This window comes from Phasianus colchicus, chromosome 3, assembly GCF_987193195.1.
Source record: "Phasianus colchicus chromosome 3, bPhaCol1.hap1.1, whole genome shotgun sequence".
In the NCBI taxonomy this organism is placed as follows: domain Eukaryota; kingdom Metazoa; phylum Chordata; class Aves; order Galliformes; family Phasianidae; genus Phasianus; species Phasianus colchicus.
The window spans coordinates 94456395-94512855 of NC_143438.1; the positions used below are offsets into that span (position 1 = coordinate 94456395).

The following is a 56461-nucleotide window of genomic DNA, read 5'->3' on the forward strand; positions in this document are numbered from 1 at the left end:
GTTGTCCTTTTGTCACCATTCCTTCTTGAATCCTTTTGTCACCACTCATCTTGGGTGTCCCTTTGTCCTGGTTGTTCCTTTGTCACCATTCCTCCTTGTGTCCCTTTGTCACCGCTCCTCCAGCTGTCCCTTTGTCCCCACCTCTCCTGGTGTCCCTTTGTCCCTGTGTGTCCCTTTGTCACCACTCCTCCTCGTTGTTCCTTTATCACTACTCCTGGTGTCCCTTTGTCACCACGCCTCTTGTCCCTTTGTCCTGGTTGTTCCTTTGTCACCATTCCTCCTTGTGTCTCTTTGTCACCACTCCTCTTGTTGTCCCTTTGTCACCATAAGTCTTGGTTGTCTCTTTCTCACCACTCCTCCTTGCATCCCTTTGTCACCACACCTCCAGCTGTCCCTTTCTCCCGCTGTGTCCCTTTGTCACCACTCCCCTTGGTTGTTCCTTTATCACCACTCCTGCTGTCCCTTTGTCACCTTTCCTGCCATCTCTTTCTCCCGGTCGTCCCTTTGTCACCACACCTCCAGCTGTCCCTTTCTCCCGCTGTGTCCCTCTGTCACCACTCCTTGGTTGTTCCTTTATCACTACTCCTGGTGTCCCTTTGTCCTGGTTGTTCCTTTGTCACCACTCCTCTTGTTGTCCCTTTGGTTGTCTCTTTGTCACCACACCTCCAGCTGTCCCTTTCTCCCACTGTGTCCTTTTGTCACCACTCCTCTCGGTTGTTCCTTTATCACCACTCCTGCTGTCCCTTTGTCACCGCATCTCCTGCTGTCCCTTTGTCACCTTTCCTGCCATCTCTTTCTCCTGGTTGTCCCTTTGTCACCACACCTCCAGCTGTCCCTTTCTCCCGCTGTGTCCCTCTGTCACCACTCCTCTCGGTTGTTCCTTTATCACCACTCCTGCTGTCCCTTTGTCATCGCACCTCCCGGTGTCCCTTTGTCACCGTTCCTGCCGTCCCTTTGTCCCGGTCATCCCCTTTGTCACCACACCTCCCAGCTGTCCCCTCTCACAGCGCAAAGAAGTCGGATCCACCGTGATGCTGCAGGCTGCTGGTCCACACCTCCTCCTCCCTCCCAGCACCGCGCAGCATTCCCTGCAGCTCCTCCTGCAGCGCAGCCACGCAGCCCTCGGGGACGTCACCGTCACCGCTGTCACAGCAATCCGTGGGGTAGGGGTGGACGACGAGGCGAAGGGAGGACAGGGGGTGGGTCCCCTCCAGCAGAACCTTCAGCCCCGTGGAGGACAGGTGGTTGCCGAAGAGGCCGAGGTAGGAGAGGAGGACGCAGAGCCTCAGAGGTGGCAGCAGGACGGGGAGGTGGGCGTCCCCAAGGTGGCACTCGGCCACGTCCAGATGGCAGAGAGAGGAGGAGACGGCTGGGAGGAGATGGAGGAAGGGAGGGAGGAGGGAGGAGGAGAGGTCGTTGCCGCTCAGGTCGAGCTTCTTCAGGGCCGAGGCGTGAGGGCTGTGGGCCAGGAAGGTGAGGTCGCAGGGCTGGAGGTGGCAGAAGGGAAGCTCCAGGCTCTCCAGCGGGCGCTGCAGGGACCTGAGGGGGGTGGGGAGAAGCTGGGGGTCAAGGGATGTGTCTTCTATGGAGCCCCAAGAGCCAAAAGCACAAATCTACCCGAATAAAACCCATAACCCACGGCTCCACGGCCAGCTGGTTGAGTTGGGATCACCAAAACCCGTAACTCCATAACCAGTCAACTGGTTGAGTAGGGACCATCCTCACCTTCATCAAAACCCCGCAGGAGGGCAAACTCATGGCAACTATGAAGCCCCGAGCACCAAAACCAACAAATCTCCCCAAATAAAACACATAACCCATGGTTCCATGGTCTACAGGTTGAGTTGGGACCATCCTCACCTTCCCCAAAACGTGTAACTCCATAACCAACCAACTGGTTGAGCTAGGAGCATCCTCAACCTCACCAAAACACCACAGGAGGGCAACTCTGTGGCACCTATGGAGCCCCAAACACCAAAGTCCCAAATCTCCCCAAATAAAACACATCACCTATGGTTCCGAGGCCAACGGGTTGAGTTGGGATCATCCCCACCTTCACCAAAACCCATAACTCATAACCAGTCAACTGGTTGAGTAGGGACCTTCCTCAACTTCACCAAAACCCCACAGGAGGGCAAACTCATGGCAACTACGAAGCCCCAAGCACCAAAACCCACAAATCTCCCCAAATAAAACACACAACCCATGGTTCCATGGCCTACAGGTTGAGTTGGGACCATCCTCACCTTCCCCAAAACGCGTAACTCCATAACCAACCAACTGGTTGAGCTAGGAGCATCCTCAACCTCACCAAAACACCACAGGAGGGCAAACTCATGGCAACTATGGAGCCCCAAACACCAAAACCCACAAATCTCCCCAAATAAAATACATAACCCATGGTTCCATGGCCTACAGGTTGAGTTGGGATCATCCTCACCTTCACCAAAACCCAACAGAAGGGCAAACTCGTGGCAGCTATGGAGCCCCAAGCACCAAAACCCCAAATCTCCTCAAATAAAACCCACAACCCACATCTCCGTGGGCAACTGGTTGAGTTGGGATCATCCTCTCCTTCATCAAAACCTTGCAGTATGGCAGACTCATGGCATGTATGAAGCCCCAAGCCCCAAAACCCCAAATCTCCCCAAATAAAACACAGAACCAACAGCTCCATGAGCAACTGGTTGAGTTGGGACCATTTCCCCCTTCACCAAAACCCATAACTCCATAACCAACCAACCAGGATCATCCTCACCTTCACCAAAACCACACAGTAAGGCCGACTCACAGCACCTACAGACCCCCAAGCACCAAAACCCCAAATCATCCCCTGAAATAAGGAGAACAAAGCAGTGCTCACCCCAGCAGCAACCGCAGCCTCCCCGCCAGCCGGCACGAGCCCAGGTTGAGCTCCTTCAGCCCACGCAACCAACCCAACGCTTCCGCCAGCTCTCTCAGCCCATCTTCCATCCCAGGCCTCCTCACGTCCACGTTGCTGTAGGGCAACCTCACGCTGGCCAGGTCTGGGAAACGAGCGAGCCGCGGCACCACCTGGCACAGCCCCACCAACCCCAAGTTGTTGAAACGCAGCTCGACGCGTCGCAAGCCGACCGGCTCCAAGGCCTCCAACAGATCCAAGGTGCCTCCCAGGGAGAGCTCCTCGGCATGGAAGTCACGGCAGCGCAGGCGTAGGGCCCCTCCACCACGTAGGGCTGCCTTCAGGATGGCCCCGGAAGTGCTGTTGACGAAGAGGTCGACGCGGATTTCCACCGGAGGAAGCGGGGAACCTTTCTGCTTTTTGGTGCCATGAGGTGCAGTTCGGCGTTGCGAGGCTTCCAGGCAGGCTTTGGCCAGCAGTACTGTCCTTGACCACAGGGTGACGCTGTCCGGACCGTGTTCGGCACCGTCCTGGATGCCAGTCATGTCCAGCACACGCAGGCACGGCCGTGGGCTGAAGGAGGAGAAAGGTGCCAGCATTTCTTCCATCCGTCTGACCCAACCCCCCTTCCTTCTGATTGACCCAAGCCTCCTCCTTCCGTCTGTCCCACCGTATCTGTCCAACCCAACCCTCCTTCCTTCTACCCATCCAACCCAACCTCCTCTTCCATCCATCCAATCCAAACCCATCCAACCCAACCCTCCTTCCTTCTGATTGACTCAAACCTTCTCCTTCCATCCATCCACCTCTGTCCAACCCAACCATCCTTTCATCCATCCAACTCAACCCCCTTCCATCCATCCGATCCAAACCCATCCAACCCAGCCCTCCTTCCTTCCTTCTGATTGACCCAAACCTTCTCCTTCCATCTGCCCCACTCATATGCATCCAACCCAACCATCCTTCCTTCTGTCCATCCAACTCAACCCTCCTTTCATCCATCTGATCCAAACCCATCCAACCCAACCCTCTTCCTTCTGATTGACCCAAACTTTCTTCTTCTGTCTGTCCCACCCGTATCTGTCCAACCCAACCATCCTTCCTTCTGTCCATCCAACTCAACCCCCTTCCATCCATCCAATCCAAATCCATCCAATCCAAACCCATCCGACCCATCCCTTCCTTCTCATTGACCCATGCCTCCTCCTTCCATCCATCCACCTCACATCTGTCCATCACAACCATCCTTCCATCCATCCATCCAACCCAACCTCCTCTTCCATCCATCCATCCAACCCACATCTGTCCATCATAACCATCCTTTCATCCATCCAACTCAACCCCCTTCCATCCATCCGATCCAAACCCATCCAACCCAGCCCTCCTTCCTTCCTTCTGATTGACCCAAACCTTCTCCTTCCATCTGCCCCACTCATATGCATCCAACCCAACCATCCTTCCTTCTGTCCATCCAACTCAACCCTCCTTTCATCCATCTGATCCAAACCCATCCAACCCAACCCTCTTCCTTCTGATTGACCCAAACTTTCTTCTTCTGTCTGTCCCACCCGTATCTGTCCAACCCAACCATCCTTCCTTCTGTCCATCCAACTCAACCCCACTTCCATCCATCCAATCCAAATCCATCCAATCCAAATCCATCCGACCCATCCCTTCCTTCTCATTGACCCAAGCCTCCTCTTTCCCGTCCATCCACCTCATATCTGTCCATCACAACCATCCTTCCTTCCATCCATCCAACCCAACCCCGCTTACATCCATCCAACCCATATCTGTCCATCACAACCATCCTTCTGTCCATCCAACTCAACCCCCCCGTCCCATCCATCCAATCCAAATCCATCCGACCCATCCCTTCCTTCTCACTGACCCAAGCCTCCTCCTTCCATCCATCCGCTTCATATCTGTCCATCACAGCCATCCTTCCTTCCATCCATCCAACCCAACCCCCCTTACATCCATCCAACTCATATCTGTCCATCACAACCATCCTTCCGTCCATCCGACTCAACCCCCTTCCATCCATCTGATCCAAATCCATCCAACCCAACCCTCCTTCTTTCTGACTGACCCAACCCTCCTCCTTCCATCCATCCAACCCGTATCTCTCCATCACAACCCTCCTTCCTTTTGTCTTTCTGACCCAACTCCCCTACCACAAACATAACTGGTGACGACCGCAGCTGACAACAACCACAACCAACCCTACAACAACCTCAACTTATGTGGTGATGACCACAACTGAACCTACAACCACAGACGACCTGATGAAAACAACCACAACCGACCCTACAGCAACCACAACTGATCCGGTGACAACCACGACCAATCCTACACCACAGCTGACCCAAAATGATCACAACCAACCCAATGACAACCACAACCAATCCTACAACCACAGCTCACCCGATGGCAACAACCACAACTGATCCTACAACCACCACAGCTGATCTGGTGACAGTCACGACCAACCCCGCAACCATCCCACAACTGATCTGGTGACAACCAGAACCAATCCTACAACCACGGCTGACCCAATGATGCTCACAACCGATCCTATGACAACCACAACTGATTTGGTGATGACTACAACTGATCCTACAACCACAGCCACCCCAATGACAACAACCATCACCAATCCTACGACACCCACAGCTGATCTGGTAACGACCATGACCTACAACCACAGCCGATCCAATGATGACCACATCCAAACCAATGACAACCACAACCAATCCTACAACCACAGCTGACCCAATGACAACAACCACAACTGATCCTACAACAACCACAACTGATCTGGTGACGACCACAATCAATCCTATGACAGCCACCACCGATTTGGTGATGACCATAACCAATCTTACGACAACCAAACCTGATCTGGTGGCAACCACAACCGTTCCTACAACCACAGCCAACCCAATAACAACAACCACAACCATCCCACAACAACCACACCCGATCTGGTGACGACCACAACCAATCCTACAACCACAGCTGAACCACTGACAACACCACAGCTGATCCTACAACAACCACAACTGATCTGGTGACGGCCACAACCAATCCTACAACCACAGCTGATCCAATGACAACAACCACAACTGATCTGGTGACCACCACAACCAGTCTCACAACCATCCCACAACTGATCTGGTGACAACCACGACCAATCCTGCAACAACCAGAACTGATCTGGTGACAACCACAACCAATCCTACAACCACAGCTGACCCACTGACAACAACCACAACTGATCCTACAACAACCACAACTGATCTGGTGATGACCACGATCAATCCTACAACCACAGCTGAACCACTGACAACAACCACAACTGATCCTACAACAACCACAACTGATTCTACAACCACCACAACTGATCTGGTGATGACCACAATCAATCTTACGACAACCAAACCTGACCTGGTGGCAACCACAACCGTTCCTACAACCACAGCCAACCCAATAACAACAACCACAACCATCCCACAACAACCACACCCCATCTGGTGACGACCACCACCAATCCTATGACAACCACGACCAACCCAACGTCGACCACAACCGATTTGGCGACAACCGCAGCCGATCCAACAACACCCCTCCCCTGACACCTCCAAACCCAGCAGAGCACCCCGAACCGGGCACAACCAGCACCCAACACAAAAACCCACCCCTCAGAAAAAAAAAACCAAACACCCACCCTCCCAATGATCCCAATTCGGTCACCTACCCAGTGCCGGACCGCAGCCCCGCGGTGACGGCAAGGAGAACCGCCTGTACGCAGAGCTGGTCGGGGTGGTGGTGGGGGTCGCAGCGTAGGGAGAGAATTGGGAAGGGCCAGGACCTCACCAGGTCCTGCAGGAGGGGAACACGGCAGTCCAGGAGGGCAGCCTGGAGCAGCGCGGGGTACAGCTCGGCGGGGAGCAGCGGCAGGGAGCGGCGGGCGGCGGGGAGGTGGGCGACCAGGCGGCGGGCGCAGAGCGAGACGAGGGAGGAGGGGGTGGTGGTCATGGTGGTCATGGTGGTCGTGGGAGGGTGGGGGGCAGCTGTGGGGATGGGGAAGGGGATAAAAGTGTGGTCATAGGGACAGACGATGGGAGAGCCGGTGCTCTGAGTGCACAGCGGGTGAGCCACCAATCCTAAGATCCCCACGGACCCCCACATCTGACCACCCCTCAAAACAGGTTCCCTGTGGCACCCCCAATCCTGAGACCCCCACACCAAACCCCCCAACCCTGACCCCCCCCATTACAGGTTCTCCACAGCACCCCCAACCCTGAGACCACCACGCTGACCCCCAGAATGAAATCTCCAACCCTGACACCCCCCCAACCCTGAGACCCCCAAAATTGACCCCCATAAGGGTCCTTCATGGCACCCCCAACCCTGAGACCCCCACGCTGACCCCCAAATCTGATTCCCCCCCCAAAATGGCTTCCTCACGGCACCCCCAACCCTGAGACCCCCACCCTGACCCCCACCCTGACTCCCCCATTATGGGTTCTCCATGGCAGCCCCCAATCCTAAGATCTCCACAGACCCCCACATCTGACCACCCCCCCCAAAATGGCTTCCCCATGGCACCCCCAATCCTGAGACCCCCACACCGAACCCCCAACCCTGCCCCCCCCCCCATTGTGGGTTCTCCATGGTACCCCCAACCCTGACCCCCTCCCCCCCCCATTATGGGTTCTCCATGGCACCCCCAACCCTGAGACCCCATGCTGACCCCCAGAATGAGATCCCCAACCCTGACACCCCCCCAACCCTGAGACCCCCACATTGACCCCCCCCATAAGGGTTCTCCATGGCAGCCCCAACCCTGAGACCCCCACCCTGACCCCCCCACCCTGACCACAACCCTGACTCCCCCATTATGGGTTCTCCATGGCAGCCCCCAATCCTAAGATCCCCACAGACCCCACATCTGACCACCCCCCCCATTATAGGTTCCCCATGGCATCCCCAACTCTGAGACCCCCACACTGACCCCCAACCCTGACCCCCCCCCATTGTGGGTTCTCCATGGTACCCCCAACCCTGAGATCCCACGCTGACCCCCAGAATGAGACCCCCCCCTGCTGACCCCAACCCTAACCCCCCCCCCCCCATTATGGGTTCTCCATGGCAGCCCCCAACCCTGAGACCCCCACAGACCCCCAAATTTGACCACCCCCCAAAACAGGTTCCCCATGGCCCCATAATTCCCACAGGACCCCTCATAACACCCCACAGAGTCCTATAACCCCCACAGAACCCCCAAAGAGCCCCATAACACCCACAGGACCCCCCCCCCAGACCCCACAGAGCCCCATAACCACAGAAACCCCCCTAGAGTCCCAGAACCCCCTTAGGATCCCTCATAGAGCCCCACAGAGCCCCATAGTTCCCATAGGACCCCTCATAGAGCCCCACACAACCCCATAATCCCCACAGGACCCCATAGAGTCCCTTACTCCCCATAGAATCCCATAGAGCCCCAGAAGCCCCATAGGACCCCTCATAGAACCCCATAGAGCCTCATAATCCCCACAGGACCCCTATAGATACCCATGGACCCCCACAGAACCCCCATAGAGCCCCATAACCCTAACAAAATCCCCCACAGAAACTCATAAGCCCCACAGAATCCCCTCATAGACCCCCATAACCCTCACAGAACCCCCCATAGAGCCCCAAAGACCCCCATAAGCCCCACAGAACCCCTCACAGAGCCCCATAGACCCCCATAGACACCCATAACCCCCCCAAAGAACCCCCATAGAGTCCCAGAACCCCCCCAGAACCCCTCACAGAGCCCCACACAGCCCCATAAACCCCACAGGACCCCCATAGAGCCCCATAACCCTAACAAAACCCCCCACAGAACCCCATAAGCCCCACAGGATCCCTTCATAGATCCCCATAACCCCCACAGAACCCCCCATAGAGCCCCACACAACTCCATAAACCCCCCATAGAGCCCCATAGACCCCCACAGAACCCCCATAGAGCCCCATAACCCTAACAAAATCCCCCACAGAACCCCATAACCCCCACAGTACCCCCAATAAACCCCCATAGAGCCCCAAAGAACCCCCCATAGAGCCCCACAGACCCCCATAACTCCCACAGTACCCCCAATAAACCCCCATAGAGCCCCAAAGAACCCCCCATAGAGCCCCACAGACCCCCATGACTCCCACAGTACCCCCAATAAACCCCCATAGACCCCCCAGAATCCCTCATAGAGCCCCACACTGCCCCATAATCCCCACAGGATCCCCACAGGACCCCCATAGACCCCCACAGGACCCCCCATAGAGCCCCATAACCCCCACAGAACCCCCCATAGAGCTCCATAAACCCCCATAGAGCCCTATAGACCCCCCAGAACCCCTCATAGAGCCCCACACAGCCCCATAACCCCCACAGGACCCCCCATAGGCCCCAACAAGACCCCCATAGAGCCCCAGAACCCTAACAAAACCCCCCACAGAACCCCATAATCCCCACAGGATCCCCTCATAGACCCCCATAACCCTCACAGAACCCCCCATAGAGCCCCACACAGACCCATAAACCCCACATAGACCCACATAGACCCCCACAGGACCCCCATAGACCCCCACAGGACCCCCAGAACCCATCATAGAGCCCCACACAGCCCCATAATCCCCACAGGATCCCCACAGGACCCCCATAGACCCCCATAGGACCCCCCATAGAGCCCCATAACCCCCACAGAACCCCCCATAGAGCTCCATAAACCCCCATAGAGCCCTATAGACCCCCCAGAACCCCTCATAGAGCCCCACACAGCCCCATAACCCCCACAGGACCCCCATAGGCCCCAACAAGACCCCCATAGAGCCCCATAACCCTAACAAAACCCCCCACAGAACCCCATAATCCCCACAGGATCCCCTCATAGACCCCCATAACCCTCACAGAACCCCCCATAGAGCCCCACACAGCCCCATAAACCCCACAGGACCCACATAGACCCCCCACAGGACCCCAGAACCCCTCATAGAGCCTCTCATAGAGCCCCACACAGCCCCATAATCCCCACAGGATCCCCATAGACCCCCATAGACCCCCCCAGGACCCCCATAGAGCCCCATAACCCCCACAGAACCCCCCATAGAGCTCCATAAACCCCCATAGAGCCCCCATAACCCCTCACAGATCCCCACACACCCCATAAACCCCACAGGACCCCCATAAACCCCACAGGACCCCACAGAACCCCTCCCCCCCCCAGCTCTTCTTACCGCTCCTCAGCGCCACCTCCCCGCTCGCCCCTCACTTCCGCCTCTGCGCACTGACTCCCGCCTCTCCTCCAATCACAGCAGCCGAGAGGCGGGATTGCTCTTTTACTACGCTTCTCATTGGTTTCTCCGACCGCCCGTCTCCTTTCCGACGTTTCTATTGGTGGAGCGAAAAGAGAGCGGGAAGTTCGCGGCGGGATGTAGCGCTGAGGGAAAGGAACGGGAACGGAGGGAGCGGAGCGGTTCTGAGGGTCCGAACCGAACCGGAACGGAACCGAATCGAACCCATGGAGCGGCTGTGCGAACTGCGGGCGATGCTGAAGGGCTGGGAGGCGGTTTTCGAACGGGAGAACGGCCGGAAACCGGGAAAAGTGAGGGGGGAACCTGGGGGGTGGGGGGGTCTGAGGGGCCTCACCGGGCCTCTGTGGGGATTTCTGCCCCAAAATGGCTTTTTTTGGTGATTTTGGGGTATTTCTGCCCCCAAAAGGGCCTTTTTTGTTGGTTTGGGGCTATTTCTGCCCCCCAAAAGGGCCTTTTTTGTGTGCTTTTGGGATCTTTTTGCCACCAAATGGCCTTTTTTGGGTCTTTTGGGGTGATTCTGCCCCAAAATGGGCCTTTATTGGTGCTTTTGGGGCTATTTCTGCCCAAAAATGGCCTTTTTTGGTGCTTTTTGGGGTATTTCTGCCCCAAAAATGGCCTCTTCCAGGGCAGGGATACCCCAAAAGTGCCTCTTTTGGGTTGATCTCTGCCCCAAAATGGCTTTTTTTGGTACTTTTGGGGGTCTTTTTGTCCCAAATGGGCCTTTATTGGTGCTTTTGGGGGTATTTCTGTCCCAAAATGGCCTTTTTTGGTGCTTTTTGGGGGTATTTGTGTCCCAAAAAGGGCTATTCAGGGGCATGGATACCCCAAAAGTGCCTCTTTTTGGTTGATTTCTGCCCCCAAAGTGGCCTTTTTTGGTTCTTTTTGTGGTCTTTTTGTCCCAAAATGGCCTTTTTTGGTGATTTTTGGGGTCCTTTTGCCCTAAAATGGCCTTTTTTGGTGCTTTTTGGGGGTATTTCTGTCCCAAAAAGGCCTATTCAGGGGCAGGGATACCCCAAAAGTGCCTCTTTTTGGGTTATTTCTGCACCAAAATTGCCTTTTTTGGTGCTTTTTGGGGGTATTTCTACCCCAAATGGGCCTTTATTGGTGCTTTTGGGTGTATTTCTGCCCCCAGAATGGGATTTTTTGGTGATTTGGGGGTGTTTCTATCTCAAATGGGCCTTTTTTTGGTGATTTTGGGCTATTTCTGTCCCAAAATTGCCATTTTGGGGGGCTTTGGGAGTATTTCTGCACTAAAACTGCCTTTTTTTGTGTGCTTTTTGGTGTATTTCTGCCTCAAAAAGGCCTTTTTTGGTGCTTTTGGGTGGGTTTCTCTCCCTAAATTCCCTGCTTTACCTCCTAAAAGTGCCTCGTTTGGTGCTTTTGAAGGCATTTCTACCCCAAAAATCTCCTTTTGGGTTCTTTTGGTGGGTATTTCTGCCCCATAAGTGCCTCTTCTGGAACATTCCTACCCCTAATTGACCTTTTTTGTTGTTTCTCTGTGGCTGTTGTGCCATTTTTTGGACAGTTCAACCCCAAAATCGCTTCTTTTTCTGCCTTTCAACCCAAATTAACCCTGTGCTCTGTTTCCCTCGCAGGCCGACGTGGCGGCAGCTTCAGAGGACACCAAACGTGAGTGTGGGGCTGTGGGACCTCCTTATCCCTAATTTCTCGAATTAATTACCTCCTAATTGCCCTAATTAATTACCACGGCTCTGCTTTGTTCCCTTTGGCAGGGCTGTACCGGGAGTACCGGGAGCTGAAGCAGCAGACAGAGCCCACAGAGCAGAGCCCAATGGCAGAGCAGGTACCAATGCTGCGGGCTGACAAGGGGAGGGCCCCTCCATCGTGGCTATCGGTGGCCAGCTCTTGGTGGCCCCTCCATCGTGGCTATCGGTGGCCAGCTCTTGGTGGCCCCTCCATCGTGGCTATCGGTGGCCAGCTCTTGGTGGCCCACGTGGTGGCTTACGGCCAACTCTTGGCGGCCCTCTCTCGTGGTGACCTGTGGCCCAACTCATGGTGGCCCCTCCATCATGGCTACTTGTGGCCAATTCATGGTGGCTTCTTCATCATGGCTATCTCTGGCCAGCTCTTCGTGGTCCATGGCCCTTGTGGTGGCCTATGGCCAACTCTTGGTGGCCCTCTCTCGTGGTGACCTGTGGCCCAACTCATGGTAGCCCCTCCATCATGGCTATTCGTGGCCAGCTCTTGGTGGCCCCGTTGCCCTCGTGGTGGCCTATGGCCAACTCTTGGTGGTCCTCCCTCATGGTGACCTATGGCCCAACTCTTGCTGGCCCCTCCATCATGGCTACTTGTGGCCAATTCATGGTGGCCCCTCCATCATGGCTATGTGACCAGCTCTTGGTGGTCCTCCCTCATGGTGACCTGTGGCCCAACTCATGGTGGCCCCTCCATCATGGCTATTCGTGGCCAGCTCTTGGTGGCCCCATGGCCCTCATGGTGGCCTATGGCCAACTCTTGGTAGCCCTCTCTCGTGGTGACCTGTGGCCCAACTCATGGTGGCCCCTCCATCATGGCTACTTTTGGCCAATTCATGGTGGCCCCTCCATCATGGCTATGTGACCAGCTCTTGGTGGCCCATGGCCCTCGTGGTGGCCTATGGCCAACTCTTGGTGGTCCTCCCTCATGGTAACCTGTGGCCCAACTCATGGTGGCCCCTCCATCATGGCTACTTGTGGCCAACTCATTGCAGCCCTCTCTCATGGCTACCTTTGGCCAGCTTTTGGTGGCACCTCCATTGTGGCTATCCGTGGCCAGCTCGTGGTGACCTATGGCCAACTCTTGGTGGCCCTCCCTCATGGTGACCTATGGCCCAACTCTTGCTGGCCCCTCCATCATGGCTACTTGTGGCCAATTCATGGTGGCCCCTCCATCATGGCTATTCGTGGCCAGCTCTTGGTGGCCCCATGGCCCTCATGGTGGCCTGTGGCCAACTCTTGGTGGTCCTCTCTCGTGGTGACCTGTGGCCCAACTCATGGTGGCCCCTCCATCATGGCTATCCATGGACAGCTCTTGGTGGCCCTCCTTCATAGTGACCTGTGGCCCCACCATCTTGGCTACTTGTGGCCAACTCATTGCAGCCCTCTCTCATGGCTACCTGTGGCCAGCTTTTGGTGGCACCTCCATCGTGGCTATCCGTAGCCAGCTTGTGGTGGCCTATGGCCAACTCTTGGTGGCCCTCCCTCATGGTGACCTATGGCCCAACTCATGGTGGCCCCTCCATCATGGCTATCCGTAGCCAGCTCTTGATGGCCCCGTGGCCCTCGTGGTGACATTTGGCCAACTCTTGGTGGCCCTCTCTCATGGCTACCTGTGGCCAGCTCATGGTGGCCCCTCCATCGTGGCTATCCATGGCCAGCTCTTGGTGGCCCCATGGTGCTCGTGGTGGCCTATGGCCAACTCTTGGTGGTCCTCCCTCATGGTGACCTGTGGCCCAGCTCATGGTGGCCCCTCCATCATGGCTATCCGTAGCCAGCTCTTGATGGCCCCGTGGCCCTCGTGGTGACATTTGGCCAACTCTTGGTGGCCCTCTCTCATGGTGACCTGTGGCCCAACTCATGGTGGCCCCCCCCATCATGGCTATCCGTGGCCAGCTCTTCGTGGCCTTCCTTCATGGTGACCTATGGCCCAACTCTTGGTGGCCCCTCCATCATGGCTACCTGTGGCCAGCTCTTGGTGGCCCCTCCATCGTGGCTATCGGTGGCCAGCTCTTGGTGGCCCTCGTGGTGGCTTACGGCCAACTCTTGGTGGTCCTCTCTCGTGGTGACCTGTGGCCCAACTCATGGTGGCCCCTCCATCATGGCTACTTGTGGCCAATTCATGGTGGCCCCTCCATCGTGGCTATTCGTGGCCAGCTCTTGGTGGCCCATGGCCCTCGTGGTGGCCTATGGCCAACTCTTGGTGGCCCTCCCTCATGATGACCTGTGGCCCAACTCATGGTCTATCATGGCTACTTGTGGCCAACTCATGGTGGCCTCTCCATCATGGCTATGTGACCAGCTCTTGGTGGCCCATGGCCCTCGTGGTGGCCTATGGCCAACTCTTGGTGGTCTTCCCTCATGGTGACCTGTGGCCCAACTCATGGTGGCCCCTCCATCATGGCTACTTGTGGCCAACTCATTGCAGCCCTCTCTCATGGCTACCTTTGGCCGGCTTTTGGTGGCCCTTTCATCGTGGCTATCTGTGGCCAGCTCTTGGTGGCCCCGTGGCCCTCCTGGTGACATTTGGCCAACTCTTGATGGCCCTCCTTCATGGTGACCTGTGGCCAATTCATGGTGGCCCCTCCATCATGGCTATGTGGCCAGCTCTTGGTGGCCCATGGCCAGCTCATGGTGGCCCTCCCTCATGGTGACCTGTGGCCCCTCCCTCATGGCAGTCTGTGGCCAACTCATGGTGGCCCATGACCCAACTCGGTGGCCACTTCTTGGCAGCCCACCTCCACGGTGGTCACCACTTGGCAGCCCACACCCAAATTGTGGCCACTAACTCATGGTTGCCCATCTTGGTTGGTTGCCCACCCCCAAACTCATGGTGGCCACTTCCTGATTGCCCACCCCCAACTTGGCAGCCCACACGCAAATCATGGCCACCAACTCATGGTTGCCCACCCCCAACTCATGGTCACAAACCCTTGTTGTCCAACTCATGGTGGCCACCTCATGGTTGCCCACCCCCAACTCATGGTCACAAACTCTTGTTGTCCAACTCATGGTGGCCACCTCATGGTTGCCCACCCCCAGCTCATGGTGGCCACCACTTGGCAGCCCGCACCCTAATCGTGGCCACCAGCTCCTGGCCACCACTTGATTGCCCACCCCCAATTAATGGTTGCCCCCTCTTGGTTGCCCACCCCCAACTCCATGATGGCCACTTCTTGGTTGCCCATTCCCAACGTTGCAGCCCACACCCAAATCATGGCCACCAACTCATGGCTGCCCCCTATTCTTAGTCGCCCACCCCCAACTCTATGATGGCCACTTCTTGGTTGCCCATTCCCAACATTGCAGCCAACACCCAAATCATAGCCACCAACTCTTGGTTGCCCACCCCCTATTCTTGGTTGCCCACACCGAACTCCATGATGGCCACTTCTTGGTTGCCCATTCCCAACGTTGCAGCCCACACCCAAATCGTGGCCACCAACTCATGGCTGCCCCCTACTCTTAGTTGCCCACCCCCTACTCCATGATGGCCACTTCTTGGTTGCCCATTCCCAACGTTGCAGCCCACACCCAAATCATGGCCACCAACTCTTGGTCGCCCGCCCCCTATTCTTAGTCGCCCACCCCCTATTCTTAGTCGCCCACCCCCAACTCTATGATGGCCACTTCTTGGTTGCCCATTCCCAACATTGCAGCCAACACCCAAATCATGGCCACCAACTCTTGGTTGCCCACCCCCTATTCTTGGTTGCCCACACCCAACTCCATGATGGCCACTTCTTGGTTGCCCATTCCCAACGTTGCAGCCCAGACCAAAATCATGCCCACCAACTCATGGTTGCCCGCCCCCTATTCTTGGTTGCCCACCCCCAACTCCTGCTACCCTCCCCGCTTCCCGCCCCCCTGCAGGACTGGGGCTGCTGGGGGTCTCACCTGAACCGGCAGCCGAAGCTCCGCGGGATGCGGCACCAACCACCGCCAGCAGCGTCGGCGCAGCTCTACGGGATGAGGCTGAAGGCCAACCTGGGCGCGGCCCTACAGGTGTGGGGCTGTGGGGTGGGTGCGGCCCTCTAGATGTGGGGCTGTGGGGTGAATGTAGCCCTGTGGATTTGTGGCTGTGGGGTGAGTGCAGCCCTATAGATTTGTGGCTCTTGGGTGGACGAGGCCCTACAGGTGTGGGGCTGTGGGGTGGGCGGGGCCCTATAGGTGTGGGGCTGTGGGGTGGGCGCGGCCCTATAGGTGTGGGGCTCTTGGGTGGACGAGGCCCTACAGGTGTGTGGCTGTGGGGTGGGTGCGGCCCTCTAGATGTGGGGCTGTGGGGTGGGTGCAGCCCTATAGATGTGGGGCTGTGGGGTGAATGTAGCCCTGTGGATTTGTGGCTCTTGGGTGGGCGCGGCCCTACAGGTGTGGGGCTGTGGGGTGGGCGCGGCCCTACAGGTGTGGGGCTGTGGGGTGGGCACGGCCCTACAGGTGTGGGGCTGTGGGGTGGGCGCGGCCCTATAGATGTGGGGCTGTGGGGTGGGCGCGGCCCTATAGATATGGGGCTGTGGGATGGGTGTGGCCCTATAGATTTGTGTTGTGGGGTGAATGCAGCCCTATAGAAATGGGGTTGTGGGGTGAGTGCAGCCCTGCAGGTGTGGGTCTGTGGGGTGAATGCAGCCCTACAGGTGTGGGGCTGTGGGGTGGGTGCGGCCCTATAGATGTGGGGTTTTGGGGTGAATGCAGCCCTATAGTTGTTGGGTTGTGGGGTGGGCGCAGCCCTACAGGTTTGTGGCTGTGGGGTGGGCGCAGCCCTACAGGTTTGTGGCTGTGGGGTGGGCGCAGCCCTACAGGTTTGTGGCTGTGGGGTGGGGGTAGGGGGTGAGATTCACCCCGCAGGAAACCGCACAGAGCTCGGGAGCTGTGGGTGAAAACGGGCGATTTTGGGGCTGTGCAGAAGCCGGCGTTTCGGGATCACCCCAAACTCTCTCTCCCCATCCTCAGGCGACGCCATCGGCGGTGAAGAGGAGCCTGGCCTGCAGCAGGAAACCCGCGGCACAGCGCGGTGCCGGCACCGCGTCCCCGAGCGACGACGGCGACGACGAATCGACCCAAGTCCTCCCCGCCGCCGTGCGCCGCCTGGCGCCCCTCGTCCTGACTGTAGGGTCGAAGCCTCGACCCCAAACGGATCGATTGCAGAGATTGAGGGAGATGGTGGCGCAGAGATTGGGGGCGCTGGATCCCGGGTGGCTGCGGCGGTGCCAGGGGACGACGGGGGGTGGGGTGGAGGGGGAGGAGGGGGGGGAGGGATGGTGGGAGGGGGCGGGGGGGGCGGTGGGACAGGGGGAGGGGACGCTGGGACCTGGAATTGGGACGTCGAGACAAGAGAAGGGGATGAGATGTGGAGAGAGGACAGCAGGACACGAAGAGGGGACGTTGGGACCTGAAACTGGGACACTGGGACATGAAGAATGGGCAAGACATGGAGTGAGGACAGCGGGACATGAAGAGGGGACACCAGGATCCAGAGTGAGGACAGCAGGACAGGAAGAGGGGACAAGACCTGGAGAGAGGACAGCAGGACACGAAGAGGGGACACCAGGACCTGGAACTGGGACAGCAGGACAGGAAGAAGGGACGTTGGGACCTGAAACTGGGACACTGGGACATGAAGAATGGGCAAGACATGGAGTGAGGACAGCGGGACATGAAGAGGGGACACTGAGACCTGAAACTGGGACAGCAGGACAGGAAGAGGGGACAAGACCTGGAGTGAGGACAGCAGGACACAAAGAGGGGACACCAGGACCTGAAACTGGGACATTGAGACAAGAAAAGGGGACAAGACGTGGAGAGAGGACAGCGGGACCCAAAGAGGAGACACCAGGACCTGGAATGGGGACACCAGGACAGGAAGAAGGGACAAGACCCGGAGTGAGGACAGCAGGACACAAAGAGGGGACACTAGGATCCAGAATGGGGACACTGGGACACGTAGAGGGGACACTGGGATGTGAAGAGGGGACAAAACCTGCAGTAAGGACACAAAGACTTGAAGGAGGGGCACTGGGACCCAAATTGGGGACACTGGGACCTGTAATGGGGACACTGGGACTTGAAGAGGGGACGTCAGGGCAGGAAGAGGGGACGAGAGCTGGGGTGAGGGCACAAAGACTTAAATGGGGGACACTGGAATCTAAACTGGGGATACCAGAGCGTGAGGAGGGGACACTGGGACCCAAAATGGGGACGCTGGAATGTGAAGAAGGGATGCTAAGTTGTGGAGAGGGGACACTGGGACCCAAAATGGGGACACTGGGACCCAAAATGGGGACACTGGGACCCAGAAGGGGGACGGTGAGACGTGAAGAGTTGACACTGGGATGTGAAGAGGGGATGTTGGAACCTGCAGTGGGGACACTGGGACGCAAAAGGAGACGGAAGAGAGGGACATCGGGGCACGAAGAGGGGACACCAGGACCCGAAATGGGGACAGCGGGATGCGAAAAAGGGTCACCAGGACGTGAAGAGGGGACAGCAGGATGTGAAGAAGGGACAGCAGGACCTGAAATGGAGACAGCAGGACCCAAAGTGGCGTCTCGGGGTCGGAAAAGGGGAACGCCGCGATGCAAAAGGGCGATGCCAGGACACAAAGAGGGGGCGGTGGGATCGGAAGAAGAGATGCCAAGAGATGACAAAGGGACACCGGGACCCAAAGGTGACACGGGACGGCGGCGTGGCCGCGTGCCGAAGGGTGGCACCGCTCAGGACGGAGCTGTTAACGTGGCAAAGCCCAGAGCTGCCCGCAGGAAGAGGCTGTGCCCAGAGGACGGCCAAGAGGAACCCGCAGCTGCCCCAAAGCAGAGGAGAACGGTGCCGTCCCCATCCGAAAACCTTCTGGGTGACTTTGAGGAGGAGAAAAAGCCCGGGGCGGTCAGCAAAACGCTGCCTGCCAGGTGGGTGCCCCCAAAAATGGGTCGGTTTGCTGGTTTTGTCCCCCACATGAGAGTGGCTGGAATGGCTGGAGCTGCGCCTGTTAATGAGGGCAAAGGAGCGCGGGGCTGAGCAGTGCCTCGTTCCTGAGAAGGAGCCATGGCTGTTCCTGCCGAGCTCTGCACACAGCGAGCCGCTCTTCCTTTGGCCATTCCCCACTTTTGGAATTTTCCTTCCTTTTGGAAGCTCTCCGTGGGTTTTTCCACTCCATTTCCTCACGCGTTTCCAGCCTTTCCGCGTTCCCCAGAGCGCTGCTGGCTTCGGTCACCCTTCAGGAACAAAAGACGTGGGGGATTATCCCCATCTGCTGCTCCAAAGTAATTCTCCCATCTGTAGTGTTCACACAGTGGGGACAAGAGCAAATTTTGGGGCATCAGGGGGTTGCTTCTCCCCATTAAAAGTGCCCCACCTGTTCTTTTTAGCGTTTCCCCCCCTTGCTGCCCCATTGCAGGGGTTCCCGCTGCCACGGAGTCCTCAGGACAGCCTGGGATTTGCGATGTTCCCCACCCCATCCTGATGGCATCTTGCTTTCCCACAGAGCTCCTCGGCGGCCCCAGGGCAACTTCGTGAGGCTCAACCTGAAGAGCAGATCCCACGTGCGGGGCGCTGCGCTGCGGGGAAGGCAGCTCCGCAAGCAGGTACGGCAGCGGGGCGGCCAGCTGCACCTGAGGGAGGAGGGAGGAAACGGGCTGAAATGGCGTGAAATTGGTCACAGGTGTGGAAGGAGAAGTGGCAGAAGAAGGCAGCGTGGTTCGGAGGCGGCAGGGCCGCGGATCGGAGCTCGGATGTTTGCTTCAAGTGCGGCGCAGCTGGGCACTGGGCAGCGGCGTGCAGGGGGCGAGGTGAGTGGGGTGGGGATCTCGGCAGCACCCGTCTCCTTGTGCTCCTGCTGGGTCCATCTGGGCACCACCATTTCCTTGTGCTCCTTCTGGGTCCATCTGGGCCCCACCACCATCTCCTTGTGGCCCTTCTGTGTCCATCTGGGCACCACCATTTCCTTGTGCTCCTTCTGGGTCCATCTGGGCCCCACCATCTCCTTGTGGCCTTTCTGTGTCCATCTGGGCCCCACCATCTCCTTCTGGGTTCATCTAGGCCCCATCACCATCTCCTTGTGTTTCTTCTGGGTCCATATGGGCCCCACCACCATCTCCTTCTGCTCCTGCTGGGTCCATCTGGGCACCACCGCCATCTCTTTGTGGCCCTTTTGTGTCCATATGGGCACCACCACCATCTCCTTGTGCTCCTGCTGGGTCCATATGGGCCCCACCATCTCCTTCTGGGTTCATCTGGGCCCCACCATCTCCTGCTCCTGCTGGGTTCATCTGGGCACCACCACCATCTCCTTGTGGCCCTTTCGTGTCCATCTGGGCCCCACCATCTCCTTCTGGGTTCATCTAGGCACCACCACCATCTCCTGCTCCTTCTGGATCCGTATGGGCACCACCATCTCCTTCTGCTCCTGCTGGGTCCGTGTGTACATCACCACCATCATCTCCAGCTCCTTCTGTGTCCATATGGGCCCCACCATCTCCTTCTGTGTCCATCTGGGCATCACCACCATCTCTCTGTGGCCCTTCTGTGTTCATATGGGCACCACCATCTCTTTCTGCTCCTGCTGGGTCCATCTGGGCATCACCACCATCTCCTGGTGCTCCTTCTGGGTCCATCTGGGCCCCACCATCTCCTGGTGCTCCTTCTGGGTCCATCTGGGCCCCACCATCTCCTGGTGCTCCTTCTGGGTCCATCTGGGCCCCACCATCTCCTGGTGCTCCTTCTGGGTCCATCTGGGCCCCACCATCTCCTTCTGCTCCTTCTGGGTCCATCTGGGCCCCACCACCATCTCTTGATTCTGCTGGGTTCATCTGGGCACCACCACCATCTCCTTGTGGCCCTTCTGTGTCCATATGGGCCCCACCATCTCCTGTGTCCATCTGGGCACCACCACCATCTCCTTGTGTTTCTTCTGTGTCCATCTGGGCCCCACCATTTCCTTGTGCTTCTGCTGGGTTCATCTGGGCACCACCACCATCTCTTTGTGGCCCTTTTGTGTCCATATGGGCACCACCACCATCTCCTTGTGCTCCTGCTGGGTCCATATGGGCCCCACCATCTCCTTGTGGCCCTTTCGTGTCCATATGGACCCCACCATCTCCTTCTGGGTTCATCTGGGCACCACCACCATCTCCTGCTCCTTCTGGGTCCGTATGGACACCACCACCTCCTTCTGCTCCTTCTGAGTCCATGTGGACACCACCACCATCATCTCCAGCTCCTGGGTCCACGTGGGCACCACCACCTCCCTGTGGCCCTTCTGGGTCCGTGGGAACACCACCATCATCTCCTGCACGTTCTGGATCCACATGGGCTCCACCGTCTCCTTCTGTTCCTTCTGGGTCCATATGGACCTCACCATCTCCTTTTGGGTTCATCTGGGCATCACCATCTCCTCGTGGCCCTTATGTGTCCACATGGGCACTACCATCTGCTCCTTCTGGGTCCATGTGGGCTCCACCACCATCTCCTTGTGGTCCTTCTGGGTCCGTATGGGCCCCACCATCTCCTTGTGGCTTTTCTGGTCCGTATGGACATCGCCATCTTCTCCTGTTCTTTCTGGATCCACGTGGGCACCACCATCTCCTTGTGACCATTCTGGGTCCATTTGGGCACCCCCATCTCCTGCTCCTTCTGGGTCCATTTGGACACACCCATTCTCCTCATCTCCTCCTGCTCCTTCTGGGTCCATATGGTCACCCCCATCTCCTGCTCCTTCTGTATCCACCACCACCTCCTTCTCTTTGAGGACCATCTCCTGCTCCTCCTCCCTCCAGGCACCGCTGCCCACGCACCTCCTCCAGCAGAACCCATCCATCCCAACGATGAAGAAGAAGAAGAGGAGGAGGATCCCCTGCCCACCCTGGAAGAGGTGGCCCGCCGGACCAACACCATTTATCAGGAGCTCCCCGGTGAGACCCCTCAGCCCCGGGAGCCCTCCCTGCTCCCCCACATCCCTCACGCAGTGCTGATGGCCGCCTCCATCCCTCAGCACCCAGCAGCGACCAGGACGGAGCCGAGTTCAAGGGGCCAACTCCATACCTGGACGTGCAGCGCCCGCCCTACGAACCCCCCACACCTCCCGCACCCGTGGAGCCCCTCTACAGCTTGGGGCCTGATGGGAAGCCACGAGGTGAGGCTGCAGCCACGTTTCCACCTCCAATCCCACATCTCCCCACTCCTAACCCCTCCGTATTCTTCACAGAGACCCCCAGGGAGGTGCTGGACGCGCTCTCTGAGTTGGGCTACAGCTCCTTCCGCCCCGGCCAGGAGGTGGCCATCATGAGGATCCTCTCAGGTGCGTTTTCTTCCCACTCTGTCCCTTTTGCCACATCCCCTCCGTTCCTCCAACCCTCATCCCTTCCCTCAGGGCTCTCCACGTTGGTCGTGCTCCCCACGGGGATGGGGAAGTCTCTGTGCTATCAGCTGCCTGCCTTCCTGTACCACAAACGCTCGCGGAGCATCGCGCTGGTGGTCTCCCCGTTGGTGTCGCTGATGGATGACCAGGTACCTCCACATTTCCATCCCACTGCTCCATCACAACGGGAGGCAGCTCCATTTTTTGAAGTGGGAGGAGTTCAACCCCAAACCCACCGCCACCCTAAATAGAAGCGTAGAATCACTGGGGTTGGAGAAGACCTTCAAGATCCCCAATTAACCCCACAATGTACCTTTGTAGAACCATACAATCGTTAGGGTTGGAGAAGACCTCCAAGATCCCCACCCCAACACCAACATGGCCCTAAATACAATCCTTATGTTTGGAGAAGACCTCCAAGATCCCCAACCCAACACCAACATGGACCTAAATACAATCCTTAAAGTTGGGGAAGACCTCCAAGATTCCCAACCCCATCATGTTCCTAAATAGAACCATAGAATCCTTATGGTTGGAGAAGATCTTTGAGATCCCCAACCCACCATGACCCTAAATAGAATCCTTAAGGTTGGGGAAGACCTCCAAGATCCCCACCCCAACACCAACATGGCCCTAAATACAATCCTTATGTTTGGAGAAGACCTCCAAGATCCCCAACCCAACACCAACATGGACCTAAATACAATCCTTAAAGTTGGGGAAGACCTCCAAGATTCCCAACCCCATCATGTTCCTAAATAGAACCATAGAATCCTTATGGTTGGAGAAGATCTTTGAGATTCCCAACCCACCATGGCCCTAAATACAATCCTTAAGGTTGGAGAAGACCTCCAAGATCCCCACCCCAACACCAACGTGGCCCTAAATAGAATCCTTATGGTTGGAGAAGACCTCCAAGATCCCCAACCCAACACCAACATGGCCCTAAATAGAATCCTTAAAGTTGGGGAAGACCTCCAAGATTCCCAACCCCATAGAATCCTTATGGTTGGAGAAGATCTCTGAGATCCCCAACCCACCATGACCCTAAATAGAATCCTTATGGTTGGAGAAGACCTCCAAGATACCCAATCCCCCCCCACTGTGACCCTATGTAGAACCATACGGTCATTAGGGTTGGAGAAGACCTCCAAGATTCCCAAACCAACCCCACCGTCACCCTGAATAGAATTATTAGGGTTGGAGAAAACCACCAAGATCCCAAATCCAACAATTCAATGACCCTAAATAGAATCCATAGGGTTGGAGAAGGTCTCCAAGATCTCCACCCCACCATGACGTAAATAGAATCATTATGATAGGAGAAGACCTCCAAGGTCCACAACTCAACCCCACCACAACCATAAGTAGAATCAGTAGGACAGGAGAAGACCTTCAAGGTGCCAACCCCACCATGACCCTAAATACAATCCTTAGGGTTGGAGAAGACCTCCAAGATCACCATCCCCATCATGTTCCTAAATAGAACCACAGAACTCTTATGGTTGGAGAAGGTCTCCGAGATCCCCAACCCACCGTGACCCTAAATAGAATCCTTAGAGTAGGAGAAGACCTCCAAGATCCCCAACGCCACCATGACCCTAAATAGAAACATAGAGTCCTTATGATTGGAGAAGACCTCCCAGATCCCCAACCCATCCCCACCCTGTTCTTAAATAGAACCCTAAATAGTATTATTAGAGTTGGGAAAGATCTCCAAGATCCCCAACTCGACCCCACCATGACCCTAAATAGAAACACAGAGTCCTTATGGTTGGAGAAGACCTCCAAGATACCCAAACCACACCCACGATGTCCCTATATAGAACCGTACAATCATTAGGGTTGGAGAAGACCTCCAAGGTTCCCAATCCCACCTCACCATGACCCTAAATAGAATCATTAGGGTTGGAGGAGGCCCTCAAGGTCCCCAACACATCCTCACTGTGTCCCTAAATAAGACCATAAAATCCTTATGGTTGGAGAAGATCTCTGAGATTCCCAACCCACCGTGACCCTAAATAGGATCCTTAGAGTAGGAGAAGACCTCCAAGATCCCCAACCCAACCCCACCATGACCCTAAATAGAACCATACAATCATTAGGGTTGGAGAAGACCTCCAGGATCCCCTCCCCATCCCTTCCATGACCCTAAATGGAATCAGTAGGGTTGGAGAAGACCACTAAGATCCGCAATCCAGCACCATCACAACCCTAAATAGAATCCTTAGGGTTGGAGTAGACCTCTGAGATCCCCACCTCAACCCTTTCACGACCCTAAATGGAATCAGTAGGGTTGGAGAAGACCTCCAAGATCCCTGACTCAACCCCACCGTGACCTTAAATGGATTCATTGGGGTTGGAGAAGACCACCAAGATCCCCAATCCAACCACATCACCCCCCTAAACAGAATCCTTCTGCTTGGAGAAGTCCTCCCAGATCCCCACCGCCCCCCACCCCACCCCTGGTCCCACATCTCCCCGTTTCCCAAACCCCTCCCAGGAACAGTCCCCCCCTTTTCCCTCAGCCCACCCCTCTGCACGTAGAAAACTCCCCCCCACCCCATTGTTCCCCTTGCAGGTCTCTGGCCTCCCCCCGTGCCTCCGCGCCGTCTGCGTTCACTCCCACCTGAGCCGTGCGCAGCGGGACGCGGCCCTGCGGCGCGTGCAGGAAGGCTCAGCTCAGGTGCTGCTGCTTTCCCCCGAAGCTCTGGTGGGCGCGGGCTCCTCGGGCTCCTGCTGCCTGCCCCCAGCCCACCAGCTGCCACCCGTGGCCTTTGCCTGCATCGACGAGGCGCACTGCGTCTCCGAGTGGTCCCACAACTTCCGTCCCTGCTACCTGCGGCTCTGCAAGGTGTGTGAGGTCCCGCCGTGGGGGGAGCAGCGTGGGGATGGTCCTCGTCTCCTCCTCCTCTCGCTGTCTTCATCGGCTTCCTCCTCACCATCTTCCTCCTCCTCTTCTCGCCCTCCTCCTCCTCCTCTTCTCGCCCTCCTCCTCCTCCTCTTCTCGCCCTCCTTCTCCTCCTCTTCTCGCCCTCCTCCTCCTCCTCCTCTCGCCCTCCTCCTCCTCTTCTCGCCCTCCTCCTCCTCTTCTCGCCCTCCTCCTCCTCTTCTCGCCCTCCTCCTCCTCTTCTTCTTACTGCCATTTTCATCTTCCTCCTCCTCTTCTTGCTCTCCTCCTCCTCCTTTTCTCGCTCTCCTCTTCCTCTTCTCCTTATTGCCATTTTCATCTTCCTCCTCCTCTTCTCGTTGTCCTCCTCCTCCTCTTCTCGTTGTCCTCCTCCTCCTCTTCTCGTTGTCCTCCTCCTCCTCTTCTCGTTGTCCTCCTCCTTCTCTTACCGCCATCTTCATCTTCCTCCTCCTCTTCTCACTGCCATCCTCTTCATCTTCCTTCTATTCTCACTTTCCTCCTCCTCTTCTCACCGTCATCCTCTTCATCCCCCTCATCCTCCTTTTCTCATTGTCATCCTCCTCTTCTCACCATCTTCCTCATCCTCCTTTTCTCGCTGTTATTGTCCTCCTCACTGTTATCCTCTTCATCCTCCTCTTTTCACCATCATCCTCACCTTCCTCTCGCCGTCTTCCTCATCATCCTGCTCTTCCTGCCATCCTCCTCCTCCTCTTCTGTTATCCTCCTCCTCCTCCTCTCACCTTCTTCCTCATCCTCCTTGTCCTTCTCTCTCCATCTTCCTCTTGTTGCTGTTCTCCTCGTCTTCCTCCTCTTGTCTCCATCTTCCTCTTCATCATCCTCCTCTTCCTTTCCTCCTCCTCCTCCTCTTCCTTTCCTCCTCCTCCTCCTCTTCCTTTCCTCCTCCTCCTCCTCTTTCTTTCCTCCTCCTCCTCCTCTTCCTTTCCTCCTCCTCCTCCTCTTCCTTTCCTCCTCCTCCTCCTCTTCCTTTCCTCCTCCTCCTCTTCTTCCTTTCCTCCTCCTCCTCCTCTTCCTTTTCTCCTCCTCCTCCTCTTCCTTTCCTCCTCCTCCTCCTCTTCCTTTCCTCCTCCTCCTCCTCTTCCTTTCCTCCTCCTCCTCCTCTTCCTTTCCTCCTCCTCCTCCTCTTCCTTTCCTCCTCCTCCTCCTCTTCCTTTCCTCCTCCTCCTCCTCTTCCTTTCCTCCTCCTCCTCCTCTTCCTTTCCTCCTCCTCCTCCTCTTCCTTTCCTCCTCCTCCTCCTCTTCCTTTCCTCCTCCTCCTCCTCTTCCTTTCCTCCTCCTCCTCCTCTTCCTTTCCTCCTCCTCCTCCTCTTCCTTTCCTCCTCCTCCTCCTCTTCCTTTCCTCCTCCTCCTCATCCTCATCTTACTCTCCTCCTCCTCTTGCAATCGCCCTCCTCCTCTCACCACCTTCCTCCTCTTCTTGTCCTCCTCCTCATCCTCCTCTTGCTGCCATCCCCCCCATCCCCGATGTCCCCATCCTCCCTCAGGTTCTCCGGGACCGTCTGGGCGTCCGTTGTTTCCTGGCTCTGACGGCCACAGCCACGGTGGCGACGGCACGGGACGTGGCGGCGCAGCTCGGCATCCCGCAGCAGGACGGCATCGCCGTGCGCAGCGCCGCCGTGCCGCACAACCTGCGGCTCTCCGTGTCTGTGGAGCGGGACCGGGACCGGGTGGGGAACGGGAATGGGGAACGGGGATGGGGAATGGGAATGGGGATTGGAGATGGGGAATGGGGATGGGGGACAGGGGACGGGGGATGGGGGACGGGGGATGGGGAACGGGGAAGGGGGTAGGGATGGAGATGGGGAAGGTGGTGGGGAACGGGGATGCGGAATGGGGTGGGGATGGGGAACAGGGATTGGGATGGGGTGGGGATGGAGATGGGGAAGGGGGTGGGGGTGGGGAACGGGGATGCGGAATGGGGTGGGGATGGGAATGGGGAACGGGGAATGGGGTGGGGATGGAGATGGGGAAGGGGGTGGGGAACGGGGATGCGGAATGGGGTGGGGATGGGGAACGGGGATTGGGATGGGGTGGGGATGGGGAACGGGGAATGGGGTGGGGATGGAGATGGGGAATGGGGTGGGGATGGAGATGGGGAATGGGGTGGGGATGGGGATGGGGAATGGGGTGGGGTGGAGACTAGGTAGGAATGGGGATGGGGTGGGAAAAGAATGGGGAATGGGGGTGGGGAACAGGGTAGGGATGGGGAACAGCTAGGGATGGTGAATGGGTGGGGGTGGAGTGGGGAACAGGTGAGGATGGGATAGGGGATGGGGGTTGAAAATGGGTAGGGATGGAGTGGGGGTGGGGATAAGGTGGGGATGGGGTGGGGATAAGGTGGGGATGGGGTGGGGATGGGGCATTTGTGAGGATGGGGTAGGGGATGGGGGTGGAAAATGGATCCGGATGGGATGGGAATGGGGAACAGGTGGAGATGGAGTGGGGATGGGGAATGCATAGGGATGGGGTAGGAATGAGGACCGGGTGGGGACAGGGACTGGGTAGGGACAGAACGGATGGAGATGGGGACTGGGTAGGGACAGAACAAGAATGGGGTGAGGATGGGAAGAGGGATGGGGACCAGATAGGGATGGGATGGGGATGGGGGGGTAAATGTAGACCAGGTGGGGATGGGGACAGGTTTAGGGATGTGGATCTGTGGGGACAGGGACAGGGTGTGGACTGGCAGCGAGTAGGGACTGGGATGGGGTAGGGATGGGAATGGGATGTCAGCAGGGATCAATTAGGAACTGGGTCAGGGACAGGAATGGGGTGGGGACACAGTAGGGATGGGGATGGAGTGCAGGCAGGTATGGGGTGTGGGTGGGGACTAGGCGGGGATGGGGATGGACAGGGGGATGGGGAGTGGGAACAAGAATTGAGGAAGGATGGGATGGGGACAGGGTGAGGACTGGGACAGGGTGCAGATGAGAATGGGATAGGGACTGGGATGGGATGAGAACTGGGATAGGAGTGGGGTAGGGACTGGGATGGGGATGGGGTAGGGACTGTGACTGGGATGGGGTGAGAGCTGGGACAGGAATAGAGTAGGGACTGGGATGGAGCGCAGGCAGGGACTGTGCAGGAACTGGGATGGGGTGGGGACCAGGGAGAGACAGGGATGGGGTGCGGATAGAAATGGGGACCGACGTGGGGATGGGGATTTGTGGGGATGGAGATTAGGGTCAGGGTAGGATGGGGGGTGGGCAGCGGGACCAGGAAGGGACGAGGATGGATCTGAGCACCGGAATGGGATTGGGAAGGGATGGAGTTGCATCTGGGATTGGCACAGGGACTGGAGAGGGATGGGGACCAGGTGCGGACGGTGACATCTCTGGGTACCAGCGTGGGGATCGGGTAGAGAGGGGACAGCAGTGATTAGGGGTGGGGATTGGGGCCGTGTGCTGATAGAACAGCAGACCCTACAAACCTCCCCTCCAAAATCCCACTCTGTTGTGGTGGGAAGGCGCAGCCCCATCTTCACACGATTGCATCCCACGCGAAAAGCCCCGGAGTGCACAGATCAACGCTGCGGCTCCGTGCTCAGAACCCGGGGGCTACTTTGATTGTGTTTTTTTTTTAATTAGCTCCTAACCTCGGTGCCCTCGTTACCCTCAGGCTCTCGTTAACCTGCTGCGCAGCGAGCGCTACGCCGCGCTCCGCTCCATCATCGTGTACTGCACGCGTCGGGAGGACACGGCCCGCGTCGCCGCGCTGCTCCGCACCTGCCTGCAGGATGAGCTGCTCACCAACACCACGCCAGGTATGGGGCAGGCCTGGAGCAACAGCGGAGCGCCCTGGTAGCCAGGAAGGCCAACGGTGGCCTAACGGTGTGCCCTGGTGGCCAAGAGATTTACGATAAATCAGTAGCGTGTGTTTTGGTGGCCGAAAAGGCCAATGGTTGCCAAGAGGTTGGCTGTCAGTCAGTAGTGTCCCTTCCCACTCCTCAAGAAGACCAACGGTGGCCAAGAGGTTCACTGTGAGTCTCTATTGTATCTTTGGGTGGCCAAGAAGGCCAGCGGTGGCCTAGAGGTTCCCTGTGAGTCTCTATTGTGTGTTTTGGTGGCCAAGAAGGCCAATGGTTGCCAAGAGGTTGGCTGTCAGTCAGTAGTGTACCTTCCCACTCCTCAAGAAGGCCAACGGTGGCCAACAGTGAACCCTCGTGGCCAAGAGGTTCCCTGTGAGTCTCTGTTGTGTGTTTTGGTGGCCAAAAAGGCCAACGGTAGCCAAGAGGTTCACTGTGAGTCTCTGTTGTGTGTTTTGGTGGCCAAAAAGGCCAACGGTGGCCAAGAGGTTCACTGTGAGTCTCTGTTGTGTGTTTTGGTGGCCAAAAAGGCCAACGGTAGCCAAGAGGTTCACTGTGAGTCTCTATTGTGCGTTTTGGTGGCCAAGAAGGCCAATGGTTGCCAAGAGGTTGGCTGTCAGTCAGTAGTGTCCCTTCCCACTCCTCAAGAAGGCCAGTGGTGGCTCACAGTGAACCCCGGTGGCCAAGAGGTTCCCTGTGAGTCGCTACTGTGTTTTGTTGCCAAGAAGGCCAACGGTCGCCAAGAGGTTGGCTGTCAGTCAGTAATGTCCCTTCCCAGTCCCCAAGAAGGCCAACAGTGGCCAACAGTGAACCCCGGTGGCCAACAGGTTGGCTGTGAGTCTCTATTGTGCGTTTTGGTGGCCAAGAAGGCCAACAGTGGCCAAGAGTTTGGCTCTCAGTCCCTATTCTGTGTTTTGGTGGCCAGCAGTGACCGAAAGGTTCCCTATGTCTCTCACTTCTGCGTTTTGGTGGCCAAGAAGGAGGCCAACGGTGGCCAACAGGTTGACTATGTGTCTCTATTGTATGTTTTGGTGGCCAAGAAGCCCAACAGTGGCCATAGGTTTGGCTGTCAATCCCTATTCTGTGTTTTGTTGGCCAGCAGTGACTGAGAGGTTCCCTGTGAGTCTCGCTTCTGTGTTTTGGTGGCCAAGAAGGAGGCCAACGGTGGCCAACAGGTTGGCTGTGTGTCTCTCCTGTGCGTTTTCGTGGCCAAGAAGGCCAACAGTGGCCAAAAGTTTGGCTGTCAATCCCTATTCTGTGTTTTGGTGGCCAGCAGTGACCGAGAGGTTCCCTATGAGTCTCGCTTCTGTGTTTTGGTGGCCAAGATGGAGGCCAATGGTGGCCAACAGGTTCCCTGTGAGTCTCGCTTCTGTGTTTTGGTGGCCAAGAAGGCCAACAGTGGCCAAAAGTTTGGCTGTCAGTCCCTATTCTGTGTTTTTGTGGCCAGCAGTGACCGACAGGTTCCCTGTGAGTCTCGCTTCTGTGTTTTGGTGGCCAAGAAGGCCAACAGTGGCCAAAAGTTTGGCTGTCAGTCCCTATTCTGTGTTTTGGTGGCCAGCAGTGACCAAGAGGTTCCCTGTGAGTCTCGCTTCTGTGTTTTGGTGGCCAAGAAGGAGGCCAACGGTGGCCAACAGGTTGGCTGTGTGTTTCTCTTGTGCGTTTTGGTGGCCAAGAAGGAGGCCAACGGTGGCCAAAAGTTTGGCTGTCAATCCCTATTCTGTGTTTTGGTGGCCAGCAGTGACCAAGAGGTTCCCTCTGAGTCTCGCTTCTCTGTTTTGGTGGCCAAGAAGGAGGCCAACGGTGGCCAATATGTTGGCTGTGAATCTCTATTGTGTGTTTTGGTGGCCAAGAAGGCCAACAGTGGCCAAAAGTTTGGCTGTCAGTCCCTATTCTGTGTTTTCGTGGGCAGCAGTGACCGAGAGGTTCCCTGTGAGTCTCGCTTCTGTGTTTTGGTGGCCAAGAAGGAGGCCAACAGTGGCCAAAAGTTTGGCTCTCAGTCCCTATTCTGTGCTTTGGTGGCCAGCAGTGACCAAGAGGTTCCCTATGAGTCTCGATTCTGTGTTTTGGTAGCCAAGAAGGAGGCCAACAGTGGCCAGCAGGTTGGCTGTGAGTCTCTATTCTGCGTTTTGGTGGCCAAGAAGGAGGCCAACGGTGGCCAACAGGTTGGCTGTGAGTCTCTATTCTGTGTTTTGGTGGCCAAGAAGGCCAACGGTGGCCAAAAGTTTGGCTCTCAGTCCCTGTTCTGTGCTTTGGTGGCCAGCAGTGACCAAGAGGTTCCCTATGAGTCTCGATTCTGTGTTTTGGTAGCCAAGAAGGGGGCCAACAGTGGCCAGCAGGTTGGCTGTGAGTCTCTATTCTGCGTTTTGGTGGCCAAGAAGCCCAACGGTGGCCAAAAGTTTGGCTGTCAGTCCCTATTCTGTGTTTTGGTGGCCAGCAGTGACCGAGAGGTTCCCTATGAGTCTCTATTCTGCGTTTTGGTGGCCAAGAAGGAGGCCAACGGTGGCCAACAGGTTGGCTATGTGTCTCTATTGTATGTTTTGGTGGCCAAGAAGGCCAACAGTGGCCAAAAGTTTGGCTGTCAGTCCCTATTCTGTGTTTTGTTGGCCAGCAGTGACTGAGAGGTTCCCTGTGAGTCTCGCTTCTGCGTTTTGGTGGCCAAGAAGGAGGCCAACGGTGGCCAACAGGTTGGCTGTGTGTCTCTCTTGTGCGTTTTGGTGGCCAGGAAGCCCAACGGTGCCCACCAGCCTTTCCTCTTTCCCTCGTAGGACCCAAGAGCGGCCGCCGCCTCCACCCCGACGCGATTGCAGCTGCGTACCACGCCGGGTTGTCGTCGGCCGAGCGGCGCCGCGTTCAATCGGCCTTCATGCGTGGCCACCTCCGCGTGGTTGTGGCCACCGTGGCTTTTGGGATGGGGTTGGATAAGGCGGACGTTCGTGCCGTGCTGCACTACAACATGCCCAGAAACTTTGAGAGTTACGTGCAGGAGATCGGCAGAGCCGGGAGGGATGGGGAGCCGGCCTGGTGTCACCTCTTCCTGGACCCTGAGGTGGGGGTTTGTGGGGGGTTTTGGGGTGGGGGGGTGCCCTAAAATGGTTGGTTTTTTTTTATTCTGTCTGGTGGTTGGAGTTGGGGGGTGATTTGGGGTGACGCAGGGAGTCCTAAAAGGTGTCAAGGATGATTTGGTGTGATACTGAGAACCCTAAAAGGTGTCAAGGATGATTTGGTGTGATACTGAGAACCCTAAAAGGTGTTGGGGATGATTTGGTGTGATACTGAGAACCCTAAAAGGTGTTGGGGATGATTTGGGGTGACACTGAGAACCCTAAAAGGGTTTGGGGATGATTTGGTGGGACACTGAGAACCCTAAAAGGTATTGGAGATGATTTGGGGTGACACTGAGAACCCTAAAAGGGTTTGGGGATGATTTGGGGTGGCACTGAGAACCCTAAAAGGTGTTGGGGATGATTTGGGGTGGCACTGAGAACCCTAAAAGGTGTTGGGGATGATTTGGTGGGATACTGAGAACCCTAAAAGGTGTTGGGGATGATTTGGTGTGATACTGAGAACCCTAAAAGGTGTTGGGGATGATTTGGTGGGACACTGAGAACCCTAAAAGGGTTTGGGGATGATTTGGGGTGACACTGTGAACCCTCAAAGGTACTGGGGATGATTTGGTGTGATACTGAGAACCCTAAAAGGTGTTGGGGATGATTTGGGGTGACACTGAGAACCCTAAAAGGTGTCAAGGATGATTTGGGGTGACACTGAGAACCCTAAAAGGGTGTCAAGGATGATTTGGGGTGACACTGAGAACCCTAAAAGGCGTTGGGGATGATTTGGGGTGGCACTGAGAACCCTAAAAGGGTTTGGGGATGATTTGGGGTGGCACTGTGAACCCTAAAAGGGTTTGGGGATGATTTGAGGTGACACTGTGAACCCTAAAAGGTGTTGGGGATGATTTGGAGTGGCACTGAGAACCCTAAAAGGGTTTGGGGATGATTTGGTGGGACACTGAGAACCCTAAAAGGTATTGGAGATGATTTGGGGTGGCACTGTGAACCCTAAAAGGTGCTGGGGATGATTTGGGGTGACACTGTGAACCCTAAAAGGTTTGGGGATGATTTGGTGTGACACTGAGAACCCTAAAAGGTGTTGGGGATGATTTGGTGTGACACTGAGAACCCTAAAAGGGTTTGGGGATGATTTGGTGGGACACTGTGAACCCTAAAAGGGTTTGGGGATGATTTGGTGTGATACTGAGAACCCTAAAAGGGTTTGGGGATGATTTGGGGTGGCACTGTGAACCCTAAAAGGTGTTGGGGATGATTTGGGGTGGCACTGTGAACCCTAAAAGGTACTGGGGATGATTTGGTGTGATACTGTGAACCCTAAAAGGTGTTGGGGATGATTTGGTGTGATACTGAGAACCCTAAAAGGTGTCGGGGATGATTTGGGGTGACACTGAGAACCCTAAAAGGGTTTGGGGATGATTTGGTGGGACACTGAGAACCCTAAAAGGTATTGGAGATGATTTGGGGTGACACTGAGAACCCTAAAAGGGTTTGGGGATGATTTGGGGTGGCACTGAGAACCCTAAAAGGTGTTGGGGATGATTTGGGGTGACACTGAGAACCCTAAAAGGTGTTGGGGATGATTTGGTGGGACACTGTGAACCCTAAAAGGGTTTGGGGATGATTTGGGGTGACACTGAGAACCCTAAAAGGCGTTGGAGATGATTTGGGGTGGCACTGTGAACCCTAAAAGGCGTTGGGGATGATTTGGGGTGACACTGTGAACCCTAAAAGGTGCTGGGGATGATTTGGAGTGGCACTGAGAACCCTAAAAGGGTTTGGGGATGATTTGGGGTGGCACTGAGAACCCTAAAAGGGTTTGGGGATGATTTGGGGTGATACTGAGAACCCTAAAAGGTGTTGGGGATGATTTGGTGTGACACTGAGAACCCTAAAAGGGTTTGGGGATGATTTGGTGTGACACTGTGAACCCTAAAAGGTGTTGGGGATGATTTGGGGTGGCACTGTGAACCCTAAAAGGTACTGGGGATGATTTGGTGTGATACTGTGAACCCTAAAAGGTGTTGGGGATGATTTGGGGTGGCACTGAGAACCCTAAAAGGTGTCGGGGATGATTTGGGGTGATACTGAGAACCCTAAAAGGTGTTAAGGAATATTTGGAGTGGCACTGTGAACCCTAAAAGGGTTTGGGGATGATTTGGGGTGACACTGAGAACCCTAAAAGGTGTCGGGGATGATTTGGGGTGACACTGAGAACCCTAAAAGTCGTTGGGGATGATTTGGGGTGGCACTGAGAACCCTAAAAGGGTTTGGGGATGATTTGGGGTGGCACTGAGAACCCTAAAAGATGTCGGGGATGATTTGGGGTGGCACTGAGAACCCTAAAAGGTGTTGCGGATGATTTGGGGTGGCACTGAGAACCCTAAAAGGCGTTGGGGATGATTTGGGGTGGCACTGTGAACCCTAAAAGGTGTTGGGGATGATTTGGTGTGACACTGAGAACCCTGATGATTTGGGGGACACAGGGAGTCCTAAAAATTTTTGGGACCTCTTTGGGGTGACACAAGGAATCCCAAAAGGTGTTAAGGAATATTTGGGTTGACACAGAGTTCTGAAAGGTGCTGGGGATGTTTTGGGGTGACACACGGAGTCCTAAAAATTTTGGGAACATCTTCGGGGTGACACAAGGAATCCCAAAAGGTGTTGAGAACGATTTGGGGTGACACAGGAAGTCCTGAGACATCTTCGGGGTGACACAGAGAGTCCTAAAAGGTGTCACGTATGATTTGGGGCGACTCTGAGAACCCTAAAGGTGTTGGGGATGACACAGGGAATCCTAAAAATTTTTGGGACCTCTTTGGGGTGACACAAGGAATCCCAAAGGGTGTTGAGGACTATTTGGGGTGACACGGAGAGTTCTAAAAGGTGTTGGGAATGTTTTGAGGTGACACAGGGAGTCCTAAAAGTTTTTGGGATGTCTTTGAGGTGACACAAGGAATCCCAAAAGGTGTTGAGAACGATTTGGGGTGACACAGGAAGTCCTAAAAGTTTTGGGGACATCTTTGGGGTGACACAGAGAATCCTGAAAGGTGTCAAGTACAATTTGGGGTGACACTGAGAACCCTAAAAGGTGTTGGGAATGATTTGGGGTGACACAGAGAGTCCTGAAAGGTTTTGGAACATCTTTGGGGTGACACAAGGAATCCCAAAGGGTGTTGAGGACTATTTGGGGTGACACAGAGTTCTGAAAAGTGTTGGGGATGTTTTGGGGTGACACGGGGAGTCCTAAAAGTTTTTGGGATGTCTTTGAGGTGACACAAGGAATCCCAAAGGGTGTTGAGGACTATTTGGGGTGACACAGAGTTCTGAAAAGTGTTGGGGATGTTTTGGGGTGACACAAGGAGTCCTAAAAGTTTTTGGGATGTCTTTGAGGTGACACAAGGAATCCCAAAAGGTGTTGAGAATGATTTGAGGTAACACAGGGAGTCCTAAAAGTTTTGGGGACATCTTTGGGGTGACACAAGGAATCCCAAAGGGTGTTGAGAATGATTTGAGGTAACACAGGAAGTCCTGGGACATCTTTGGGGTGACACAGGGAATCCTAAAAATTTCTGGGACCTCTTTGGGGTGGCACAAGGAATCCCAAAGGGTGTTGAGAACGATTTGGGGTGACACAGGAAGTCCTGGGACATCTTTGGGGTGACACAGGGAGTCCTAGGAGGCTTTGGGAGGTCTTTGGGGTGACGCTGGGAACCCTAAAAGATGTTGAGGTGTTTTAGGGGAGTCCTAAAACCCAATAGAGCACATTTAGAGTGACACAGGGAACCCTAAAAGCCACCGGGGTGCCTTTGGGGAACCCTAAATGGTATTGGGGTCCCCTTCTATCCGTAGGGCTCCGACCGGCTCGAGCTGCGGCGCCACATCTTCGCCGACACCGTGGACTTCTTCACCATCAAGAAATTGGTGCAGGCCACCTTCCCGCCCTGCAAATGCCAGGAGCTGCACCGGCGACGCCGCGCCCTCGCCAGGGTGAGAGGGGAGAGCAGCCGGGGGGTGGAAATGTTGGGGTTTCGGTGGTGTGGGTCAGTTGCAGGGGTCTCATTGGGGTTGGGGTGGGATGGAGGGTTGGGGTGAGCCCGAGGGTTGGCCAGTGGGTGCCCTCCTATGGTCGTGGGTTGGAATTGGCCATCCCATAATTCATCATGCCCTCCTATGGTCATGGGTTGGATCTGGCCATCCCATAATTCATCATGCCCTCCTATGGTCATGGGTTGGAACTGGCCATCCCATAATTCATCGGGCCCTCCTGTGGCCATGGGTTGGAATTGGCCATCCCATAATTCATCAGGCCCTCCTATGGCCATGGGTTGGAATTGGCCATCCCATAATTCATCGGGCCCTCCTATGGCCGTAGGTTGGAATTGGCCATCCCATAAACCATTGCAATTCAGTGGCTATTGTTTGCAATGGGCCCTCCCATAATGCATTGCAGTTCAATGGCTGCTGGTTGTAATGGGCCATCCCATAATGCAATGTGGCTCAATGGCCACAGATTGCAATGGCCTATCCCATAATGCATTGCGGCTCAACGGCCATAGATTGCAATGGTCCATCCCATAATGCACTGCGGCTCAGTGGCCATAGGTTGCAATGGTGCGTCCCATAATGCATTGCGGTTCAATGGTCACTGGTTTGGATGGGCCCTCCCATAATGCATTGCGGCTCAATGGCCATTGCTTTTAATGGACCACCCATAATGCAATGCGGCTCAATGGCTATAAATTGGAATGGGCCCTCCCATAATGCATTGCGGCTCAATGGCCATAGATTGCAATGGGCCCTCCCATAATGCATTGCGACTCAATGGCCACAGATTACAATGGCCCATCCCATAATGCAATGCGGCTCAATGGCCATTGCTTTAAATGAACCCTCCCACAATGCATTGCGGCTCAGCAGCGCTGTCCATGGTAGGGAGCGGAGGTGAGCGACCAAGAGATGGCCGCCATCAGGGTGGACGGCGACGGTGTGACGTCAGAGGGGGGCGGTGACGTCATCGGGCCGGAGGGGGACGGCAGTGATGTGACGTCAGAGGGGGGCGGTGACGTCACGGCGTCAGAACCGGGCGGGGAGCAGCAGCGGCTCTGCTACAAACACGAGCGGGCCATCAGCATTGACAGCATGGTGCAGGAGCTGGACCTCAGGGAGGAGGGTGAGTGGGGAGGGGGGGGAAGGTCCTGGAAGGGAAATGGGAATGGATCCAGGAGGTCCTGGAAGGGAAATGGGAATGGATTCAGGAGGGCCCTGGAAGGGAAATGGGAATGGGTTGGGGAGGGCCTGGAAGGGAAATGGGAATGGATCCAGGAGGGTCCTGGAAGGGAAATGGGAATGGATCCAGGAGGGTCCTGGAAGGGAAATGGGAATGGATCCAGGAGGGTCCTGGAAGGGAAATGGGAATGGATTCAGGAGGTCCTGGAAGGGAAATGGGAATGGGTTGGGGAGGGCCTGGAAGGGAAATGGGAGTGGGATGGGACGGGCCTGGAAGGAAAATGGGAATGGATTCAGGAGGTCCTGAAAGGGAAATGGGAGTGGGAGGGGAAGGCACTGGAAGGGAAATGGGAATGGGTTGGGGAGGGCCTGGAAGGGAAATGGGAATGGGGTGGGAAGGGCCTGGAAGGGAAATGGGAATGGGGTGGGAAGGGCCTGGAAGGGAAATGGGAATGGATTCAGGAGGTCCTGGAAGGGAAATGGGAGTGGGAGGGGAAGGCACTGGAAGGGAAATGGGAATGGATTCATGAGGTCCTGGAAGGGAAATGGGAACGGGGTGGGAAGGGTCTGGAAGGGAAATGGGAATGGATCCAGGAGGTCCTGGAAGAGAAATGGGAATGGACTCAGGAGGTCTTGGAAGAGAAATGGGAATGGATTCAGGAGGTCCTGGAAGGGAAATGGGAGTGGGATGGGACGGGCCTGGAAGGGAAATGGGAATGGATTCAGGAGGGTCCTGGAAGGGAAATGGGAATGGGGGGGAAGGCACTGGAAGGGAAATGGGAATGGATTCAGGAGGTCCTGGAAGGGAAATGAGAATGGAATGGGAATGGCCTGGAAGGGAAATGGGAACAGGGTGGGGAGATCCCAGAATGGAAATGGGAATGGGTGGGCAGGTCCTGGAAGGGAAATGAGAATAGGATCAGGAGGTCACGGAAGGGAAATGGGAATGGGATGGGAAGAGCCTGGAAGGGAAATGGGAGTGGGTTGGGGTATCCCAAAGGGAATGGGATTGGGATATCCCAAAATGGACCTGGGAATGACGTCGGGAGGTCATGAAAGTGAGCTGGGAATGGGATTGGGGTATCCCAAAAGCAACTGGGATCGGAAGGTCCTGAAAGGGAACTGGGAATAGGATCGGAATGTCCCAGTATGGAAACAGAACTGGAATGTTCCAAAGAGAACTGGGAATGGGATCGGGGTATCCCAAAGGGAACTGGATTTGGGGTCAGGAGGTCCTGAAAGGGAACTGAGAATGGGATTGGGGGTATCCCACATGGAGCTGGGAATGGGATCAGGACATCCCAGTACGGGAATGGAACTGGAACGTTCCAAAGAGAACTGGGAATGGGATTGAGATCCCAAAGGGAGCCAGGAATGGGGTTAAGATGTCCCACAATGGGTTGGGGTATCCCAAAGGGAACTGGGAATGGGATCGGGAGGTCCCAGTATGGGAATGGAACTGGAATGTTCCAAACAGAACTGGGAATGGGATTGGGATCCCAAAGGGAGCTGGGAGTGGAGCTCAGATGTCCCAAAATGGAGCTGGGAATGGGGTTGGGGTATCCCAAAGGGAACTGGGAACGGGATCGGGACGTCCCAGTACGGGAATGGAACTGGAATGTTCCAAAGAGAACTGGGAATGGGATTGAGATCCCAAAGGGAGGCGGGAATGGGGTTAAGATGTCCCAAAATGGGTTGGGGTATCCCAAAGGGAGCTGGGAATGGGGTCGGGGTATCCCAGAAATGGATTTGGGGTCGGGATCGGCACCTCCCAACCCTCCCCTACCCCCTGCAGCCATCGAGACCCTGCTGTGCTACCTGGAGCTGCACCCACAGCGGTGGGTTGAGCTGCTGCCCCATACCTATGGGGTCTGCACCGTGCGCTGCTATGGGGGACCCCGAGAGCTCCGAGCTGCTGCGCAGAGGTGGGGCGTGATGGGGGGGGGGGGGGGTGTCAATGGGGTGGGGGCTGGGAATGGGGAGAAAATGGTGGGAGTGGGGTGGGGACAAAATGGTGGCCTTGGGATGGAGGTGGTGGGAATGGGGTGGAAGTGGTGGGAATGGGGACAAAATGGTGGGAATGGGGTGGGGGTGGTGGGGATGGGGACAAAATGGTGGGAATGGGGTGGGGGTGAGGGGAACGGGGACAAAATGGTGGGAATGGGGTGGAAGTGGTGGGAATGGGGTGGAGGTGGTGGGGATGGGGGCAAAATGGTGGGAATGGGGACACAATGGTGGGAATGGGGTGGGGGTGAGGGGAACGGGGACAAAATGGTGGGAATGGGGTGGGAGGGGTGGGAATGGGGACAAAATGGTGGGAATGGGGTGGGGACAAAATGGTGGCCTTGGGATGGAGGTGGTGGGAATGGGGTGGAGGTGGTGGGGATGGGGGCAAAATGGTGGGAATGGGGTGGGGGTGGTGGGAATGGGGACAAAATGGTGGGAATGGGGTGGGGACAAAATGGTGGCCTTGGTGTGGAGGTGATGGGAATGGGGACAAAATGGTGGGAATGGGGTGGAAGTGGTGGGAATGGGGGTGATGGGATGGCAATGGGATGAAGGTGGGACATGGTAGGGAGTGGGATGGCAATGGGGTGGGGACGGTGGGAACGGGGACAAAATGGTGGGAATGGGATGGAAGTGGTGGGAATGGGGACAAAATGGTGGGAATGGGGTGGGGGTGAGGGGAACGGGGACAAAATGGTGGGAATGGGGTGGAAGTGGTGGGAGTGGGGTGGAGGTGGTGGGAATGGGGACAAAATGGTGGGAATGGGGTGGGGGTGGTGGGGATGGGGAGAAAATGGTGGGAATGGGATGGAGGTGGTGGGAATGGGGACAAAATGGTGGGAATGGGGTGGAAGTGGTGGGAATGGGGACAAAATGGTGGCATTGGGGATGGGGTTACTGGGAACGGGGGTGATGGGATGGCAATGGGGTGGGGGTGGTGGGAATGGAGACAAAATGGTGGCCTTGGGATGGGGGTGGGGGGAGATGGGGGTGATGGGATGGCAATGGGGTGAAGATGGGACAAAATGGTAGGGGGGTGGGATGGCAATGGGGACAAAATGGTGGCATTGGGGTGGGGGGAATGGGGACACAATGGTGGGAATGGGGACACAATGGTGGGAATGGGGTGGAGGTGGTGGGAATGGGGTGGGGGGTGGTGGGAATGGGGTGGAGGTGGTTGGAATGGGGACAAAATGATGGCATTGGGGATGAAGTGATGACATTGGGATGGAGGTGGCGGGAATGGGGACAAAATGGTGGGAATGGGATGGAGGTGGTGGGAATAGGGGCGATGGGATGGCAATGGGGTGGGGGTGGTGGGAATGGGGACAAAATGGTGACCTTGGCTTTTGGGGGTCGAATGTTGGTGTTGGGATGGAGTTGGTGGCATTGGGGACAAAACTGATCCCATTTTGGGGATTCTGGGCCCATTTTGGGTGGGGTTGATCCCATTTTTGAGAGTTCTGATCCCATTTTGGAGGCTTCTGATCCCATTTTTTGGGTATTCTGATCCCATTTTGGTGCTTCTGATCCATTTTTTTGGGGAGTTCTGATCCCGCTTTTGTGTTTCTGGTCCCACTTTGGGGGGTTCTGATCCGTTTTTGGGTTCCTGATCCCATGCTGGGGGATTCCGAGGTCATTTTGGGGGTTGCTGATTCCATTTTTTGGGTATTCTGATCCCATTTTGGTGCTTCTGCTCCCATTTTTGGGAATTCTGATCTCATCTGGGGGGATTCTGATCCCATTATGGGAGGTTCTTTGCCCATTTGGGGAGCTTTTATCCCATTTTTGTGTTTCCCATCCCATTTGGGGGGGATTCTGATCCCATTTTTGTGCTTTTATCGCATTCTTTGGGGATTCTGATCCCATCTTGGGGGATTCTTTGCCCATTTTGTGGGCATGTTGGTGTTTCTGATCCCATTTTTGGTGTTTCTGATCCAATGTTGATGTTTCTGATCCTACTTTTTGTGCATTCTGATCCCATTTTTGGTGTTTCTGACCTCATTTTTGGTGTTTCTGACCCTATTTTTGTTGCGTTCCGATCCCTTTTTTGGTGTTTCTGATCCCATTTTGGTGTTTTGGACCCCATTTTTGGTGTTTCTGACCCTATTTTTGGTGCGTTCTGATCCCATTTTTGGTGTTTGATCCCATGTTGGTGTTTCTGATCCCATTTTGTTGCCTTTTGATCCCATTTTTGGTGTTTCTGATCCCATTTTTGGTGTTTCTGATCCCACGATGCTGTTTCTGAGCTCATTTTGGTGCGTTCTGATCCCATGTTGGTGTTTCTGATCCCATGTTGGTGTTTCTGATCCCATGTTGGTGTTTCTGATCCCATTTTAGTGCGTTCTGATCCCATTTTTGGTGCATTCTGACCTCATTTTTGGTGTTTCTGATTCCGTTTTTGGTGCATTCTGACCCCATTTTTGGTGTTTCTGACCCCATTTTTGGTGCGTTCTGATCCTATGTTGGTGCTTCTCATCCCATGTTGGGGGCTTCCTGATCCCATTTTTGGTGCATTCTGATCCCATTTTGGGGCTTTCTGATCCCATGTTGGTGCGTTCTGGTCCTATTTTTCTGCTTTCTGATCCCATTTTTGGTGCGTCCTGATCCCACGTTGGTGTTTCTGATCCCATTTTTGGTGTTTGAACCCATTTTTGGTGCGTTCTAACCCCATTTTTGGTGTTTCTGACCCCATTTTTGGTGTTTCTGACCCCATTTTTGGTGCGTTCTGACCCCGTTTTTGGTGTTTCTGCTCCCATTTTTGGTGTTTCCGCCCCCATTACGGATATCCTGCTCCCCATGCCCGTCCCCCCCTTTCCAGCTGCCCCCCCCTGGCCGTGGCTCTGGCTCTCAGCCGCCTCTCAGCCGAACGCCCCCAGGACTCCTCAGCCCTTCGCTTCGACGTCGTCTCCCTCAGCGACTCCATGGGCTGGGAGCTTCCCTTGGTCAAAAGAGCCCTGAGACAACTGCAGTGGGAGCAGCACCCCAGGACAGCTGGTGGGTGACACAAATGGGTGACGCCGCTGGGTGACACCGTTGGGTGACAGCATTGGGTGACCCAAATGGGTGGCAGCGTTGGGTGACCCAAACGGGTGATACTGTTGGGTGACACAGTTGGGTGACAGCATTGGGTGGCCCAGATGGGTGACACTGCTGGGTGGCACTGTTGGGTGACCCAAATGGGTGACAGCATTGGGTGATCCAAATGGGTGACAGCACTGGGTGACACTGTTGGGTGGCAGCGATGGGTGACAGCATTGGGTGACCCAAATGGGTGACACTGCTGGGTGACACCGTTGGGTGACAGCATTGGGTGACACAAATTGAGTGACAGTATTGGGTGACCCAAATGGGTGACCCAAATGGGTGACATCATTAGGTGACACCATTGGGTAACAGCATTGGGTGACCCAAATGGATGACAGCATTGGGTGATACTGCTGGGTGACACCATTGGGTGACCCAAATGGGTGGCAACGTTGGGTGACCCTAATGGGTGACACTGCTGGGTGACACTGTTGGGTGACAGCACTGGGGGAGGCCATTGGGCGACCCAAACGGGTGACACCGTTGGGTGACAGCTCTGGGGGAGGCCATTGGGTGACCCAAACAGGTGACATCTTTGGGTGACAGCACTGGGTGACACCATTGGGCGACCGAAACGGGTGACACCGTTGGGTGACAGCTCTGGTGGAGGCCATTGGGTGACCCAAATGGCTGACATCTTTGGGTGACAGCACTGGGGGGAGGCTGTTGGGCGACCCAAACGGGTGACACCGTTGGGTGATGCCGCTGTCCCTGCTGTTGGCTGACACCGTTGGGTGACAGCACTGGGTAAAACTATTGGTGCCCTAATGGGTGACACCGCTGGGCGACCCAATTGGGTGACAGCATTGGGTGATGGTGCTGGGTGTCAATGTTGACTGGTTGACAACACTGATTGACGCCGTTGGGTGACAGCACTGGGGGAGGCCGTTGGGTGACAGCACTGGGTGACACCGTTGGGTGACAGCACTGGGGGAGGCCGTTGGGCGACCCAAACGGGTGACACCATTGGGTGACAGCACTGGGGGGACGCCACTGGGTGACCCAAACGGGTGACACCGTTGGGTGTCAGCACTGGGGGAGGCCATTGGGCGACCCAAATGGCTGACATCTTTGAGTGACAGCACTGGAGGGAGGCTGTTGGGCGACCCAAACGGGTGACACCGTTGGGTGATGCCGCTGTCCCTGCTGTTGGCTGACACCGTTGGGTGACAGCACTGGGTAAAACTATTGGTGCCCTAATGGGTGACACCGCTGGGCGACCCAATTGGGTGACAGCATTGGGTGATGGTGCTGGGTGTCAATGTTGACTGGTTGACAACACTGATTGACGCCGTTGGGTGACAGCACTGGGGGAGGCCGTTGGGTGACAGCACTGGGTGACACCGTTGGGTGACAGCACTGGGGGAGGCCGTTGGGCGACCCAAACGGGTGACACCATTGGGTGACAGCACTGGGGGGACGCCACTGGGTGACCCAAACGGGTGACACCGTTGGGTGTCAGCACTGGGGGAGGCCATTGGGCGACCCAAATGGCTGACATCTTTGAGTGACAGCACTGGAGGGAGGCTGTTGGGCGACCCAAACGGGTGACACCGTTGGGTGATGCCACTGTCCCTGCCGTTGGCTGACACCGTTGGGTGACAGCACTGGGTGAAACTATTGCGGCCCAAATGGGTGACACCGCTGGGCGACCCAATTGGGTGACAGCATTGGGTGATGGTGCTGGGTGTCAATGTTGACTGGTTGACAACGCTGATTGACGCCGTTGGGTGACAGCACTGGGGGAGGCCATTGGGCGACCCAAACGGGTGACACCGTTGGGTGACAGCACTGGGTGACGCCATTGGGGCCCAAATGGGTGACACCGCTGGGTGACCCAAGTGAGTGACACTATTGGGTCCCAAATGTGTGACACCGCTGGGCGACCCTGATGGGTGACACCGTTGGGTGACCCAAGTGGGTGACACCGTTGGGTGACAGCACTGGGGGGACGCCACTGGGTGACCCAAACGGGTGATGCCGTTGGGTGACAGCACTGGGGGAGGCCATTGGGTGACGCCGCTGTCCCTGCCGTTGGGTGACGCCGTTGGGTGACAGCACTGGGTGACACTATTGGGGCCCAAATGGGTGACACCGCTGGGTGACCCAAACGGGTGATACTGTTGGGTTACAGTGCTGGGTGACACCATTGGGTGCACAGTTGGGTGCCCCACTCACTGACAACACTGATTGACGCCGTTGTGTGACAGCACTGGGGGAGGCCATTGGGTGACCCAAACGGGTGACACTGTTGGGTGACAAGACTGGGGGGACGCCACTGGGTGACCCAAACGGGTGACACCGTTGGGTGACACTATTGGGGCACAAATGGGTGACACCACTGGGTGACCCAAACAGGTGACACCGTTGGGTGACCCAAGTGGGTGACACCGTTGTGTGACAGCACTGGGTGACACCATTGGGCGACCCAAACAGGTGACACCGTTGGGTGACAGCACTGGGGGGACGCCACTGGGTGACCCAAACGGGTGACGCCGTTGGGTGACAGCACTGGGGGACGCCACTGGGTGACCCAAACAGGTGACACCATTGGGTGGCAGCACTGGGTGACACCATTGGGCGACCCAAACGGGTGACACCGTTGGGTGACAGCGCTGGGGGAGGCCATTGGGCGACCCAAACGGGTGATAGCGCTGGGTGACACCATTGGGCGACCCAAACGGGTGACACTGTTGGGTGACAGCACTGGGGGACACCATTGGGTGACCCAAACGGGTGACACCATTGGGTGACAGCTCTGGGGGAGGCCGTTGTGTGACCCAAACGGGTGACACCATCGGGTGACGCCGCTGTCCCCGCAGCCCCCTCCTCCCGCAGCGGCGTCACGGTGGAGCTGTCGGAGCTCTCCTTCCACCTGCGCTCCTTTGGGGACCTGAGCCACGCCGAGCTGGACGCCGTCTGCCACTTCCTGCAGCGCCGCCTGGAGGAGCGCCAGCAGGGGGCGCTGCGTCAGCTCACAGCCTGCAGGAGAGCTTTCCGCAGGTCAGCTATGGGGCGCCTGAGGGTTCACTGGGGTCCTGGTTGGGGTTCCCAATGTCCCTCATTTGGGATTCCCAATGTCCTTCGTTTTGGGGTCCCAATGTCCCTCATTTTGGGATCCCAAAGTCCTTCGTTTTGGGTTCCCCATGTCCCTCATTTTGGGATTCCCAAAGTCCCTCATTTGGGATTCCCAATGTCCTTCGTTTTGGGGTCCCAATGTCCTTTGTTTTGGGTTCCCAATGTCCCTCATTTTGGGGTCCCAATGTCCCTCATTTCAGATTCCCAATGTCCTTCATTTTCGGTTCCCAATATCCCTCCTTTGGGATTCCCAAAGTCCCTCATTTCAGATTCCCAATGTCCTTCATTTTGGGTTCCCAATGTCCCTCATTTGGGATTCCCAATGTCCCTCGTTTTGGGGTCCCAATGTCCTTCGTTTTGGGATTCCGAAAGTCCTTCGTTTTGGGATTCCCCATGTCCCTCATTTGGGATTCACAATGTCCCTCCTTTTGGGTTCCCAATGTCCTTCGTTTTGGGGTCCCAGTGTCCCTCATTTGGGATTCCCAATGTCCCTCGTTTTGGGGTCCCAGTGTCCCTCATTTGGGATTCCCAACGTCCCTCGTTTTGGGGTCCCAATGTCCCTCATTTGGGATTCCCAATGTCCCTCGTTTTGGGGTCCCAATGTCCCTCATTTTGGGATCCCAAAGTCCTTCGTTTTGGATTCCCAATGTCCCTCATTTTGGGATTCCCAAAGTCCCTCATTTCAGATTCCCAATGTCCCTCGTTTTGGGTTCCCAAAGTCCTTCGTTTTGGGTTCCCAAAGTCCTTCGTTTTGGGTTCCCAATGTCCCTCATTTTGGGGTCCCAATGTCCGTCATTTGGGATTCCCAATGTCCCTCCTTTTGGGTTCCCAATGTCCATCATTTTGGGGTCCCAATGTCCCTCATTTGGGATTCCAAATGTCCTTCGTTTTGGGTTCCCCATGTCCCTCATTTTGGGATTCCCAAAGTCCCTCATTTGGGATTCCCAATGTCCCTCCTTTTGGGTTCCCAATGTCCATCATTTTGGGGTCCCAATGTCCCTCATTTGGGATTCCGAATGTCCTTCGTTTTGGGGTCCCAATGTCCTTCGTTTTGGGATTCCCAATGTCCTTCGTTTTGGGGTCCCAATGTCCCTCATTTGGGATTGCCAATGTCCTTCATTTTGGGATTCCCAATGTCCTTCGTTTTGGGTTCCCAATGTCCAACATTTGGGATTCCCTGTGTCCCTCATTTGGAATTCCAAATGTCCTTCGTTTTGGGTTCCCAGTATCCCCTATTTTGGGGTTTCAATTCGGGGTTCCCCGTGTCCCTCATTTTGAGTTCCCAATGTCCTTCCTTTTGGGTTCCCCATGTCCCTAATTTGGGATTGCCAACGTCCTTTGTTTTAGGTTCCCAGTATCCCCTATTTTGGGGTTCGAATTTGGGGTTCCCCGTGTCCCTCATTTTGGGTTCCCAATGTCCCTCATTTGGGATTCCCAAAGTCCTTCGTTTTGGGTTCCCAATGTCCTTCATTTGGGATTCCCAATGTCCCTCATTTTGGGGTCCCAAAGTCCTTCATTTTGGGATTCCCAATGTCCTTCGTTTTGGGTTCCCAGTATCCCCTATTTTGGGGTTCCAATTTGGGGTTCCCCGTGTCCCTAATTTTGGGATTATCAAAGTCCTTTGGTTTGGGTCCTCGTGTCCCTCGTTTTGGGGTCCCAATGTCCCTCATTTGGGATTCCCAACATCCTTCATTTTGGGGTCCCAATGTCCCCCATTCGGGGTTCCCAATTTGGGGTTCCCAATATCCTCCATTTGGGATTTCCTATTATCCCTCATTTGGGGTTCCCAACGTCCTCCATTTTGGGGCTCCTCACATCCCCCATTTGGGATTCCCATTGTCCCCCATTTTGGGTTTCCCAACATCCCCCATTTGGGGTTTCCTATTATCCCCCATCTGGGGTTCCCAATGTCCTCCATTGGGGATTTCCAGTGTCCCCCATTTTGGGTTTCCCAATATCCCCCATTTTGGGGTTCCCCAATGTCCTTTTTTGGGGTCCCCATTGTCCCCCATTTTGGGGTTCCCAACGTCCTCCATTTAGGGTTTCCCATTGTCCCCCATTTTGGGTTTCCCAACATCCTCCAATTTGGGGTTTCCTATTATCCCTCATTTGGGATTTCCAGTGTCCCCCATTTTGGGTTTCCCAATATCCCCCATTTTGGGGTTCCCAACATCCTCCATTTAGGGTTTCCCACTGTCCCCCTTTTGGGGTTTCCCATTGTCCACCATTTTAGGGTTCCCAACATCCCCCATTTGGGGCTCCTCACATCCCCCATTTGGGGTCCCCATTGTCCCCCATTTTGGGGTTCCCAACATCCCCCATTTGGGGTTTCCTATTATCCCCCATTTTGGGGTTCCCAACATCCTCCATTTGGGGTTTCCTATTATCTCCTATTTGGGATTCCCACTGTCCCCCATTTTGGGCTCCTCACGTCCCCCATTTTGGGGTTCCCAATATCCCCCATTTTGGGGTTCCCAATGTCCTTTTTTGGGGTCCCCATTGTCCCCCATTTTGGGGTTCCCAACGTCCTCCATTTGGGGTTATTCACATCCTCCATTTAGGGTTTCCCATTGTCCCCCATTTGGGTTTCCCATTGTCCCCCATTTTGGGTTTCCCAACATCCCCCATTTGGGGTTTCCTATTATCCCCCATTTTGGGGTTCCCAACATCCCCTATTTGGGGTTTCCCATTGTCCCCTATTTGGGGTTCCCATTGTCCCCCATTTTGGGTTTCCCAACATCCCCCATTTGGGGTTTCCTATTATCCCCCATTTTGGGGTTCCCAACATCCCCCATTTTGGGGTTCCCAACATCCCCCATTTGGTGTTTCCCATTGTCCCCTATTTGGGGTTCCCATTGTCCCCCATTTTGGGCTCCTAACGTCCCCCATTTTGGGGTTCCCAACATCCTCCATTTGGGGTCCCCATTGTCCCCCATTTGGGATTCCTATTGTCCCCCATTTGGGGTCCCCATTGTCCCCCATTTTGGGGTTCCCAACATCCCCCATTTGGGGTTTCCTACTGTCCCCCCATTGTCCCTAAATGGGGTTGTGATGCTGTGGGGCACAGCGTTGCCTTCCCGAGCTGCGCCCCGCAGCCCCAGGAGGAGGAGGAGGAGGAGCGGAGCCGGAGGCTGAAGGCTTTGCTGCAGGAATACTTCGAGAGGGAGACCCGCGGCCTGGAGGAGGAGGAGGAGGAGGAGGAGGACGAAGGCCTCTCTGCCGCGGATGTGAGCCTCGTTTCTGGGCCGCCATCTTGGCCAAAATGGCTCCTCTGGGGCTTAACATGGAGGGCAGCCCTTCGTGCCCGGCCCTCCTGCAGCTCCTCGGGGTCCTGTCCATCCCAGTCCGTCCCAGTCCAACCCAGTCAGCCCCGACCAATCCCAGTCCGTCCCAGTCCAACCCAGTCAGCCCCGACCAATCCCAGTCCATCCCAGTCCGTCCCAGTCCATCCCAGTCAGCCCCGACCAATCCCAGTCCGTCCCAGTCCGTCCCAGTCAGCCATGACCAATCCCAGTTCGTCCCAGCCAGCCCCGACCAATCCCAGTCCGTCCCAGTCCGTCCCAGTCAGCCATGACCAATCCCAGTTCGTCCCAGTCCATCCCAGTGAGCTATGACCAATCCCAGTCCGTCCCAGTCAGCCATGACCAATCCCAGTCCGTCCCAGTCCATCCCAGTCAGTCCCGATCAATCCCAATACATCCCAGTCCGTCCCAGTGAGCCCCGACCAATCCCAGTCCGTCCCAGTGAGCCCCGACCAATCCCAGTTCGTCCCAGTCCATCCCAGTCAGCTATGACCAATCCCAGTCTGTCCCAGTCCGTCCCAGTCAGTCATGACCAATCCCAGTTCATCCCAGTCCATCCCAGTGAGCTATGACCAATCCCAGTCTGTCCCAGTCCATCCCAGTCAGCCATGACCAATCCCAGTTTGTCCCAGTCCATCCCAGTCAGCTATGACCAATCCCAGTCCGTCCCAGTCCATCCCAGTCCATCCCAGTCAGTCCCGATCAATCCCAATACATCCCAGTCCATCCCAGTCCAATCCCAGTCCATCCCAGTCAGCTATGACCAATCCCAGTCCATCCCAGTCAGTCCCGATCAATCCCAATACATCCCAGTCCGTCCCAGTCCATCCCAGTCAACTATGACCAATCCCAGTCCATCCCAGTCAGCCCTGACCAATCCTGATCCTTCCCAGTCCAATCCCAGTCCATTCTGGTCAGCCCTGACCAATCCCAGTCCGTCCCAGTCTAATCCCAGTCAGCCCTGATCAATCCCAGTCCATCCCAGTCAGCTCTGAACAATCCTGATCCTTCCCAGTCCAATCCCAGTCCATCCCAGTCAGCCCCAGCCAATCCCAGTCCACCCCAGTCCGTCCCAGTCTGCCCCAGTATACCCCAGTCAGTCCAGTCTGTTCCAGTCCATCCCAGTCCCATACCCTTATCCCACACCCCAATCCGACACCTCACCCCAATCCCAACCCCCCACCCCAAACCCCAATCCCACACCCCAATCCCAACCCCACCCCCATACTCCAATGCCCCACCCCAATCCCATTCCCTCACCCCATTCCCCACCCCACCCCCCAATCCCACCCCACACCCCAATCCCACCCCCCAATCCCCCACCCCAATCCCATCCCATACCCCCCACCCCACACCCCAATCCCACACCCCAATCCTATACCCCATACCTCCACCCCAATCCCCAATCCCATCCCCTCACCCCGTACCCCACCCCATACCCCAATCCCCCACCCCAATCCCATCCCCTAATCCCATCCCCTCACCCCATACCCCAATCCCCCACCCCAATCTCATCCTCTCGCCCACCACCCCATACCCCAATCCCGCACCCCAATCCCGCACCCCAATCTCCCACCCCAATCCCATCCCCTCACCCCATACCCCAATCCCGCACCCCAATCCCATACCTTCACCTCCCCACCCCAATCCCCCACCCCAATCCCACAGCCTCCCCCATACCCCAATCCCATACCCCAATCCCCCACCCCATACCCACCACCCCATACCCCCAAATCCCATACCCCAATCCCCCACCCCAATCCCATCCCCTCACCCCATTCCCCACCCCATACCCCAATCCCACCCCATAATCCCATACCTTCACCCCATTCCCCAATCCCCCACCCCAATCCCATCCCTTCACCCTATACCCCACACCGCATTCCCCACCCCATACCCCAATCTCATCCCCTCACCCACAATCCCACACCCCAATCCCCCACCCCAATCCCATACCCGAATCCTATACACCACACCCACACCCCAATCCCCCACCCCAATCCCCCACCCTATACCCGCCACCCCATACCCCAATCCTCCACCCCATACATCCACCCCAATCCCACACTCCACCCCATACCCCAATCCCGCATCCCAATCTCCCACCCCAATCCCATCCCCTCACCCCATACCCCAATCCCCACCCCAATCCCTCACCCCATACCCCAATCCTCACCCCATCCCCTCACCCCAATCCCATCCCCTCACCCTATTCCCCACCCCTCACCCCACTCCCTTCCCGTCACCCCAATCCCCCACCCCAATCCCATCCCCTCACCCCATCCCACCCCATCCCCCAATCCCATCCCCCCCACCCCAATCCCTCACCCCAATCCCATCCCCTCACCCCATTCCCCACCCGATACCCCAATCCCATACCCCAATCCCATCCCCTCACCCCATACCCCACCCCATACCCCAATCCCATACCCCCCACCCCAATCCCCCACCCCAGTCCCATCCCCTCACCCCATCCAATCCCATACCCCACACCCCAATCCCATTCCCCACCCCATACCCCAATCCCCACCCCAATCCCATACCCCAATCCCATCCCCTCACCCCATTCCCCAATCCCCCACCCCTATCCCATACCCAATCCCATCCCCTCACCGCATACCCCCCACCCCATACCCCAATGCCCCACCCCAATCCCATCCCCTCACCCCATACCCCACCCCATACCCCATCCCCCACCCCAATCCCATCCTCTCACCCCATACCCCAATCCTCACCCCAATCCCTCACCCCAATCCCATCCCCTCACCCCATTCCCCACCCCACGCCCCAATCCCATCCCCTCACCCCATCCCACCCCATACCCCAATCCCTCACCCCCCACCCCAATCCCCCACCCCAGTCCCATCCCCTCACCCCATCCAATCCCATACCCCACACCCCAATCCCCCACCCCAATCCCATCCCCTCACCCCATACCCCACATCACATTCCTCACCCCATACCCCAATCCCTCACCCCATTCCCCACTCCTCACCCCAATCCTTTCCCCTCACCCCACCCCCCACCCCAATCCCATCCCCTCACCCCATTCCCCAATCCCCCACCCCAATCCCATCCCCTCACCCTATACCCCTCCCCATACCCCAATCCCATCCTCTCACCCCATACCCCACATCCCATTCCTCACCCCATACCCCAATCCTCACCCCAATCCCGCACCCCATTCCCCACCCCTCACCCCAATCCCCCACCCCAATCCCATCCCCTCACCCCATTCCCCACCCCATACCTCATTCCCCACCCCAATCCCTCACCCCAATCCCATACCCCAATCCCATCCCCTCACCCCATACTCCCCACCCCATACCCCAATCCCCCACCCCAATCCCATCCCCTCACCCCATTCCCCACCCCATACCCCATCCCCCACCCCACACCCCAATCCCCCACCCCAATCCCCACCCCCCCCCGATGCCACCCGACCCCAAATCGCGCCCCAAATCCCGTAGGATCTCCGCCTGCGCTCCGACCTGCGCCGCTTCCTGTCCTCCCACCCCCAGGAAAATTTCTCCCCCCGCGCCGTCGCCCGCATCTTCCATGGCATCGGTAGGGGGGGCACCCCAAAAACATCCCCCCACCCCACAACCCCCCCCGTTCCTCCCCCAAAACCCCCTGCGGCCACCCCAAACAGCCCCAAATCCCCCAGAACCCCTTCATACCCCCCTATACCTTCCTATAACCCTCATCCCCCCCCCCCCATAACCCCATGTCATCCCCATATCCCCCATAAAACCCCCTTCCCCCCCATACCACCCCATAACCCTCCCATAACCCCATTTCCCCCCCATAGTTCCCCCATACCACCCCATAACCCTCCCATAACCCCATTTCCCCCCCATATCCCCCATAAACCCCCCTTCCCCCCATACCACCCCATTTCCCCCCCATAACCCCATTTCCCCCCCATAGTTCCCCCATACCACCCCATAACCCCCTATAACCCCCACCCCCCCCCCATAATCCCATTTCCCTCCATAGTCCCCCAAACCCCCCCATAAATCCCCCATTCCACCCCATAACCCCCTCAAACCCCCCCACCCCCCCCCCCCAATCCCATTCCCTCCCCCTGACCCTTTTTGGGGTCTTTCCCCCCCCAAACCCACCCTATAACCTCTTCAACCCCCCCCCAGGACCCCCTTCCCTCCCACTGACCCTTTTTGGGGTCTTTCCCCCCCCGTCTCCCCCCAAAACCCCCCCAGGACCCCATTCCCTCCCATTGATTCTTTTTGGGGTCTTCCCCCACCCCAAATCCCCCCCCATATCCCCCTCAAACCCCCCCAAATCCCCCCCATGACCCCATTCCCTCCCTCTGACCCTTTTTGCGGTCTTTGCCCCCCCTGTCTCCCCCCAAAACCCCCCCAGGACCCCATTCCCTCCCACCGACCCTTTTTGGGGTCTTTCCCCCCCATAACCCCCTCAAACCCCCCCCCAGGACCCCCCCTTCCCTCCCCCAGACCCTTTTTGTGGTGCCCCACCGACCCTTTTTGGGGTCTTCCCCCGCCTTTACCCCCCATAATCCCCTCCAACCCCCCCATCCCCCTCCCAGGACCCCATTCCCTCCCTCTGATTCTTTTTGGGGTCATTCCCCCCCCAAACCCACCCTATAACCTCTTCAAACCCCCCCATTGCCCCCTTCCCTCCCCCTGACCCTTTTTGGGGTCTTTCCCCCCCATAACCCCCTCAAACCCCCCCCATGACCCCATTCCCTCCCACCGACCCTTTTTGGGGTCTTTCCCCCCCCAAACCCACCCTATAACCTCTTCAAACCCCCCCCAGGACCCCCTTCCCTCCCCCTGACCCTTTTTGGGGTCTTTCCCCCCCCTGTCTCCCCCCAAAACCCCCCCACAACCCCATTCCTTCCCATTGATTCTTTTCGGGGTCTTCCCCCACCCCAAATCCCCCCCCACAACCCCCTCAAACCCCCCCACCCCCCCCACAACCCCATTCCCTCACCCTGACCCATTTTGGGGTCTTTCCCCCCCCATAACCCCCTCACACCCCCCCCACCTCCCCCCCACAACCCCATTCCCTCCCCCTGACCCTTTTTGGGGTTTTTCCCCCCCCAAACCCACCCTATAACCTCTTCAAACCCCCCCAGGACCCCATTCCCTCCCACCGACCCTTTTTGGGGTCTTTCCCCCCCATAACCCCCTCAACCCCCCCCGCAGGACCCCCTTCCCTCCCACTGACCCTTTTTGGGGTCTTTGCCCACCCTGTCTCCCCCCAAACCCACCCCACAACCCCATTCCTTCCCATTGATTCTTTTCGGGGTCTTCCCTCCCCAAACCCCCCCATAACCCCACAAATCCCCCCCCACTCCCCCCCCCATGACCCCATTCCCTCCCACCGACCCTTTTTGGGGTCTTCCCCCCCCCAAACCCTCCCTATAACCTCTACAAACCCCCCCAAAACCCCCTTCCATCCCCCTGACCCATTTTGGGATGCCCCACCGACCCTTTTTGGGGTCTTCCCCCCCCTTTAGCCCCCCATAACCTCCTCCAACCCCCCACGCCCCCCCCCTTGACCCTATTCCTTCCCACCGACCCTTTTTGGGGTCTTTCCCCCCCATAACCCCCTCAAACCCCCCCCAGGACCCCATTCTCTCCCCCTGACCCTTTTTGGGGTCTTTCCCCCCCCTGTCTCCCCCCAAAACCCCCCCACAACCCCATTCCTTCCCATTGATTCTTTTTGGGGTCTTCCCCCACCCCAAATCCCCCCCCCATAACCCCCTCAAACCCCCCCAAATCCCCCCCACGACCCCATTCCCTCCCTCTGACCCTTTTTGCGGTCTTTGCCCCCCCTGTCTCCCCCCAAAACGCCCCCATGACCCCATTCCCTCCCACCGACCCTTTTTGGGGTCTTTCCCCCTCCAAACCTACCCCATAACCCCCTCAAACCCCCCCAAATCCCCCCCACAACTCCATTCCCTCACCCTGACCCATTTTGGGGTCTTTCCCCCCCCATAACCCCCTCACACCCCCCCCACCTCCCCCCCACAACCCCATTCCCTCCCACCGACCCTTTTTGGGGTCTTTCCCCCCCCCAAACCCACCCTATAACCTCTTCAAACCCCCCCCAGGACCCCATTCTCTCCCACTGACCCTTTTTGGGGTCTTTCCCCCCCCCGTCTCCCCCCAAAACCCCCCCACAACCCCATTCCTTCCCATTGATTCTTTTTGGGGTCTTCTCCCACCCCAAATCCCCCCCCATATCCCCCTCAAACCCCCCCAAATCCCCCCCACAACCCCATTCCCTCCTACTGATCCTTTTTGGGGTGTCCCCCACACCAAATCCCCTCCATAACCTCCTCAAACCCCCCCAACTCCCCCCCCATGACCCCATTCCCTCCCCCTGACCCTTTTTGGGGTCTATCCCCCCCCAAACTCACCCTATAACCTCTTCAAACCCCCCCCAGGACCCCATTCCCTCCCGCTGACCCTTTTTGGGGTCTTTCCCCCCCCTGTCTCCCCCCAAAACCCCCCCACAACCCCATTCCTTCCCATTGATTCTTTTCGGGGTCTTCCCTCCCCCCAAACCCCCCCATAACCCCACAAATCCCCCCCCACTCCCCCCCATGACCCCATTCCCTCCCACCGACCCTTTTTGGGGTCTTTCCCCCACCATAACCCCCTCTCACCCCCCCAAATCCCCCCCACAACCCCATTCCCTCCTACTGATCCTTTTTGGGGTGTCCCCCACGCCAAATCCCCCCCATAACCTCCTCAAACCCCCCAAATCCCCCCCTAAGACCCCATTCCCTCCCCCTGACCCTTTTTGGGGTCTATCCCCCCCCAAACCCACCCTATAACCTCTTCAAACCCCCCCACAACCCCCTTCCCTCCCCCTGACCCTTTTTGGGGTCTTTCCCCCCCATAACCCCCACAAACCCCCCCCCATGACCCCATTCCCTCACCCTGCCCCATTTTGGGGTCTTTCCCCCCCCATAACCCCCTTACACCCCCTTCATGCCCCCCTTCCATCCCCCTGACCCTTTTTGGGGTCTTTCCCCCCCATAACCCCCTCAAACCCCCCCATGCCCCCCTTCCCTCCCCCAGACCCTTTTTGTGGTGCCCCACCGACCCTTTTTGGGGTGCCCCCCCCAGGCAGCCCCCGTTACCCCGCTCACATTTATGGCCGCGACCGCCGCTTCTGGAGGCGGCAGCTCCGCGTCGGCTTCCAGCTCCTGTGCCGCCGGGCCGCCCAGGAGATCCTGGCCCTGCGCTGACGTCCCCAAGGTCCCCGGGGTGTCCCCAAGGTCCTCAAGATGTCCCCAAGGTCATCGGGACGTCCCTGCACTCCTCAAGATGTCCCCATGGATCTCAAGATGTCCCCAAGGTCATCAGGATGTCCCCAAGGTCCCCGAGGTGTCCCCAAGGTCCTCAGGACGTCCCCAAGGTCCTCAGGATGTCATCATGGTCCTCAAGATGTCCCCATGGAACTCAGGAGGTTCCCTGTGCTCCTCAAGATGTCCCCAAGGTCCTCAAGACATCCCCAAGGTTGTCAGGATGTCCCCTGTGCTCCTCAAGATGTCCCCAAGGTCATCAGGATGTCCCCAAGGTCCTCAAGATGTCCCCAAGGTCCTCAGGACGTCCTCATGGTCCTCAGGATGTCATCATGGTCCTCAAGA

General features: G+C 56.7%; 2 protein-coding genes across 4 annotated transcripts; one reads left to right on the forward strand and one right to left on the reverse strand.

Annotated features, from left to right (window-relative positions):
* Positions 1-223: 223 nt before the first annotated feature.
* LRRC14 (leucine rich repeat containing 14) lies at positions 224-10212 on the reverse strand. Of its 3 annotated transcripts, XM_090138175.1 has the most exons (4): positions 10168-10212; positions 6642-6957; positions 2864-3454; positions 224-1539 (listed from the first exon to the last, which is right to left on the reverse strand). In XM_090138175.1, exons 2-4 carry the CDS (start codon positions 6929-6931, stop codon positions 1002-1004), a joined length of 1419 nt encoding a protein of 472 aa, XP_089994301.1. In that variant the 5' UTR covers positions 6932-6957; positions 10168-10212; the 3' UTR covers positions 224-1001. The 3 variants fall into 3 exon arrangements, with proteins under 3 accessions (XP_089994301.1, XP_031464936.2, XP_089994302.1); XM_031609076.2 differs by lacking the exon at positions 10168-10212 and having other exon boundaries at positions 6642-7114; XM_090138176.1 differs by lacking the exons at positions 6642-6957; positions 10168-10212 and adding an exon at positions 5580-6593 and having other exon boundaries at positions 2864-5233.
* Positions 10213-10288: 76 nt separating this feature from the next.
* On the forward strand, positions 10289-56195 carry RECQL4 (RecQ like helicase 4). Its single transcript, XM_090138305.1, has 24 exons — positions 10289-10535; positions 11841-11874; positions 11979-12049; positions 15834-15965; positions 16908-17192; positions 17223-18859; positions 19435-19534; positions 19612-19738; positions 21725-21859; positions 21940-22080; positions 22153-22245; positions 22318-22454; positions 24887-25159; positions 26719-26901; positions 28853-28997; positions 31805-32085; positions 35963-36100; positions 37046-37283; positions 39135-39264; positions 42168-42343; positions 45256-45436; positions 48579-48738; positions 52284-52380; positions 55938-56195. The coding sequence occupies exons 1-24, from the start codon at positions 10452-10454 to the stop codon at positions 56057-56059; spliced, it is 5100 nt and encodes a 1699-aa protein (XP_089994431.1). The 5' UTR covers positions 10289-10451; the 3' UTR covers positions 56060-56195.
* Positions 56196-56461: the final 266 nt, after the last annotated feature.

Coding starts and splice junctions, on each gene's coding strand:
- LRRC14 (XM_031609076.2), bottom strand. CDS start 7,075: ATGTGGGGGTCCGTGGGGATCTTAGGATTGGTGGCTCACCCGCTGTGC. Junction 3,455..6,641: donor GGGCTGCGGTCCGGCACTGG/GTAGGTGACCGA, acceptor CTCCTCCTTCAG/CCCACGGCCGTGCCTGCGTG. Junction 1,540..2,863: donor AGGCTGCGGTTGCTGCTGGG/GTGAGCACTGCT, acceptor CACCCCCCTCAG/GTCCCTGCAGCGCCCGCTGG.
- RECQL4 (XM_090138305.1), top strand. CDS start 10,452: ATGGAGCGGCTGTGCGAACTGCGGGCGATGCTGAAGGGCTGGGAGGCG. Junction 17,193..17,222: donor CGACGGGGGGTGGGGTGGAG/GGGGAGGAGGGG, acceptor GGATGGTGGGAG/GGGGCGGGGGGGGCGGTGGG. Junction 21,860..21,939: donor CATTTATCAGGAGCTCCCCG/GTGAGACCCCTC, acceptor TCCATCCCTCAG/CACCCAGCAGCGACCAGGAC.